At 41.6% G+C, this 72,089-nt stretch overlaps 2 protein-coding genes across 2 annotated transcripts; both read right to left on the reverse strand.

Moving 5' to 3' along the window:
* Window positions 1–32,843: 32,843 nt before the first annotated feature.
* LOC146629704 (serine/threonine-protein kinase pim-1-like) lies at window positions 32,844–35,227 on the reverse strand. The gene is made up of 9 exons (XM_085358814.1): window positions 35,167–35,227; window positions 34,537–34,773; window positions 34,286–34,411; window positions 34,068–34,162; window positions 33,882–33,929; window positions 33,579–33,797; window positions 33,309–33,489; window positions 33,052–33,222; window positions 32,844–32,962 (listed from the first exon to the last, which is right to left on the reverse strand). Exons 1-9 carry the CDS (start codon window positions 35,225–35,227, stop codon window positions 32,871–32,873), a joined length of 1,230 nt encoding a protein of 409 aa, XP_085214940.1. The 3' UTR covers window positions 32,844–32,870.
* Window positions 35,228–58,976: 23,749 nt separating this feature from the next.
* Window positions 58,977–60,652, reverse strand: LOC146629705 (uncharacterized). The gene is made up of 3 exons (XM_085357147.1): window positions 60,245–60,652; window positions 59,477–59,520; window positions 58,977–59,322 (listed from the first exon to the last, which is right to left on the reverse strand). Exons 1-3 carry the CDS (start codon window positions 60,650–60,652, stop codon window positions 58,977–58,979), a joined length of 798 nt encoding a protein of 265 aa, XP_085213273.1.
* Window positions 60,653–72,089: the final 11,437 nt, after the last annotated feature.

Raw genomic sequence — 72,089 nt, forward strand, 5'->3', positions numbered from 1 at the left:
ATAACTGGCATGGATGGTGACAGGTCCCCAGGCATCTTTACTGCTGTAGGGTCACACAGGGTGGGGGGGGGGGCTGTTTTCACCAGTGTACCCTCAGGCCTTTTCCACTCGTATTAAAATTATTTGATAAAATCGGATTTCTGAGCAGTGATTGCCTTGGGGAAGACCTTAGGCCTGAGATGCAATTATTACATCAGTACACAGATATAAGTTCTGTCCAGCAAAGATGTTTTCAAGTCTACAGTGAATTAAATGTTTAAAGGATACAGCTAACCACTTTAAGTCTCATGCAACTGTTGCCATTGCAGCTTGCAGAGGTAGTTTAAAGTGGCTCGCAAGATTACGAGGTCAGGGATCCTGCATGCTCAACTGCCTCAACATTAAAACCACCCAACTAAGAGCATGGAAGTGAGACCTTTACCTGTAGGCATTGTAATTCGAAAAGGTTATTTCTGCACGATCTGGATCTGAAGAGCCGAGCTCTTTATAGTCTTCTTCAGGCTTGTGGTGTGATGGCACAAACTGAGCTTGAGCCCAGAGGGAACGATCCATTGTTTTCTTGTAGAGAAGCATCACCTCAGACTCATAGAGGTGGACTCTAATGTCAGCCTTTTCAAGCCAAGTCTGGAAACTTTTCTCTTTTCTTTGAGGCGGTGACCTATGATACCAACCAATAAGCTGCTTATAATGCAGTCTTTAGATATCTTCCCAGGTGATTCAGTCGCCACTCCTTTGCTGATCTACATGGTGGCAGAGGGTGAAAGAAGAAATTCACACCTTGGTGCATGTGACCCTAATGACTCACCTCTCAGAGAAATTTGTTTAATGTGGATTCTGGTTAAATGACATTGTGTTTTAAAGCTGTGACTGAATAACTTGAAAGTGCATCATGGTGACACACAGCGGTTCCCAAAATATCCTTGCCATTTTGGAATGAGTCTGGCATGATTTGAAATTCCGGTTTAATATCAGAGGACATCGTCTCTTCAAGTTGTTTCAGCAATATAGAACTGATTATGTGGGAGCATGCCTGACTGCAACAAGGGCTTAATTAAATCAGCTCACGGGTGGATCAATTGAAAAGTCCTCTGTGTTGACAAGTGTTTGCTCTGACAGAGAGGACGAGGAGCCGGGCCCCCTGTGCTGCAAGCTAATGTCACAATCAGCTGAGATGACTGACCAAAGAGAATTGAACAGCAATGCACAACGTTTCCGTTTTGTTATCTACGTTCGGTGTTTTGCTGTTCGTGTTTCACAGCAGTCTTACAAACCAAATGTAGCTCGGAACAATTTATTATAGAACCTACTCAACAAATTTGTAAAAATATCTGGTATGTATCAAAAAACTCTAACCTTCAGCTTATTCAATATAAAATACTTCACCGGGTCCACTGCACTGCTCGAAAAATGCCAAAAATGGGTCTGCTTCCATGTGAAATATGCACACATACATATCTCCATGCTCTGTGGCTCTGCACACTTGTTCAGCAGTTCTCGCTACAAGTAACTAGATCACTTTTCACCATGATTGGCTGTCTCATCCCATTACCAGCATGTCTTTGTCTGCTGGGGGACACCACAACAATTACTGATGATGTCCACAATCCCAAACTATTACTCATAGCGTTAACTATTGGCAAAGAGACAATCCTAGTGAACTGGAAAACAAGGACCACCATCAGTTTGACTCAGAGTACGGTTCACATTCTGTAGGATCTTCATTTATATTAGTTTATTTATTAGGATTATGGTCTTTGTCCTGTTCATTCTCTTTCTTCTCTTATTCCTTTCTCTCTTTTTTTCTCCTTTTACCTTCTCCCTCCTCATCTGTTTGTATTATTGTGCATAATACAGCAGATCCACCCTGGTAGAAATGACTTTCGCTCCCCGTTTCCTCTGTTTCCCAGTGTATGTCCTGTCCTCTCGCCTCTCCCAGATACTTTATTGACTTGTTTAGCTAATGACTCTGTAAATGAAATGAGTCAGGCCCTGTGTTATTACTGTTATTGTTACTATTATTGTTTTGTTGCTGTTATTATTATTGACAGACAGAGCACAAGGGAAAATATATATATATATATATATATATATATATATATATAAATTTTTTCTTTTCTATTTTTCACATTCACGTGTCCCTCAAAGTTTTTGAAATGCAGATAAAAAATAAATGAATAAAAAAAAGCAAAAATCGATGTTTGTGAATAAGAATCATTAAATTAGGCCACACCCCATTTTTTTCAAAATAAGAGAAAACATTTACCTTACTTTCTGTTATTTTGGTGAATAAAGAATATTTTGTAATCAATCACCAAAAGCATGTTGGTGGGTGTTAGAATACCTGACCGGTGCTCTGAAGTAAACTCTGTGTGTGGGAGCAGAGTGAAAAGTGTTTCGTCTGACTGATTTGCATTTGACATTTTGCGTTCTCACATCCATCAGCTCAGGGCTGCAGTGCATGTGCGACACTGGCTAATAACTGAATAACTGAGCTTTTTCATATCCTTTGTGTTAAAGAACATCAGCACATACATGTCACTGGCAGCAACATTGTTACGTCTTTGTTTCTGAAATATGAACTAACTGCTCTTTAACTGCTTTTGTTGGATAAATAAAACATTTTTAAAACACTTTACAAACTGAAAAAAAAATATTTTTGCTGCTTTTTTCTTTTTAACCTGTAATGCACGAGGAAGAAAACCTGATTTCAATTAACTGAATAAAAATGGAGTCATCTGTTTGTTAAAGAGCTGCACATGTATCTGAAGCACCTGGCATATCTGTCCTGTTGTACTTAGACTTGTGCAGAGCACGCTATGTGAAAACGGATGTTTCAGAGAGTCCTGGCAGGTTTGTGTTTCAGTGAAGTGCTACAAGATAAAAGCTCCTCCATCCTAACCTGAAACACCTATAAGACGCTTTTCTCTCGAAACTGCTTCTCTTCAAGTTCAGGTGAGACAAAATATTCGTGCTTCTAAAGACACGAGTTCACACGCCTAAAATGAGGATCTCTACAAGAAGATTTTTTGGCCTTGTAGTAACCCCAGCCTCACCTGACTCTAAATCCTTTTGCTAACGTGTTCTCCACTCAGTCGCAGGGCTCCTGTGGTGCACTCAGACTGAAATTCACTTCCCAAAGCCTGCCTGCTGACTTTGCCTCTTGCTATCTCCCCCTTTGTGTGTTTTTACCTGCAGAACGTCAATCACGAGTGAACCTTTCAAACTTTTATTGTCTCTATCTCATAAAGTGGATTCTTACCTCTTTATTAGGTCGCAGCAGGTCGAGAGAGGTATTTATCGAGGCAGTCTGTGGAAGTAAAAATGCTTGAAAAAGACTTCCTACATTCATCTGTGGAAAGCCAAGGTGAACAGATACTCTGAGTTTGTAGCAACACTCTCTTTCTGCACATTAAGACAAAGAGGCCTCAGAACAGATCAGTGACCCTGAATGCAGGATGCAAACAGGTTTCTATCACACATGGCTGACTTCCACAGACACAAACAAAGCGTTTTGCTGTTTGGTTGCTTAAACAGGGTTAAAATAACACATTCTTCTTCATTAGCCAGCTATACAACAGTAATGTGTGCCACAAAGCATTAAATACCTCATTTGTCTTTGCTTGTGTAAAAGCAGTGAGACATGAATATTCAAATTTCTGGTTGTTGTAATTCATCTGTAAAACTATACAGTTTTACTTTAGTTTTTTTCTTTTCCTCATTTGGGTCATTGAGGACTTTTTCTCCTCTTCTGTGTCAAAGTTCACTTCCTGTTTTATTTTGAAGTTTAATTCCTATTGGTCTTTTCTGTTGAGTCCACCCATACCTTATGGATATTTAGTCAGGGTGCCTTTCCTCGGTTTTTATCAGGTCATTATTACACCTCCCCACCGTTTCTGAATCTCATATGTTACTTTTTGCTGACTTCCTGTTTTATGGATTTTAATTGCTCGTTAGATTCTTCCGTCTCTCTGTGTACCATTTTTTTTTTGTTCAAACTCAAATGAAAGGTCGTTGTTTTCCCACTAACCTGCCCCCCACCTGGTTAAATGCATATTAGGTCCCCCTGTGAACATTTATTGAAAAACAACAGACGCATGGCACAGACAGTAGCTGAGCATTCTTCTCAGCCAGGATGAAAGATGACGATCCAACCAAAGCAAGCAGCACTGCTAAAATCAATCAGACACTCTCGCAACACTCTTGAAGCTGAAATGACGACTTCCAAATTGTTGGACGAGCCGACGAGACACTGCAGGGTGAACTCGGTTTAATTATTCGGTTCACAGCAGTTTGTTGCTTGTGCAGAAATCGTGGTAACAGCATGACTGAGGACACTGACGGGCTGTGCAGGTGACACGTGGGAAGCGCACCTCGTGTCAGAAACGAAACAGAAGTCGTTCATCAGCTCGTGCAGCAAGTTTGAAACCATGAAGCTGCTCCAAAACAAAACAGATGGAAATGTGCTGAGGACACACTCAGCTGTTCGAGTGTGTGTGGTGAGTTCACTGACCCACTTCTGCACAAAAGCCTCTCCTCTCTGCTCGTCTCCTGCTGCACCACTGAAGTCCAAGGCAGACATTTTTGCACTTTTTTCCAGCGACTACGTTTCTCTCCGTGTACTATACAAACAACTTTTTTTGTTTGTTTGTTGTTGTTTCACTTTGTTTTCTTTGTCTTCTTCTGTTTTGCTTTTTTTTAATTTTTTTTTTATTTTAAGCAAATGAATCAAGCTGAGTGTCCTCTGTCAGAGCTGGTTACCTGTCCAGTCTATGCCGTCTGCTGTCCACCTTTTTTTTTTTTCTTTGCCTGTCCCGTTTGGATCTTTTTGCCATTTTTTTGCCATTCACACGGGACAGACATGACTGGGAGAAAGAAAGAGAGGTATGGAAAGAAAAACAGCGGGGAAGAGGAACGGTGATAAAGGGCAAAAAATAAAAACCAACAAAACAAACAGACAAAAAATACAAATATCAATCACCTGGATCACCTGTTGAGAAAGAAGAAAAAGAAAACAAGCAAAAAAAGAGAGCAATAAAATAAACAACATCATCGCGATGATCTATGTGAATATGACAGTAAATACTAAATGTTAAACATTATTGTGCAGCACGTAAGATCGACAGTGCACAGTGTGCTTTGAGGTAGGAGCCAAAAAGGGTGTAGTTTGTGGGTGTGATCACCCGTGTGTACCTGTGAGCATGGACGCGCTTGTTTTTAAAAGGTTCCTTCATGTAATGATCTGCTAGAGGGTGTGGGGGGGGCCACAGCCCCGTCCTCCAGGGCATGAAGCAGGTATGGAGGAGATCAAAACTCCAGACATCCAGAGGCCCCCAGAACACAAGAGACCAAGGAAGACCAACAGAGGGGCAGCCGCGCCACTGTCCCAGAAAGAGCTGAGGAGAGTCCCAGATGAGGGGTCACTCAGCAGCTGCGGAGCAGAAGCCAGGGGGGGTTGCAGTGACGCGCCCGTGAGCTCCGCCGGCAGCCAGCTGCGCCAGAGTGACCGAGCCCGGGGGTGAAGACTCCAAACTGCCCTCCGACGTCAGGGGTGAGGTTGTACACCCTGATGGTCTTCTAGATGCCGTGTAGCGTGCCCACCAGCGTGTATGTGTTATGAGAGTGTGAGTAATGTGAATGTCTAAGTTGGGGGTTAAAATTGAGGCACAGGCAGCCAGAAGGGGACAGAAGGGGGGATGCCTGCCCTGCACTCTGGTGACACACCTTTACCCCAAGGCCCTGCATGTGTGGGTGATTGTGGTGGAGCGGGAAGAGGGAGGCAGCTGGAGATGGGGAGGGAAGGAAGGGAGGGGTGGCCTGCTGCCCACCCTGTGTGCAGCACGGTGACTACAGATGTTTGGCTTTTTTATGAAGTAAATTTGCACATTTGTCCAAATAAAGATGAGTGATAAAGAAAATGGAACCATGGACTCGTGCAGGGATGGGACTAACTAACCAACCAATGGTTGACTGACTTCAGATATCTGGAGACTGCAAAGCTGCCCTGGTGGCACATAGTGACTCTTATTATACAAAGTAAATGCTTAGATTTTTTCCTTTAATTTGTCACCTGTTTGCATATGAATGTTGGTACATTTCAGTAACTAAACTTTCGCTTTTCTTTTTTATGTTTTAGTAACTAGTTATGAATTCTACAGCCTTCCTCAGCTTCACTTGTTTTATGCTTTAGTAATAAGCGAGTAAGTGAGACAGCAGCACTATCGTTTGTCTTGGCACAGACTCCACACCCAGGGAGAAAGGAGCAGCTGCCAACAGGAACAACCAGGCTGCACAGAAGACCTGACAGTAGTCCAAATGTGACTGCCCAAGGCAACTGGGCAACCACAACTGGTCTTGTGCTGTGATAGAGGTTAATGAGATTGTGAATAGGAATTTTTCTTGTAACTATTTAAATACAGTAAATCCTTTGTGGCAGCCTGTTCTCATTGCCTGAAAGTCATACACTGCTGCATCCCCACAGCCACTGGCATCTTTCAGACACACACACGTTGAACTTTGACGTTAGTGTGGTGACGTCCAGTTTATGAGACTGCTCCCGCTCTCACTGGGTCACATTTAAACGCGACGTGTCGCAGCATTTGTCAGCGTGCGGGATCACTGCTGTGAAGGACATTTAAGGATACCTTGCTGAAACACAGGGGAGTGTGCTGTGTTATCATAATGCAGTCACAGAGTGTTGAGAAACAGTAACATAGTAACAAGACACTTTGCAGTTTGACACATTTGAGAGCGCGAGGTGCAAAGAGCTCTGCAGAGATCTTGGAGCATACAAGGTAGCAGTGTTTCAACCTTGATCGTGTCTGTTGTCATCAGAGAAGCTCTTCCTTCATTTCTGCCAGTGTCACGTGTTTTTATTTACAACTACCAAACTTGTGTATCCTCTGATCCAGTGACACACAGTTTGCAGCGTGTATGCACTTACACTCGATAAACTGGTGTTTTATTGTGTGTGTGCACGCCTGGAATGAGCCAAGGCCATCAAATCTGAAATTTAAAAAGGAAATATAGAGTGTGTAGTGCCTTGATAAGTGGGCGGTCATGTTTTTTCCTACACCTGAATTCAAGTCCAAATATTCTAAGCTGGCTGGATAATACGGCCAACATCTAGTAAGATAAGACCATGAATTATCTGCATACTGAGAAGTCTGAGGTCACTGAGAAATATTCTTGCTTCTGAAAACATAATATCATCATTATCAGCAATGCACCTGCTAAGAGAAGAGGCCATTACATTCCTACACCAGCACACGGGTACAATAGTTCAGTAAAGTCATAAATAGAGGCTGACTGCTCTCATTTCTCATCACGCCTGTTATGGACTGAGTAATAAATGAGTCTGGAGTTTGGTGGACGGCCTCTGCCTCCTGTGCCACAGCAGCTCTGAGCTTTGGGAAGTGTCGGAGGTCTAACTGGGTTTGTTGTCTTCGTGTTTCCAAGTGCAAATGTTTTAGTTGATGTTTGATGTTTTTTGGCTGTCATATCTCTCCAAACTAGCCATAATTAGGAATTATAAAAAGCTTAGTTTGCATGTCACATTTAAAGAAATAAATAAAAAAAATTATATTTATATAGCACCTTCTAGAGAGAGTCACAAAGTGCTGCACATAAGATAACAAATAATACAAAGGTAAAACAGACAATATAAAACAGGCACAAATTAACCAAAAGCAGTTTTAAAAAGGTGAGTTTTGAGTTGTTTTTTAAAAAACAGCTACTGAGTCCACAGTTCTTGAGGTTTTGGGGGAGAGGGCCACAGTCTCGGGGCCACAGTGGCAAAAGCTTCACTCTTAGTTCTCATCTTAGCTTGTTTTATAGCAAGTAAGCCCTGATCAGATGACCTCAGGGACCTGCTGGGGACATCGGGCTGTGGCAGATCAGAGATGTAGGCTGGTGCCAGTCCAGGCAAGGCTCTAAATGTCAAGACCAGGGTCTTAAAATGAACTCTAAGTTCAACAGGAAGCCAGTGTAGCTGAAATAGCAACGGTGTCACATGTGAATACTTTGTTAAAAGCCTGGCTGCAGCATTTTGCACAGCCTGCAGACGATCCAGGGAACCTTTGCTTAGACACATAAACAAAGAGTTACAATAGTCCAAGCGTGAGGAAATAAGCAATCTCAAGTATAGCAATCTCCAGTTCAGAGTGAGATAAAATAGGGCTTAACTTAGCCACATTTCTTAAATGACAAAAACAAGACCGAACCAGAGAATTCACATGCCCATCCAATGTGAGAGTCAAAAGTGACACCTAAAGTCCTGATAGAGGATTTAACATAAACTGAGAGAGGACCAAGGATTAATATGTACAATAAGATGAGAAGTCGTCATCTTCACTGAAAATATTGGGTGAAGTTTGCACATAATCGTGGAAGTTGACCATTGAAGAACACTAAAACATCACAGATCTTGTATCTTGTATTTAATGAGACTGGCAAAAACACGTCGTACAGCTGGTTGCTGCCAGTCCTTCTGCACTTAAGTTCTTCATCCCAAATTTAGCAGTGACTCAAACAAGATGATGAATATGAAAGTGAAGAATTGTTCTTTTGTGAACGGTGGCACACGTTTCAGAAGACTACACTGTAATCATTTAAAATAAAAATGGCTTATAGTTCCTTAAGAATCATATTGTGAGTAGTTACACAAGCTTTTAACTCTCATTAACTCTAGCAGACTTGTTGACCTGTGCTGATCATGCCTGTCCCAGAGCACAGAGGCAGAGACCCCGAGGCTGAGTGCTCGGGTTTATTGTTTAATAATTCATTACTTCAGCTCTCTATCTAAGCGTGCCTTCATGTCCACACACACACACACACACACACACACACACACACACACACACACACACACACACACATACACACACACACACACACACACACACACAGAAATGTCCTGTGAATCTCTTAAATGGTTATTGCTCAATCTTAAATTTATAAAATGAGGCATTTGAACTCCTGTCTGGGAAATTAACTGCTCTGAAATATCACTCAGTACATGGAAGCAATTTTCTGAGGTGCTTTTACCAACAGTAGTGACAGCTGTAGCTTTGTTCATGCACAAACTTTCTTGTAGAATTGAACCCTCAGGAACTGGAGGGAATTTGGTTTGATAAGAGGAAAACTGCTACAAACTGCTGCAGAAAAATAAGTGGGACTAAAGTTTTGTTGTCAGTTAAGCAGCCCAATGAAATGGAGAAATCTTTATTTAACTCAAATCCTTATTTTTCTTAATACCAAAGCAAATTTAGCAGTTACCACTGTTTCCAAATAGCAGTGGTAACATATTATTTTAGTAAAGAAAATAAATTAAAACAAATAAGTGAATAAATAAACAAATAAATATCTATTTTATTTTCTAATTTTCACTTTAGCCTTGCTGCAAATTTTAAAGACCTCTCTGCATTGAATCATACCTGTTATTAATCTCTGTCTCTCTTACACAGCATGTCTTCATCCTGTCTTCCTTCTCCTACAGCAGATGGCCCCGCCCCTCCCTGAGCCTGGTTCTGTCGGAGGTTCCTTCCTTTCTTTCTTATGATGTTTTTGCAGATGTGTTAGAATATCCAGAATCACAGTGCAATTTTTTCTATAGAGAGCCTCAGATGCAAAGCAGAATATGCATGTATCTGTGCAGGTATAAGAGCACAAGCATGTATATGATCAAAGGGAGAAGGAAGTTGATAATCCTCTTTGCATGTTTTGTGCAGATCTGGAACCGAACCATAAAAACATGTTCACCGATCCTGGTGCACGAGTTGTTGGCTTATTGAATACTAAACCCTATAGCCGTGTTTTCACATCAAAAGCTGTGCTTGCCTGACATTGCACTTATTAGAAGAGGACTTAATCAAGGAGTTTTCTGCTGTTTGTGTTTCCATATGAATTAGGTTGCAAATATTTTTGGAACTTAAATGTGATTAAAGCCCTAACTTTGGCCTTGACATGTTCCCATTACTGAAGCATGCCAATCTGAATGGAGAAGAAATAAAAGTAACACTTGAGTGCAAAAATTAATCAAATGTTCAACTGATGGAATTTATTCTATTGCACTAGATGAGCCTCAAACATAAAAAGAAGCATAAAGTGCAGTAGCATTCATTACTATACAGCGACTTTTTCCTGCACTGAACTGCAGCCTTGAGCCTTCAGACTGTCACTCACCTGCACATTAGCAGCTATGATCCAAGGGGAGGGGTGTAGGTTTGGATTCAACCTTCACTAAAGTGTGTGTGCGTGCACTTTACAAGCCTTCTCAGACAAAGACCACGGTGAATACATCCACAGGCTCCAAGGCTTTATAGGATGAGAATTTCTATATGGAATGTCACTACTTTTTACATTTCTTCTGGCAGCATAAAAATTCCACAAATGTCTGAAAAGCAGTTCATTTAAGCTTTTCTTTTTCTTTTTTATGTATGTATTGCTTTTTAAAACGAGTTATTTCATCAGTAACAGCCTTGAAGCAGTCTGACAAGCTAAGACCACAAAGTTATCGCCAATAAATAATAGCGTTTTAAAGCTGCCTCACCGCACAGGCCACGCTGTCCTAAACACTAAGTAAGAGTGTAGATAGTGTTAATGTTGTCAAATTTAGCTGCTGGGTTTCCTGCCATTTCCAGATTTATGTTTTGAAACTTGGTAATCGTGTCGAATAGAATAAAAATGACAATATCAAGGGAGCTGGGACACAATGAGCGCAAACCTGTTTTACCTTAGTGACACTATTTTACTCAACAAGGAAAATCAGCCTAATCAAGCCAGCGGTAATGATCAAATGACGGCCTTGGAAAATGATTAGCTGGTCCTGCCCATTGGCTATCAGAGCTGTTCTCAGTCCACGTATAGATCTGAAGCATATAGATAATGCAATCCTATAAGCCTGCTGTCTACACTTTGAATTTTTAAAAAGTTTTTGTTTAATATGTATAAAAGTCGCTACTAGTCCGTGTAGTGAGTGTGTTGTGTTGATCACACATTTTTCATTTGGTTTACATTAAAATTGTAAACTGCACCTTTCAATCATTTTATATTAATAGCTGTATAACAATGTATAATATGAAAACAGGTGCTCACGTTGTTCTGTCATTTATGAAACTTCAGAAATATTAAACTTCTTAAACATCTTAAACCAACGCAAATAAAGCACATTTTTGTGTTTTTAGCACAACTAATCAGTCCAAATGACTCACAGAAAAACTGTAATGACATGCACTGCATGCCACCCACAACATGCTGATATCCTTCATTTTCCTTTCATTTCCTTCATCCGCCCCTCCCTGAGCCTGGTTCTGCTGGAGGTGTCTTCCTGTTAAAAGGGAGTTTTTCCTTCCCACTGTCACCAAAGTGCTTGCTCATAGGGGGTCATATGATTGTAGGGTTTTTCTCTGTATGTATTATTGTAGGGTCTACCTTACAGTATAAAGAGCCTTGGGGCGACTGTTGTTGTGATTTGGCTGTATGAGTAAAACTGAATTGTATTAAAAATTGCAGTCCGGTCACTTTTAGCCCTTAAGGTGATGGTTAGTGGGCTTTAACCTTTCTTGATGGATCATCAATCAGAAGTCTGAGTCAATAAATAATATTAATATTATTCCATTTATTCCATCCATTAGTGGATCAAAACTTTCATCCTTTGGACACCAAACACCTACAGAATTTTGTGACAGTTCACTTATATTGCCTGTAGGATTTGTGCACAACATGGTATAATAGTCCATGCTCTCTGTGTGAAAGTATTGGACCAACCTGCAGTCTAACACGTGAATGACTGTTGCTGTGTCTTAATCCAGCTGTTACCGCTGCTAAAATGTTTGGCTGTAGGTTTGTCTGTTGTTTTTTCTTTTAATTAATAAAATAAATACCAGTTCCATCTAGTTCTGACCCATGTTGCTATATTCCTCACGCTCTTCCCATCATTCCTTGCTTGGTTTCTTCCCCGTTTCTCCTTCTGGCACAGCTGTGTAAGAGGGCTTTATTCCATGAGAACCCATTATGGGCAGACAGCTAGCGTTTACGCCTGTCACACCGTGGACGTGCATGCGTATATATTCATCTGTGTGTCTGCAGTGGTGCCGTGGGGGGAGCAGGGCAGTATAGCTTTTAAATGTGCCTTAGTATGGGTGTGTCATCCTTCATGCTTCTCACCAATAAAGCTATAGTATGCTTACCTGCACCCGTCCTTTCCTCATTCATCCTCACCTCCTAATCTGCCCTGATGTGACGGGATGGCTACACTGACTATAATGTGACTAGCGGCACAGTGGTGGCCATCATTGCCTTTTACATATTATGAATCAGGCCTACATTACTGCTGTCGTCACCACTTTCTCTTACATGGTGCATAGACAGGCTGTAAGACCAGCCTTGTAACTCTCCATTAACAGGTTGCCAAATCATCCCTGCACTCTTTGACAGCTGAGAGCAAAAATAGAGTTTCTGAAATAAAATGCTTTGGGGCAAAACTCCACAGGGAGCTGTTCTACCTTCCTTTCTTTCTACACCCCTAACACTTGAACTTTCAGCTAATACATTAACAAAACTATTGCTAAACACACTATTCAGTAACCTTGTTACATTTGTTATTTTATTTGTGTGCGATCTACAGTGAAAAGTAATAAAGGACCTATAACTGAGCACCACGGCAGATAGGCAGCAGATGGTGTTCAGTAGATTAAGCTAGCTGGGTGCTACTTGCTAAGAAATGGAAATGAAAATCAGAACTAGAGGTAACTGCAGAATGAGTTGCTAATTGCTGGTGAGCTGCTTAGATTCTTAGCAGGACTTCTTGCAAAGCTTGACAGCTCTTGGAAAGCGGGCAAATCCCAAAAAGGTTAGATCGTGGAACAAACACGGCAGCGTGGCAACAGTCGAAGCTAAAGACAAATCTAAGGTGGTTGGCCAAAGTGCACAGCACTGTGTTTGGTGATTGCCATTGTCTTTGATCCCAAACTCATCTTTTGTATCAGGAAACTGCTTAAAACAAGGCTGTTCATGAAGAATCACCTTCAACAAAGAAATGATCAGAAAATCAATATTAATCAATAAAATGTAAAGAAGTAAATACTTCATCAGTCTGATACTTACAGGTTTGGTTTGGGATACGTTTGGAAATGGCTCTGTACCATTTCCTGTGCAAAGAACATCCCCTTCTAATGACGACTGCACACTAAAATCTTTACCCGAAAGTCTCTCAAGCAATCAGACTGCAAGCAGAACGTCAGTGAAAGAAGCATCTTCCATCAAAATCCACCTTCGTGCTCCTTTACAAGTCAGACTGAAGCAACGGCATATTGTCTGCATCACTGAGCAGCTGATTTCCTGTTGAATGGCTCTCATGAAGAAACTTCAAGAAACTGGAAAACTGGCTGGATTGCTGCCACTCAAGCGCACCCTAGAAACCTGTTTTCCCTCTGGGAGATGAAATCTGCTCCTCTCCAAGAGCTGTCAAGCGTTGTAAGAACTCCTGCTAAGAATCTGCCATCATCGTAGTCAAAGGAGCTTGCAAAGAAAAGCGTCTGGACTTCTTTAAGTTGCTTGAAGACGTTTCACCTCTCATCCGAGAAGCTTCTTCAGTTCTAAGGTCAAATGGTGGAGAGTCCCAGATATAAACCTAGTGGGAGTGACCCCCCACAGAGGGACAAAAGGACCCCTGATGATCCTCTAATCGCCTGAGCCAAGGTGTGAAACTGGGTGTGGGTCCCAATCAGCCAGAGTTTCGGGTGAGTTCATTGTGAAACCTGGCCCCACCTTATCATGCGAATTCCTGAGATCAGATGGCCCAGGATGTGAGTGGGCGTTCAGGCATCTGGGGAGGGAACTCAAAACTGGATTATAGATGGCAGACAGCTGGTGTCGTAAGCCCCGCCTCTGTTCAAAGATGGTCGCTCACAGTGGACATAGATGGCTTCTTTCACTCCTCTTTCAAACCATCTGTCCTCTCTGTCCAAAATGTGAACATTGGCATCCTTGAAAGAGTGACCTTTGACCTTTAGATGCAGATGGACTGCTGAGTCTTGTCCTGTGGAGGTGGCTCTTCTATGTTGTGCCATGCGCTTGTGACCATCATCATCATCGTCTGGGAATCTGTGGGAAACCCATAACTGTTGGAGTCCTGGTACTCCAATACTTCTTTTGTCCACATTAGTCCAACATTTACATCAGTATATTATATTGCCATATGGCACTGGCATATGTTGCCCGTCTGTTCCCTTTATAATAATATTCACTTTTCTTTGTTACCTTTGAGATTCTGCCACCCTGTAGCCATTTCTTCATATCTATATTACATTCATAATTATTTTTATCTTTCTCACTTGTCAGATAAAATAACTCATCCTCTGATTCAGATTCAGAAAAGCTTTCGTATTTGCCAAAACATGGCAGATGCCATTGTAGAAAGCTCTGCATACAGCGACTAATCCATTAAATAAATAAGAAAATCTCTAAATATATTGTTACGAAAATTGAAATTCGTTCTCCATTCAAACGTCAAAACACAGAGAAAAAAATCCCGTGAAGCAACAGAGGCTTGTGTTATAGTGCAGCTTAATTCCCACTGAGAAGAAAAAGCATGATTCAATCCATCTTTCTATTGTATGTCATTTAAATTAGATACAGAGACACATCCTCCCACTCTTTGCATCCATCACCAACACAAAGCTTCATGTTTCCAAAAGAACTCACAACGGATTGTTTCCTCCATTTCTTTCTATCAGTATCAAGAGATTTGTTTTTGAACACTGAGAAACATTTTTCACAGCACTAAAAAGTAAAAACTCTGAATTAAACTGCTGACAACGTTTCTGATAGGTGCAGTCTGGTAATAACTGTTGCCCTTTTTCAGTTACAAACGAATAAATCCAAAGCAACAGAGGAAAAGAAAGGTGAAGACGAGAGCAGAGGAAGGGTGGAGTGGGTGGAGATGAGTGGCAGAAGGGGAGCAGCAACGCAGAAAATGCGGAGTACAAGATGTTAGTGTTTTGTTGCGGACAAAAAGACAGCTGAGCTAGAGTGTCCAGGACAGACGAGTAGAAATGAGTGCATCAGAGGGACAGCTGAGCAGTTTGAAGAGACAAAGTTAGAAAGGCGAGGCTGAGATGGAAGCAGAAAACATCAAGGTCCGTGTTGCATCAACAGGTCAAACCACATCCAGCTAATCGCTCTTTTAAATAATATTTAAATATTATTATATTTAATAAAGTTATGTTGAAACCAAGCACACCATTGTTTTTCTTGTGACATTACCAATAAGTGTGATGTGTCACATGACCCTCTTCCTATTGAAAAAACAAAAGTTGTATCCAAGATGGCCGACTTCTAAATGGCCACCATGGTCACCACCCATCTTGAGGAGTTTGCCCCCTCACATATACTAATGTGCCACAAGCAGGACTTTAATATCACCAACCATTCCCATGTTATTACGCTGTATCCATATAAATGGCCCACCCTGTATATGGGAATCCCACACAAGACCAAGATGCTTATATTTCCTCAAAACATTTTCACTGGATTGATAGGTGGATGTAACTTATTAACTGCTATTGAGGTCCAAGGCCTCTGTGAAAAGAAAATTGAGCAACTGAGTGAATAATAGTAATTCTATTAGATACACATACAACTTTATTATCTGAGTAAATATAAAAACCTTGTCTTGAATATTTTTCTCTATATAAATGAACAGAAAATAAACTGTCCATGAACAGGACCCTGTGGAACACCTCTTTTGTTCTTTAGAAAAGATGGTTTGTCATTGAGAAGAGGTCAGGGTGGATGGATGGGTCAACCAAACAATAGACAAACACTAATTGTGTGCTCCAAATAGTCTGATTCTTAACGTTGTGTTGGTTTCATTGTATCCATAATAATCCAAACTCTCATCTTGAGGGTTTTTTTTGGGTGTGTGTGCATTAATGTTTTCATAGAGATAAATCAACAAAACACACCTGCTTCACATCGAGACCTATATGATTGTTCACTTTGGAGGACTTGTTGGTACATTATGCAGTCAGAGTGAAAAGTGAGAGGACACGTGGTCACAGCCCCCTGTTAACACACACTTCAACAAATTATACCCAGAGAAGACCCACCGGGAATGTCAAACCACGTCTCCTGAGTGCAGAATCTCAACTGTGCGCTGCCGAGGGCCCCGGCTGACCTGCGCCTCATTTGCATGACGGAGTTCGGTGTAATGAATTTAATTCTGAGTGTGTCACAACTGGCTGAGCTCAGTTGTGACTTTTCCTTTTCTCTCTTCACAGTCTCCCTGCAGATGAACTGTCTCATCCAACCACAGCTTCCTCCTGTGAGAAATGCTGCACATGGGACTCTTTTTTTCTTTATCTCTTTATTGTTATCTCCATCACACACACACACACACACACACACACACACACACACACACACACACACACACACACACACACAGCTATTTCTTTCTCCATCTTCATTCTCAGTCAGGCACCTGGGAGTCCTTTGTTTAGTTCTCTAGGGTCTGACTTTGGCAGTCATTATGAGTCAGAGGAAATCCACTACAGAGCCTCATAGAAAGGCTGACTGAGTTAACCATAAAACTCTTTCTCATCCCATCTGTCTCTTCCCACCCTTGCCACTCCTAAGACTTTTCTTTGCCTCTTTTATTGCTGTTTTCACAAATAGCTGTTACACAACTTCAGGCAGATATAAGCAGAGTGATGCAGGTCATGAATCAGATCAGAACAATGAAAAATGGTGTCTGGTGCTTGGACAACGGCACTAGGTGGTTCTGGGGTGGGACATCTGTGGACCGGGCTTCTCATGGATGCTCAGTCACAACAGTGTAGATGAGTGTTAATAGGATATTTTGAATTTGGGTATTCAGGCTTTCCTGAAAGCACTTATCTTTATGTGTCTTGTAAACTTTGAATGCGTCTGCGTTTGGGTCCTCTCCCCCCAGAGAGGGGGTACTGCTGTACAGGCACTGGTGCTAAAATGAGAATGGAGTGTATCAGCTGGATCCGGGGACAGCTTGAGCTAGACTTGTGTCTACAGGGTCAAAGAAATCAATTGGCAGCCAAAACAAGAAGCATGATATGCCGTTATTTAGTGAAAAGTCTCAGGGACACACAAGCCGTCCTTTTGAGCAAACAAACACAAAGAAGAAAATCTATCAGTTCAGCTCTGACGCCGATAAAATAACTCCTGTAGCTGTTCAGTCACAAAAGAAGAATTTGTTTGACATTTTATCCCCAAAGTATTTTTTCGTTTTTGTCACTCTGCCTCCTCTGCCTCCTCTCTCCTAGACGTCTGCCCTCGCAGACGTGACAGATAGCGTTGAGAGGAAACACCCAAATACCATCATCATTAATATGACTCATTTTTAAAGACACAAAGGAAGAACAATTATACATAAGACAGCTAAAAATGTCTCTCAAGTACCTTTTTGATCAGGAAATGGAGAATTAATAGAAATAAAGAGCAGAGCTTATTTTTGGAATATGAGTCAATGCGAAAACTGACAGGAGCTTTATTGGGGGATAAAAAGGTTAAAGGATTTAAGTTTTCTTTCTTCTTTCAGTTTTGTATCATTTTGTAAGTAGGAAATAAGTGAATATAACTGTGTAAATATTTGTAGATAATAATTCTCCACTTAAATTACAATTTGTTTCATATGTGAAAGGTTTGGTTTGAGAGCAGGTTATGGTCTAAGTTAGAATAGACCTGTTGGAAACATCACCCTGAAATGATGTGAGAGGGTAACCTCTTAGAAATGTTGTTAATAACACTCAGTCAAGTCCTCATGGTGTAAAAATATATGATTTTACAAAACCAAAGAGAAGCACAGCCAGTTGAGGATTTCCGAACACCAGCAATGAGTTCTGGAAGTTTTACAGCTCTCACAGCGACAGAGTGACATGTCGCTGCACGTCAGCATGTCAGTGGCAGCAGACGCTGACAGAACTGCTCTCCTAACTCACAACTACAAGAAAAGACTTTTTGCCAGTTTAGTTACTTTTTCACATCTTTTCAGAGACTTTTTAATGTTTTAGATTTTCTTTTTGCTACTTTTGTGTCAAAAAAAGTGACTTCCTGGATGAATTCTTTGATCAGTATGTGACTCTGATCATGTGTCTGTGGACTGACTGTGTTCATATGGAGGAGAGCAGCAACAAGTTCAGACAGCAGCCAGAATTAGAAGAGGAAGCACCGTCGATCCAAACAGTTTGTCCAGCAAATCAGAAAAAGCTCTCAGTTTACCGAACGAAGAAATGTTCTCGTGCACAAAATTTCACAAAGCTAAAAACTTTCCTGTGGCTGTAAGAAGATTTGGGGATGAACTCATTTTTCAAATGAGCACTCTGAAACCCAAAGGCATGTCGATAATGACATTTTTTATTTTACTGTTGCTTTTATTTAGTTAGTTTTTCCTCTGTTTGGTTGTTTCTCATAAGTGCGTCTGATTGAGAGAACCTGAACACTCAGCAGTGTGTTGGATTACCGTGTCAACAAACAAAGCTATCATCTCATGTCAACCCGACTATAATGGCAAACAGAGACGTGTGAGCAGTAAGGAATCCCTTTCTAGCATCTCCAGTAGCCCACGAGGGAACCAAAGCGCTTTGATCTGGATCTCATCTGCAAAATCTGCAGTTGACAAGACAACAGCTAAAGCGCAGCTTACCGAACAACTGCTATTTATGCTACTGGCAGCCGCAGGGGATGAAAACATTATACAGGTTTCATCATTCAGCTCAGATTGCACTGACACACCTTTTGATTTGTATGATTTTTTACTGTCTCTGCGATGGCGTCACTCAACATTACTGTCTGAACTAGTTGAAATGTGAATGAAAGACTGACTCAGGTTCGTGGATTCCTGCTTTGAAGTCTCACGTTTGGCATTTTGGCTGAGATCATCTTCTGTGAAACTGAGGACACTGCACACTGTGCTTTAAACACGTGGCTAAATGTGACTGTGCTTTTTAAAATTAGCATCATGCTGTATTAAGTAATACTTCAAACTAGTGATTAAGACCAAGAGCAGGGCTGAGCAATTAATATTTCCAAGGTGCCACATAAGAAACTGGGACTGCTGTGGGAGGCCTCACCAATGAGCTTGTAAAGAAATAAAAGTGATAAAGATGAAGAGATAAAAGTAAAACTGCACAGGGGGATCAAAGTAATCCCCCGGGGCTTCAGTTTGCTCTAGGTACCAACAACAGAATGTTTGTTGTGCTTTGCTCAAAGATGATTGCAGATTAAAGCTCCATCAAATAAAGAAATGATCTTGTCATTTGTTGCTCTGCAGCTGATGGTTGATCACCAGAGGACCAGTCAGAGTCTGTTGGTAAGTAAGTAACTAACTCTAACTAACTTAACTACCCCATCATTGGTCACTTGCCTCAAACATGAGAATTACCTGCTGTGTGGACTTGCCTTAAACTTTCCAGAGCTGTCACGGTCTGGCTGGCAGACCGTGGGGGATGTAGGAGAAAGGACCCAAAACGCAGACTTAATGGAATGAGCAGTGGGTTTATTTACAGTGAGGTAATTGTACACCACACATTAAATCTCCAAAAGTGCTCCCTCGACTCCCGTGACGTGTCTTCTCCCAAGTGCTGGTATCCCGTGCTCTCTGCCCCTGTGCCTTCACACACCCCGTGTGTCTTGCAGTCCTGTGTTCCGCTGTCCTCCTGGGGAAAAACACAGACACAGCCGTTATGGCACCAACTCCGGCAGGCATACACTTTAACAACACTAGAAACACTGACATGGAGTCTAACTCAACGATCCTGCGCCGGAGGAAGCTCCATCGCTCTGTTAAGTAGCTCCCCCGACGATCCTGATCAGAAGCAGGTGTGTGGTAAGCTAGGCGTGACCAGCAGCTGGCAGGGCCACACCCATCAGGCCTGCAGGTGGCTGTCCTTCATCCTCCAGCCTCACACACACACACACACCAGCATGGAACACAAGAGCACAGTGCAGCAAACATACATCCAATACACTAATAACAATAAAGGTCCACACTGTTCACGAACCCCGAGTCCCCGGCACCGGGTCCGTGACAAGAGCCTGCAGAAGTGGATCTGGAAACAGATATAACTGTGGATGATGAGGCGGCTGGCTGTATCTGGTTAGTTACTGGAAAAATAGCTGGTGAGGGTACAAGTGTGTGCTGGAAAACTAGCAAAAAAAACCCAGAAGAAGTGCTCAGTGTACACATGAGGCAGTTGGACACACTGGAGCTGTCAGTGACAGTTTGTAAATCCTTGGATGATCAACGTTTGATTTAGCAAAGATTTTACGTTGGACCCTCTTCCTGCCAAAGCTTCCCCATTTATCCGGGCTTGGGGTCAACACCAAGAGAGAGACGACAGTTAGCGAGCAGCGCTGTGGCTTCATGCTGAGCTTGAGCTCCAGATGTGATGTTTGCTTTGAGAGTGTTGGTGGAGAAGGACAGGGAAGGAGGTGCACTCTGTCTTTATGGATGAGAGAAAGAAGATGACAGGGTGCCAACAGAGGAGCTGTGTTACTGCATGTTTGAGTGGTGCAGGACACGTATGAGGACAGTGAGACTGGAGAGGCGTGTGGGTGGGTTTACATCAGGAACGTGCTTCAAGCCTCTTAGTGTTTGCGATGGTGATGCACAGGCTGACAGACGAGGTCAGGCAGGAGTTTCATGCACTATGATTATTTTTTAGATGACACTGATCTGTAGTGAAAGCAGGAAGAAGGTGGAGGAGAGCCTGGAGAGGTGGAGGCATGCTCTGGAGAGAAGAGAAATGAAAGTCAAATTAAATACCTGTGTTCGACCATCCAAAGCCACAGACTGTTTACCAGAGAGGTGAAGACTGTTAGGAAGAAAACTACTAAATAAAGCAGTTTTGTGCTCATTAAAGGGTTGGGGTCAAAAGCATCGGTTCAGTGCTATGATTAGATTGAATTATTGAGATCGACATGTAGAGCGCAGAAGGGATTTCTGCAGAAATGCTTACACATCATAACTGGTTAAAGTCAGGATGATCTTTTTCTGCAGCACGGAGTCTGAGCCCAATGTCCCGGACTTGGATAATAAGTAGAAAAAAGACTTGTACTTTCCCTCACTGACTGTTCTGATATCAAAAGTTTTTAAGGTAGACTGTTTTCTTGGATTTGGTAAATGTTTAAATATGCAATTGTAACTCTCTGGTGCCACCTTAAAACCTGTAGTCTGTAATAGGACATGATGTCGTTGGTAAACAGGAAGTAAGTCTGTGAATTAAGGAGAAGGCATGTGCAGCATGGTGGCCTTAGCCAGATAAATCCAGTGGCATCCACATACATCCTATGCCTTTGGTAGCATTGTGGTTTCACCTTTCCCTGTGTCAATAAACCTGTGAACCGGGAATCGTGTCATCAGAGTCTTGATGTGGGGAAGGAGTTTAGCTGACTGCCCAACCATAGCAGAGGCAGTACACTGACAGTGGAAGAGTATTCCAGAAGCTCACTCCCTGATATGACAGAGCATCTGTGAAAAGGTGGTCCATCTAAATGCCAATTCACAATCACCTCTAATAGTGGCTCGAGTCAGTCGAGACCCGACAACACTGCTAGATTTTTGTTTAATAAAATCACTTATTGGTGGAGGCGCCAGACCAGGTATAGCTTTGTATATTAGACAGGCAGCGTCCAGCGTTGTAACAGACAACAAAACGAAGACACAAGACAAAGTTAGAGAGGCACAGCTGAGATGATATGAACAAGTGCAGAGGAGGGATTGTGGATATATCGGAGGCGCCAGGCAGGAGGAAAAGGGAAAAGCCTCAGAAGATTCATGGATCAAGTGAAGGAGGAGGAGCAGAGGGTGGATGTGACCAAGGAGGATGATGGGATAGAGTGAGATGGAGGTAGATGATGTGCTGTGGCGACCTCTGTAAGCGACTGTATACAAGTCGTTGTAGTCGTGTATTACCACTTTGTTCCAAAAGGCGGTGTAGTGAGTCACTAGCTAAAACTTAAAACAGTAACATGCAATAATACTTGTTAATAGGTATAGCGCAAAAAGAAAATTAGTAATAAAAGTTGGCCGATAATTACAGAATTTTAACACAAAATCTGACAGAATTTTGTAGTCAGTGTTTTTGTCTCTCAGTGACTTTACAGTCTCATCCTAAACATTCAAACTAGTCTGCAGTCCCTTAAAGAATACAGGAATCGTTAAAAGACTACAAAATGTCATTTATGACTTTAGACCTTTAAGAATTTCTCTCCATCCATCATGAGATGCACCAGAAATTAAGTTTCTCTGAATGTTGATCAGGGAAACTTTTATATAACCCGGACTTGTTTGAAGAGATTGAAAGCAATCATTTCTCCTCGCAACCTATTGGCTATTCCAGCCAAGCATTACATTCACACAGCGAGAGGGAGAAAATGTGCAATTACTTCTACATCATCTCATCGGAGAGGAAAATTGGTGCTGCCAAAGTGTAAAGAGAAAATTCAGTCCTCATCTTGTAGAAAACTCAGCGTGAGAGTAGATGTCGCAAGAATGAGACAGACAATCAATCAAAGACCTGAAATATGAAAGAAAGAGAAGACGGAAAATCTGATTTAGGAAATGACAAAAGATATGACATAAAAGGAAAGCGGAGGCTAAATGAATGTGAGAGTGCCAGCAGGATAGAGTGGGCCAGTGTAATACTAATCTGATAACCTGTAGAGCAGATCAACAGCATTCTCCACCAGATTGCTTTCTTCCTGTTCCAGAGGATCATTTTGTGTTGTCTTTTGCACAGCTGCTGATTCGGAAGCAAATCTGCTTCGTATGTTTAGTACAACACGTGTAGAGATTTGACTGTTTTGACAAACAACTCTAAACCTACCAGAGCCTGTATATAAAAGATGGACGTAGCCACCGAGACATCATCCATTGATTTTTGGAGGTCTGAGTTACTATGTTTAAGACAGAGGGTGGAGTGCTAATCAGCTACTGCTATCGTTGTTAACTAGCTACATGTTGTAATGGTACCAGTGCAGTGTACAGATGCAGATATATGCTAATTAATGCTAACAGAATGTTCTGACCCAGGCCATTAGCTCCTCCCTGTTTGAAGTCATTCTGCTCTGCAAGCTCTGATTGGCAGTGGGCTGAACACTGGTGACATTTTTAAATTAAGACCCGACCTGACTGCTTCCTTACAATTCCTACTGAAGGTTTATTTGTCATAAAGAGTGTTCCAGTATAGGTCAGATATTGGGATTTCCACGTTCCAAGTCAGAATTGTTATCTGGAATTCCAACTCAGATATGTGTCATAGCCTCCAGCCCCGCCCCAACTTAGTAAGCTGAGGTGGCACCTTTGAATGCAAAAAATAAGAAAACTGCATAAATAAATAAATAAATAAATAAATAATACAACTTTTAATCTATCTCTTGTGTATTGCCAATGCATGAATGGCTCTGCCTTCCTCAGTTCCTGGAATTGTTGTTCTACTGTGTGAAAAAATGCTTTTAAACATGGAAAAATGCAGAAATTTCATGTAGATTTTAAAATCTATACCAGGCGGGAGGCGGGTAAAAGGTAAAGCCTGCATTTTCTTTGGATGTTATATGGTGTAGGTAGGCTAGTTTTATTAGTTGTTTTGGCCACGACTACCTGAGGAGAGATGAATTAACCAGTTTATTTTGAACTGCAAAATTTGCAGCACAGGTCCTTCTGTGGGAGTGGGGAGCAGGGGAGTCACGTCCATGTTGCACGCTGATTTCCCCAAGCTACAGACTAATATAATACCACAATTTCACTCAGTAAAACAGGATTCCTCAACTGCGGGTGTTGCGAGCCGCACAAATTGTCACATAATTCAATAAAATCCACCAACAACAAATACATGGCCAGGAGCTCCGGCTCAGTGACTCATATTGGCGTGAGTGAGGACTAGCAGACAACTGCCAGCTAAAGCTACTTGTGCTGCTAACTCTTTCAAGGTGTCTATGCCACTAACTCCAGTAACTCCGGATAGATCATTTCTCAAAGATTCTCCTGTCATATAGCTTTTAAACAGGGCAAACCCAGTTTTTTCATAAACATGCTTCTTTGTGCACTAAAGATTTTAATAAACATCTTTTAGAGACGGCCTCGTGTGGCTGTTAGAGGAAACACAGTTTCTGGGACTTAGTCCTGAAAGTTGCTTCTTGATACCAACTCCAAAGCACAACAGGTTAGGGTTGCAAGTGCTGCAGTGGCAGTGGTTTAAAAAGTTTCATGTGGTCCACAGTCTTGATATTCTAGCATGAACACAATTGCAAAGACTTTGCAGACTCTTTCCAAACCTGCAAAGATAACGAGGTTCTCTGAGCACTGATTCCTGGGGAGGAGAAATTCTCCAAAACACAAATTTTCCTGTCACAGTTTTGGGGACGTTGCATTGATTTATTCAGTCATTCAGCCTGTTTGCTTGCTGTGCTCCTCGATCCACTCTCCTGCTTTGTCAGGCCTGCCACTATTCATTTGCTGTCTCAGTGCTTTGTGCCGTAGCTCTCCGGCGTTCTGTTTACCTTGCCTATTTTGACTCTGGATCCTGCCTCAGCCTGTTCCCACTGTACCTTGAACCTTCTTCAAACTCTGGTTCACAAAACCCAAACTCGCATTGGTCCCCTAGCAACAAGCTAACTTTTGCAGGGTTTTTAAAGGTGCATTGTGTAATGTTGTTTGTTTGTCACAAGCAGTGGCGTGTCTAGAAAATTTTTGTTGGGGGGGCCAGGTAGGGGCACAGATTTGGAGAAGGGTGGCAGATGTAATTGGCAGATAATGTTAAAAACAATTCTACCAACCGTTAACCATAATTCAATAACCCTGTAAACCTAATAACCGTAACCTTATTAGAATGAGATTTTAACCACTACGGTGCAAAGTGTTTAGATACTGTGTTGATTAAGTACAAGAGATACAATCAGTCAGTGTTTATTCAGCATTCAAGGACATCAATATTTGCATAGTATTTTTACTGACATGTAGTGCACATGTGTTTTGGGCAAAAACATTTTTGAATATTAAAATACGAACATTTTTAACATACAATTGGCAAATTAGCCAATTCCAATGCAAAACCAATGCCTGTTAAAAAAAAAAAAGAAGATAATCTTCTCACAAACTGGTGTTTGATTTTGAAACAGGAAAAAAGTGGAGAAACAACTGAAAAGACTAACATTTGAATAAAACCTGAAAGCAAGTAAATACTTTATATGCTGCCTTACTTTGGTAATATTGAGAACAACACTGGCTGATGATGAAATACAGTCAGCTGGCATGGTGACACTGCCAGTATTAACCTGCAGGGCTGGACTGGGACAAAAAATTGGGCATTTTCACTACAGATTGGCCCACCAGGTATTAAAGCCATAAAGCCTTTGAATGAAAACAAATGCTGTTGTGACAGTGATGTACAGTCTTTTTGGTATATGTATGATTTCTATACATTTTACGTCAGATAAAAACTTTCTTCGCAAGATTCAGATAATTATTTAATAAAAGCTAGATATTTTAAATGAGAATAAAAAAGAAAAGTATTTCTTTATGCCCTCCTCTCCCTGTTAATGCCCTACCTGGCCCCCTGGCAACACTTTGCTAGACCCGCCCCTGCACAGTTACCAGCTGTCAGCTACATAAAAAAAGGATCCTGGTGTTATTTGTCTCTCAGAAACAGTTCATAACTTCAACTCATTCCTGTCACCTAAAAGGTAAACCTGTTTCTCCATCACCTGTTCAGCTCTGATGATTCAGTAAGGACATCTCCTGGTTTCATCTTCATGTTTCCCTCTCACCACATATCCAAACCGACATCATGACCAGCAGCTTTACAGCTTTACAGCTGTGGCTCCAGCAAACATTCTAACTAAATAAATTCTAACAACAGCTGATCAAGCTTAAACGTGCTGCTGCTGTTTAGCGCGACATCTGCTGGTTTCCTCTTTCTGGCTCAAAGTGGGTGATAAACAAACAAGAGAGACGATCAGCTGATCATTGATCAGTTTCATGATTGAAGTAGCAACAGGAGAGAGAGGAGAGATAATGAGAGGAGAAGAGGCAGCTGTGCAGCGTAAAGACAGAATAAATCCAGTTTTGTGTCTTTTTCCATCCTAGCTGAAGTCCGGGACAAACTGCGTCTCTTCTCAGCTCAATACCAAACGCGTAATATTTTCTATGAATGAGGGACCATTCCATTTTTTAAGGAGCTGTTGGCAACTCTACTAACTAACCTTATGAATAAAATAAAGTTCACTATCAGTAACATCATAGCAACCGAACATCTGTATAAACTTGTCATGCTAGCTCACACAGTATGAGGTATTGTAACTGACTGTAAAAAGTCAGCACAACGAAAATAAACTCCACCTAAACTTGGTTTATATCTGACCCAGATAGACTGCAGGTCATAACTTCTTACCTGAAGTTCAGTTCACCTGACACTCGGACTGGTGGCCGCCTCGGGGCTCTCCTCCTCGGGTCTCTCCTCCTCCTGCTTCCCCTTCCCTCATCCACCTGCTGGCCTCTGTGGAAGCCCCGCCATAGCCACCACCAAACAACTGAGTTATTTTTACACATCGACCTGCATCTTATAACTCATAACTCTTATGTTAAGTGGGGGAACTTGCACAATCGGTGGCTAACTAAATACTTTTTTGCCCCACTGTACACTCACTGGCCAAATTTTTGTTAGATACACCTGTTGAGCTGCTCATTAGGTCAAATACCTAATCAGCCTATCACATAGCAGCAGCTCAGTGCATTTAGGCATGTATACATTAATAAGATGACCTGCTGAAGGTCAAAGGGGATTTAAATGACTTTGAACATGCATTGTTGTTTGTGTCGGACAGGCTTGTCTGAGTATTTCAGAAACTGTACAACCATCTAACCGGTTTATAGAAAATGGTCTGAAATGGAGGAAATCTCCTGTGAGCAGCACTTCTCTGGGAAAAAATCACTTGTTGGTGCCAAAGATCAAAAGCGGAATGAGCAGATTACTTACAGCTGTAAGGAAAGCAACATGAACTCAAATACCCACTTACTTCAACCAAGTTATCAAGAAGAGCACCGCTGAAAGCACAATACGTTGAACCTCGAAGCTGATGGCCTAGTGTCACCTGCTGGATAGAGGTGAAAACACAAAGCAAACAATGTCTCTTTCATCTGTTTCACAGCATGCACGGGAACTGGAAACTCGCCGAAGGGAGGCAGAGGAGAGAGAGCGGAGGAAGCAGAGGGAGGTGCAGCTGGAACTGGAAAGACAGCTGAAAGAGGCTGTGATGGTAAAAAAAAAAGTTTTCCACTTGACACCAATTATGTACAGAGTCTTTTCTCCTTGACTTTGATCTTTGAGAACTCCAGCAAAATGTTGACTGTCATTATAAAATTCACACCTAGTCTTTAATGATTTGGAAAAATGGTTATGACAGTCCAGGAAAAGGTAATTCAGGAATAGGTCAGTTTATACCGCTCTGTTGGTGCATCTGTTTATGTAGCTGTGTGTGTGTGTGTGCATAGATAAAAGACAGCATGCAGGCTGAGATGCAGGTGAAGGAAAAGGAGGCTGAACAACAGAAGAAGAGGATCAGGGAGCTGGAGCTGACACAGCAGCAGCTGGAAGTTGCCCTTAATATGGAGATCCAGGCTCGGCTGGAGGAGGAGAGGGCCAGACTGGAGCTTGAGCGGTAACAATGGATTTCTAACTCTTATTATGGCCCTTTATTATTTTATTTGTGATGGAGATCTGAGATATCCATGAGAAGTATTAACATTTTCAGTTGCTTCTTCCCTTTTTCCCCTCCTTCAGGTTGCTGCAGGCTGAAGATGAAAAGAGGAAACATTTCCAGCTCCTCCAGGAGCAGCAACGTACAATGCAAAACCTCAGCCCCATACAGGAGCTGTCAGATGGCAGTCCCGATGAGGACACCCCCTCAGCCCTCAACTCTGCCTCTCAGGAGCTCCAGGATCTGCAGGCATCTCGCCAAAGAAGTCACCAGCGTCTGGAGGTGAACAAGTTTGTTTTGACTGGCTTTGTGAGCAGCATCTTATTTAGTGCTCTTCTAAAACAACACTGATGAAGATGCCTGCATGATTTTTGTTTCCAGGAGGTTCAGGAGAGGCTGAGGAATGCCAGTCAACAGGTACGGCACTGGAACATCCAGCTGAACCGACTGATGACCCCCATTACTCCTGCAGGTGCGGTATTCACTTTGCCTCTTTGCAGCACAGACTTCTGGAACAGAGTGTTAGTATAGTTAATAACAGTGTAGACCAGGGGTGTCAAACTCAAACACACAGTGGGCCAAAATTCAAAACTGGATCAAAGTCGCGGGCTAACTTTAATATTTATTGAAATATATTTATTCCTCCAGATATAAGAATGAATCTTTTCTTATGGACTCAAACACATTTTGCTGAAAAACTGAATATGGAACAAGCAAAGCTTAATACTAAACAATATATATATTAGCTGTATAATACCAGTAGGCCAGCTCTAATAGTAATTTGGTATGGCTTCGCGGGCCAAATGTAATTAGGTTGCGGGCCAAATTTGGCCAGAGTTTGACACCTATGGTGTAGACCATATAATCTGTCAGATAATTGCATTAAAATGCTACAAAAGGCACCTACCCCCAAACATGTCAAGAGATTCATTCAGTGACTTGAATGAAAGAATCTGACTCACCTCAAGTTAATTAAAATTAAAAATAAATCTTATTATGATTTAAACACGGAAATCTTAAAACGAAAAATAACCGCATGCACAGTTGTTACAGGCTGCAAACATGTTTTATACTGCTTTGAAGTCTGGGACAGCATCATAAGAGGCATAACTGATCTCACCATAGTCCCATGAAGACTCAAGATGAGTGTTTTCACGACTGCCATCTTGGTGTTTTGAAATCAGGCATGATGAATGAAGGGAAGAACTGTCTGTTAAGGTTCTCAGTCGTTCAGGTCATCGTAGTCTAAGGAGCTTGGAAAGAAAAGCATCTGGACTTCTTTAAGTTTCTTGAAGAGCATTTCACCTCTCATTCAAGAAGCTTCTTCAGTTCTCTGAAGAAATTCTGAACTGAAGAAGCTTCTCAGATGAGAAGTGAAACATCTTCAAGAAACTTAAAGAAGTCCAGATGCTTTTCTTTCCAAGCTCCTTAGACTGTAGTTAAACTTCACACACTGGACTTGTCAGTCACACATCCTTCGCCAGTAGGCATTCCCAGAATGATCTTTCCCCTTCTGACGCTTAGAATGACCAAATATGTGCAAAATGGACAATTCCACATGCCACCATGTCAGTCTTTTATTAAATATGACATGAAACAAATGACTGAGCCATTAAATTTGTCACAAAGGTGTTCACCTAATTCCAGGCAAATGGAATAGACTTCTATGGGACCATAAGTCTTTTTGCACTTTGACATTTGTTTTACTTTTCAGATCTGTAACCTATAACTTTTATACTGTATGTGTTTTGATCATAGGAGTCTACTTACTTACTTTTAGCACGTTTAGCAGATGATGTTGGCTTCTTTTTTCAGTACTGGAGCTTCCTGCTCATTGAAGACTTTTCTAAAAGGAAATGCTTAATCCAAAATGGCGTTTTAAGGGCTTGGATTAATGTCAATTTCAGCAAATATTCTTTCTTATGTTAAAAGAACATGGATCTCTGTCAGTGATAACTTCTGACTTTATAACTCAAATTTTAAGAGAGAGCTTCACTGCTAAGCTCTCATCTGTGTGGGTGTCACGGTTCGCTTGAGGACTCACACGCAGGACTCAGAGGCACAGTCTGTATTTATTACAGTTCCACCAGGTGTATATACAAACAGTGCAGGGGATAGTGCTATATACAAAGCGGTGACAGGGAAAAGGCTCTGGGGAAATCCAGGTAGGGAAAAGACACTTGCTCCTCTTCTGACTCTCTCTCCAAACACCGCTCGGGGGATGCAGAGTCGGGTCCAGGGGATCTATGTACAGAAGGAAACACACGTTAGAGGTTTTGCACAGGGAAGCAAAAGAGAACTTGCTCAGAGCCGGGCTGCACTGACGCGAGTCACACACAACGATCCAGCGATGAGTAGAAGCCACTCCCTGGCTTAAATGCTGGCTGCACTGATGAGGCCCAGGTGTTTCCTCCTCAGAGGGGCGTGGGCCGAGGGCGTGAACCCACCATGAGTTCCGCCCTGGCGAGAGAGAGAGAGAGAACACTACTAGTCAGCGGCCTGCTGATCCCCTGGCCGTGACAGTGGGGTTCAAATCCCTTATTCAGATTAAGATTTTATGTGACATTACATTGGCAAAAATTAAATTTACTTGAATAATGTGAGTATTGGAGTAAGTACTTGAGTAGTTTTTGAATAACTTTAATTTTGTAATGTGCATATTTTATGAATAATGATGTTTCAATACTTTAATCTACTGAATAAGTAAGAATTAGACTTAATAATCTTTTTACTTTAAAAAGGGAAATTGTGTACAATCTTTTATTCTCCAAAATGCACATAATAAAAATGTTTTGGGGAATGTATATGCTTTTTAAAAACCAATTGCTTCTTACTTGATGCATGCTATAACTTTCAGCAAAACTGAACTAAAATTTGTTAACAAGCTTACCAAATAAGAAATGTTTTGTGAATTTTCTTTGCAGAGCGACTGGAAAGCCGGCTGTTATCAAAGCCCACATGCCCTAAAAAGGAGGACGCGCTGGCCAGTAATGAGTTCATCACTAAGTTTAAGATAAGAGTTGATCAGAATAGAGGCGATGATGAAAGTCTGGAGCATCAGTTGGAGGCTGCCAACCTGTCTGATGAATCGTTCGAGGCCCAGACAGAAGTCAACGGACAAATATGATCACAGACATTTTAAAAACACGAGTTGAGAGTTAAGGGGGAAAAATATTGTAATAAGTATATATTTGAATTGCACACTAAGATATAAAGTGATGGCAGCGAGCACAGTGTTTCAGGATTTAATTAAAAACACATCTGACTAAGACCAACTGAAATTTAGAGTTGTGTATAATAAAGTTTATTCATGATTCAAATCTGTAATAATTTTCTTTCTCTTTTGTCCAGCTGAATCTCGCTACAGCTTAAATAAAAGAAAAGAATGTGTTTTGAATATATTAAACTATTCTCTCTTTTTCTTTCTTTCTTTTTTTCTTGGTGGGTTTTCTTTTGCAATCAAACGCAACATTATACAATTATATAGTATAGTAAGAAATATCCTTTAACTTAATTTAGTATTTGTTTTTTCATTTTTGTTTTTATTGTTTCCCCTTCAGTTTTGTGCTTATAACATGTTCTAATCTGACATATTATGCAGTAAATTATTTTTGCAATAACTTAACAGGCCATTGTGGGAGCCAACATTCACTTATCAAAGACATATTTGTATATTCTGTGGACTGCTTTATGGTTGTGTCATTTAGAAACATAAGCCACAACAGACTTCCACTGGAGAGTACTTAAAAATGTATTTTTATGTAAAGATCTTTTAATAACTACTATATTAAGGGAGAACCTATTGTTACATGGATTAATTGTACAAACTGTAGAGAAATAAGTTTAAGCGTGCAATTTTTTATTCATTTTTAACTGTATTAATGTTTTTATGTTAATACAGCCGCCTCATATCTGTTTCCTCAGTGTTTTTTAAACCATGTACTCCATCTATGAGTAAGAACATGAATAAATTCCTTTCCAAATTTGTAGTTCTTTTTTCCAACACACAGATGCAGGTAATCTTTTGCACCAAGGCGTTAAAGAAATGCTAAGAAAAAATGAAAATACTACGTTGCAACCTGTGTGTGTGTGTGTTTATATATCTGTATCTATATAGATATAGATATATATGTGTATTCGTACCCTTTTTTCATCATCTAGTTTCCTGTGCCAGATCTTCTACTGATCCACTGAGGCAGACATGTAAAAAACATGAACTAAAGCATATTTCTGTATATAAACAGGACTTTAAATCTTTATCAACAGCTACTTTAGAGGAAATTCTTCAATAAACTGCAACCAAAGGCTCAACTCAGAGGACAAAACCCAACCTGTTATAAATAGTGTGACACCAAACTTTCTCTTGTGTAAAGTTACAAATAGGAGTAATTATCCACAGAAGCTTTTATACATAATGAAGTTATAATTCGTCCTGTAGAAATTGTACATTTAAGCTATATAGTTCCCTCTGTGATAACTCTGCTATGAATGCCTCTTATTAACTTTTATGCTTTTACAACCCACTATGAGCAAACACTCAGCAACAGTGGGAAGGAAAAACTCCCTTCTTGAAGGAAAAAACCTCTGGTAGAACCTGGAAATCTGTCTAAACTAGTTGGGGGTTAGAGCAACAGATGCAAGTCTTCAGATCATTTGCAGTGTGACTGTCTTTGTGCACACTTTAACCTGATTCAGTTTTCTTATTTGTCAAAATGCACCATGGGTAAAAAAAACAAAACAAAACAAAATAGTAATGAAGGAGAATCCTCAGCAAAGATGAATTAAACAAGTTTTATTTTGATCCAATTTTACTTTAAGTAAAACACATCTTTATTTGATGACTTTAATGTCATCAAATAAAGACAGTTTTGATGGAGCTCCTGACCCAGCCCAAGCTCTCTATGAAGACGAGGAAAAACTCCCCAGGGGGCCAGATCGATGGGAAGAAACCTCGGGAAAGCCCATTCAAAGAGAGATCCCCTTTCCTGGGATGGCTGGGGGGGTTACAGGAAGTCCGAAAAAGCTAATTTTTTATTTATTTATTTTTTAAGATTGACCCATTCCTGTCCAACAGAAAAAAGAAAGGAGGTTACCACAATGTATCACACTTATATGATAAGGTGTGAATTGTGTGTTTGTGTGTGTTATCTTAGCCAGGGGTGAAGCTGGAGCTCCTCCAGTGTTGGGCGCTTCTCCGGGGCTATAGTTAAACATGCCTCCAAGAAATTCTGGCATTCTTGAAAGAAAGAAAAGATCAAAAAGATGAAGATGATAGTTCTAGTGATCCAAGGCATCAGTGAATCTGGAAGTGTGAAGTTTTCTTACCTGTGGACAGACGCTTTTTGATGCTCAGTTTCTTTGCGAGGAACCTCTCGGTACTAAAGTGCCGTGCATGAAGCGCTTCATACAACACCACTCCCATTTGCCACACCGTGGTGGGTCCACACCTGTAGCAGCTCCTCCTGTACCACTCGGGAGGGGTGTGAAGAGGAGTGCCTAACAAACAGACACAATTACAATTTCTTCTAAAACAAAAGACACAAATTGTTACATCTGTGAAAAGCAGGAGCAGAATATGTTACCATAGAAGACGCGATACAGAGATCGCTGTTTAACAAAGCAGCTCAGTCCAAAGTCAATGATGCGAACTCGAGGCACATCGGAGCCGGTCTCAATCAGAATGTTTTCTCCCTTGATGTCCCGATGAAAGATGTGTTTATCCTCAAGTTCCTTTACAGCATCAACTAGTTGCTTCAGAATGACCTGGAAAAGATGAAAAACACAATAATGAGTTAATGCTTTTCTGCCTTGATTGAATGCTGTACAGTCTAAGGCTCTCCCAGTCAACCTACCTTGGCCTTGTCCTCTGGTAAAGTTCTTCCATTTTCTGCTTTGTATTTTTGCAGGTCCACAGCGGGGACAGGTCTCTCCAGCACCAGGATCAGCTCTTTGCCAAGGTCGAACCACTCCAGCAAGGACACAGGTGCAGATATTCCCACTGACCCTTCTGCTTCACCTGCAAGTTTAACCATAATGGCCACTTCCACCGAGAGCATCTTCCCGCTTTCATCCTGAAATATTACAACAAAGTGGATGATGAGGAACGCCGCATTCAATCCAGTAATGTAAAACTAATTCAAGTGTTGGACGCTTACCGCCACTTTGCAGTAGACTTTATTTTTGGGAATGTGTTTGATGGCAACCTAGAAGACACAGAGCATTGGTGAGCATTTCCTCAGTATGACATAATGAAAGGTGGAAACACAGCAGACGTCTCAGTTTACGATATTATCCATTATCTGCGTTACTGCCTGTCTTACTACCATCATCTGAACACTTACTGGAAAACGATCTTCTATCCGGTAGCCAGAAAACACTGCTCCGCAGCCTCCTTCTCCGAGCTGGTGCTCCTCCACATATCTGGCTTGGAATTCACCTGAACAGACAAAACAGCAAATCTTGTTTTATTACAGCTGTGACACAAATTACTCTCCTCTGTAGCCTAAATGTTCCTTTTGCCCTTCCCCTGAATATAAAACCCAAGCTGCTTGCTACTTACGTTTTTGGTCTGCCACTGATTTTTTGTCCTGGTCCACATTCCTTTTTTTTTTCTTGGGTGACTCTCTATCGTCTCCCGTGGCCTTTCTTTTGCCATTTTTTGCGCACACCTGTTTGTTGTTCAAGTCTGGAGATGTGGAAAACACCAAAAGCACATCAGCTCACTGGATGATAGACACAAACACTAAACACCAATATCTTAAACCTAGCAACCACACTTAATCTACCCCCTTATTCAACTAATTAGCCTACCTTTACCAGAGTCCAACGAGGAGGATGCTTGCTCCTTGTCACCGCTCATATGGTCAAGAAGTTTAGCCCTCTTTGCTTTCTTTGTTGTGTCCTCTTCATCTTGCACAACCTTGCGCTTCACTCCTTTGACCACATCTGAGCTGGTGGAAGGACCAGCCTGCTCAGCGACCCTCCTCCTTTTCATTGGGGTCTTCTTTTCAGGACTGGCCTTTCTTTTAGCAGTCCTGCTCTTACGATCTATAAACGACAACAACACAGTGGTGAAAAAGAGTCCCCGACATCAAGACTGGAAGCAGTTTGATGGCAAAGAATTTGAAATTGCTTTTGCTTAAATGATCACAAGTTTAATCTTGGGATGAAAAAAAAAAACTGATCAGTGCGAGTTGATACTAGGTTTACTAAGTCTTAGATCTTGATGACACTTGTTGGTCTGTTTTTACTGTTGAGTCCAAGAATAAACTTATTACATTATTTTACCAAAAGACCGGTAACCTTTCTTTGATTAGACATCTTGTATTAAAGCTATTTTCAATCAAACATATGATTCAATTGCTCTAAAAATGATTCACACAGTGTCAACATTTCTAGGATTTGGATTTTACCAGGATTTGATTTTATTATTTTACTTACCTTGATCTCCCGAATCTTTCTTATCGGCTGGAGTGGCAATTTTTCTTGTTTCCTTTTTCATTGTAATTTCGGAGACCCTTTAAAATCGAAAATGTAAACCGTAATGAGCTAAGATTGAGTTAATATTCCTTCAAATGTGCACCCTTCAAATGCTTGACTTTTCTAACTGAATTCTGTAAGTGAGCTTTATAAGTAAACTCTGGAAACTACGGCAACACAACATAGAATCTTGCCTTTCAGTGACTTCACTGACTGCCAGTAGTTCAAAGTAGTTTACAGAAAAACACTGGCAGACAAAGCCATAATATTTCATATAATTCAATCATTTCATATCAATTAAACAGTTTCTTTCATTATCTTTCATCATTTGTATAAAGACCTCATCTATGGATGACAGTATGAAGATTTGTGGTTGACCACACACATTATAATAAACACAGTGTCAGCTACATTGTCATCTGATTTAAAGTATTTATTATGTACATTTAACTGTCATGGTAGTGAGTCTGTGACCCAGTGTTTTGTGTTTGTTCATTTATATTCATTGATTATTCTTATGTATGTTTTTGGTTCTCTTTATTGTTTTCTTCTTGTGTTACATTCTTAGGCTTTAGGTTTCTGTTACTTTGCCTTGCCCCTGTGTCCCACGTGTCATGTCTAGTCACTCTTGTTTCCATGTTCCCCAATTTCTCCCCAGTCAGTCATGTCTCTGTGTCAACTCTGTGTCTTTGTAAAAGTCTCTTGTTTGCTGTTTTACTTTGATAGTCATGTGTACTGTGTTAGTGTTTTCATGTCTGTGAAGGTTCTCAGTCATCTAGGTCATCGTAGTCTAAGGAGTTTGGAAAGAAAGCGTCTGGACTTGAAGTTGCTTGAAGATGTTTCACCTTCTCGGATGAAAAGAACTTAAACTTTGCTTGAACGTCTTCAAGCAACTTAAAGAAGTCCAGACGTTTTCTTTCTAAGCTCCTTAGACTATGTTAGTGTTTTCAGTTTTCCTTCCCCATGGTCTTGTTGTTTGTGATTTCTCGCAGCTGTGCTCTCATCCTGTGTCTTATTCCCTCATTTATCCCTCTGTGTATTTAAGCCCATTGTTTTCCTCTGTTTGCTGTTGGGTTATCTGTGTATCATCCATGACAATTAAATTAAATAGCAAATGCAACTACAATTTCAATGAGATTCATTCCTGGCATTCTACTGCGGTGGCTGAAAGTAGACACCAAGCATTATCACTGTAACTGATGTAAATATTGGACTTGGAGGGGATTCGTCTGATAGACTGATGCAAACATTACTGTGAGGAAATTTTTGAATCTCCCAATTTTCTTTTTTTCTGAAAGAAAGAAAGTTGGTTACTGTATCACATTTGTATGGCAAGATGTGAATTCAGTATGCGTGTGTGTTTGTGTCAGAGAGGAGTTTATCTGAGCCAGGGGTAAAGCAGGAGGTCCTCCAGCATTGGGCACTTCTCCAGGACTTTGTTAAAACTTGTTTTCAAGACGTCTGAAATGAAAGAAGGACAAGAGATATCGAGATGATAATTCCAGTGATCCAAGCGATCACATTGATTTTCTGCAAAATTTTCTTTTTGAGAGTCATTCGGCTGGGCAGGGGGTATAACACATCTGCAATGCAGCAACATCTGCTCTCTGGGCCTGTGTGAGAGTGTTATCTCAATGGCGGGAATGAGGATGTTGGAATTTGGCATCTCAGGCACCAACTCATCTCTTTCCTTAACCGGGCTCACCAGAGATTGGTTTCAGCCTCTCTCCATGCTTTAAGGAGGTTGAGTTGATAAATCTGACTGGCCCCTCCCCTGTCTGACCCTATCTCTTCATAGTCAACACCAATGTTCTCACCGTGTGACCATGAACGGTCCTTACCACTTGGCAAGTAATTTCGAGCTAGAAGAAGGGAGTAAGACAAGCACTTTATGTCCCTGTTAAAATACAACTACATTTTATCAAATATCACTAAGCAGTCCTTACCTTTAAATACAGCCTGGTTTCTTTCTCTTTCTTTCTATATCTCTGAGTGAAGTTAGCTCTCATTCTTTCTCTTCCTGTGAAATACAGCAAGTAGAGCTTTAGATAGCAACACACTGTGACACAGTTAGTGTTTGTTGAGGTGATAGAAATGCTGCATTTGAAATTACCTGACACAACATTTTACTCCCTTTTATGTTCACTCCTTTTTTTCTGAAGTACCGCAAATTATGGGCACGTGGGGTTGTTCTGGTGTTGTGCTAAAAATAAATAAATCAAAACTACAGTACATGGTTTGTTCTTTCATCTCTTTTTATGCGACATCCTCTACTGATTAAAACGCGACTGCCTTTCACTGTTTAGGCTCAAATCTCATTGTTTGAAGGCCTGCAGTGACGTGAAATATTAACTTCCCCCAAATGCGTTAAACCCAAAGTAACGAGTTTGTTTTGAAAATATACGGAGTGGAAACTACAGATATTTGTAGTTTTGCACGTCTTTCTTCCTCCACCAGAGGCCATAGGCGCTGTCGATCTTGTATGTCCTCCTGCAGCAACATCTCTGTGAAGCTGATGCCTTCTTGCTTGCAGGTTGAAGAATCTTTGGTGCGCCTCCACAATTCTTCTTTAATTCGCCTCTGTGTGAATAGAATAATGATGTTTCTGTTTCTGCCATCAACTTGTTTCCCTAAGCGGTGGACAATATCAACGGCCTCTTCTAAGTTCAAGTCAGGGGCAATCTTCTGAAGCGTTTGCAAAACCTTCACTCTAATGTTTTCGTCTTTGTCTTCCTTCACCCCTTTCAGTTTTAGGCACCACCTCATTCGGTAGCGCTCTTGTTCTCTCACTCTTCTTTTCAAGTCTTCGTTTTCTTTAAGCAGCAGTTCATTCGCATTTGCCAGTTTAACAACTTTCAGTTTGCAATCAGCTATCTCTGCAGCGTTAAACTCTACAGCCTTAGCCAAGCTGGCAACCATAGCTGCACTTTGTCTGTTTTGTTCCTTGATATCCTCCAGTTGTGCTTCAAATTTTTTGTCAAGTCCCATAATGGCTTCAAAAATAGTTTTATTGGAGATATCATCTTCCTTCGCTGAAGATTTTGTTCTTTTCTCCTCTGGCGGTTGTTTTCGTCTCCCTGTGAGGTGTCATGCCGAGCAGATATCAGAATTGAGTTCAAGCAAAGTTGACTCTTTTGGTGATTACAGTTTGTCCGGGCGGGCTGTGCGTCTTATTTCATCTGCAGACACGTCGTTGGATGAGGAACAGCTCATGTTGGCATCAGTGGCAGTCAGGATGGCGGCATCTTCCAGAGGGAAGGTCAGGTCGCTGGTCTCTCTGAGCAGGACGCTGTCCACCAACAAGCCCGGTTCCACGGCTGGAGATTACCCTCCTCCGGCTGAAGCCCCCGCTTTTCCCCCGAACAGCGAGCCAGCAGCGGCGCCTCAGCGGAGACCCAAAAGCAGCGGCTGCTCCGTGCTCCTCTTCCCCAGTCAGGGCAGCCAGTTTGTGGGCATGGGCAGAGGACTTTTGAAATACCCCAACATTAAAGAAATGTTCACCATAGCCCAGAAGATCCTGGGTTATGACCTGCTGTCTCTGTGTCTGGAGGGCCCCGAGGACGAGCTGCAGAAAACCCCAAAGTAAGTGCCAGATAAATGTCTGGAAAAGGACAATAACTGCAGGTCCTGCCTTCTTAAATGTGGCCATTTTATCTTTTTTTTTTTTTTTTAAAAAAATACTGCTACAGTAATATTAATTTATATTTAAAATGTGCGCACATTATGTATGAAGGTGTGGATGAATGATGCTTGTTGTAAGAAAGCATTTTGAGTGCCCAGTAGAAGAGCATCTTTCAAATGCAAAGTTTCTCATTTCAACTTTAATTACTGCACATGATTAAGGCGATAAGAGTAAATAAGGCTTCCAACAGTGGTTATTTCTTATTATCATATCTTATTTTTATTGGTTTTATCAGTAGATTGTTGTTTCACTCCCACCAAAAACATCACCGTAAATAATCTTCTGATTCTGAATGACCATTTAAAACAATAAACAAATTGTTCTGAGTTAATTTCAGTTACGGATGTATCAGTGACGTAAATGATATATCGGTCATAATCGGGAGGCTGTTACATTTTTATTTTTTTTTACTTGTTTTGACTTGTCTTTTCTGGGGCGATGAACTTTGCAGAAGGTAGAAAGATTTCTTTTTTGGGGTCTTTTTGTGCATTTGCAAGTTTAACAGTTTCTGATGCTGGCAGCAGCTTAGCAAATGAAGATGTAGCTGAGCCCCTTGAATGAATTTGTTTCGTGCCATTTATGAATCAATCATTTAAAAGACCTGTAGCAAGACAATGACAAAGCTGGCTGTCAGTCTGTCTCACCATCTGTTCTTTGCCTGTCTTGACTGCCCCTAATTGAATTCACTTCAGATATGCGAGGCGCGTTTCTGAGGCCCAGAGTAAATGCACTGGCAGATGCCAAGGGCGTCTGGAGGAGCAGTTTCTGTGTTTCAACTAAAGGTTTTCCTCTGTTTACAGCATTCCCTCAAGAGTGACTGCTGCCTGTGCCAATCTGTGCACTGGAGGGGATGGGGGTCTTCATGACGCCATTCACTGACAGTGATGCATTGCTAAGCTGCCTACTCTTAAATGTAACCATTGCAACTATATCCCACCTTTACACTAACCTGAAATCTAATTCTGAGTCGAAGCCTGAAACCAGGTCTTAATTCTCAAGCAGGACTTTGGAAACATGTGATAAATAAGAGAATAGTTCAACAAGTTTAAACAGTCACAAAATTTCACACAATCTGCCCTCTGTGAACCACAACACGTTTCAGACATGCAAACTGGCATCTCTTCAAAGCAATACTTTAATGCAGGGGCATTAACTGTCACAGTCCTTGTCCTCCTGGTTCTCCTGCCAGTTTCTCTCTCTCCATCTGTGTGTGTGTGGTTACTGTGCCCTACCTTTCAGAGGCAGGATCCTCTTAGTCCACGCCCTCCGGCCTGGCCCACCTGCTCCTCATCTGGTGAGCAGTCGGCTCCCTTTAAATACTGAGGACGTTCCTTCTGTTGGTGCTTGAGAAACCAGTCGTGTTGGAGGCTGTAAGTCTGTTTACCTGTGTCTGTGGGTTCTTTTCACGCCACCCTCTTTTCTGTCCAGGAGCCTGTTTCCCTCGTGAGCGATTCATTTGTGCAGTGGGAGAGAGAAGTCTGAAGATTGAGCCTACTCTACCAGACCACCTGTTTGGATTATTGAACATAGAAACTGTGGGCATTTTGACTAGAGACCGGTCCACCAGGTATTATAGGAAAAGCCATAAAGCCTTTGAATGAAAACGAACGCTGCTGTGACAGTGATGTAGACTGAATGAGAGAAGTAATATTAATATTTTCTCTGAATACGAGACAATTCCGTTTTTTACGAGACGGTTGGCAGCTACTAACTAACCTTGTGAATAAAATAAAGTTCACTATCAGCAACATCATAGCACCCACCCAACTGTATAGAAACTCCGTCATGCTAGCTAGCACGCAGTACGAGTTATTGTAACTGACTGTAAAAAGTCAGCACAACGAAAATAAACTCCACCTAAACTTGGTTCATATCTGACCCAGATAGACTGCAGGTCATAACTTCTGACCTGAAGTTCAGTTCACCTGATACTCGGACCGGCGGCCGCCTCGGGTCTCTCCTCCTCGGGTCTCTCCTCCTCCTGCCTCCCATTTCCCTCATCCACCTGCTGGCCTCTGTGGAAGCTCCACCATAGCCACCGCCAGAGCTATTTTTACACATCTGCCAGCACCTCGCCAATCCACCACCTCTCATTGTTTATACCGTTACTAAAAAACCCCAAAAAACATCGGTCTATAAAAACGAAAAATCACCATCGGGCATACCGGCCAGTCCAGCTATGTCCAGATGGACAGAATCAACTTTTGGAGATTTACTTACATGGATGATTGAGCATGCATCAAGACGTTTTAACCCTGCTGGTCTGTTTTAATAAAACGGACATGGTCAGAGCCGCCATCCCCTCTCCATCACTGTCATCACTATCCTTTATAATGTACAAAACAGGCCAAATTTTCCACACTTGATCTTCTCTACAACATGTTGGCTAACAACACATTCTCATCCCAACACGTAACATACAGACGCTACCCACATAACACAATTGGCATGGGCCAGATCTGGCCCACACAATGTGCTTATACATGGCCCTCATACCAAAGAATGATGGCCATCATTCTTTGCGGTACGTGGGCCATGTGTAAGTTGTGTGCAGACACACTGCTGGCCCTGTGCTGACCCAGAACAGTTTCAGCTCTGGCCCCAGATGTCAGCCTAATGTGTACCTCAATCAAGCCATGTAATAACAACATGTGCTGGAACATTATAGTGCAAAAGTAACATAACGAAACTCTGTTCAGGCAGTGACTGGACTGATTCTTATGTAGTGTTTTTCTACTCTCCCAGATTACTCAAAGTGCTCTATACAACATGCCACATTCAATCACACACTTTCTCTAAGCTGACTGCTTCCTAACTATATTCATACACATTCACACTCTTGACATGCAGACTAGAGCAGCCAGGGATCGAACCACTAACCTTCTGATCAGTAGGTGATCTGCTCTACCTCCTGCGCTACAGCCACCCAGTGGTAACAATGAGTAAACTAGGTTTTGGATAAAGTGTGCACTCACAAACCTGTAAAACCTGCATTTGAAACGTTGGCTACCATAGCAGTATAGTATTCCAACATGGCATTTGGGTCTACTAACTGAAATAAGAACATAAACAGTGCCATCATTGCCAGACCTGGCCCACATCTGGTTGACATACACCCTGCCATGACACCAGTCAGTCAGAAGTGCCAGCTTGATGCCGGACCCGAACCAGACCTGTTTTCTATGAGCCTGGGCTACATAAACCAAACCACAATCAGGCCAGATTCAGCATACCATCACATAAACAGTGCCATCTACACCAGGCCTGGCCCATATCTGGATGACATACCATTTACCATGCCAGAAGTCAGCCAGCAGTGCCGGCTTGACACCAGATCCGGGCCAGACCTGTCTGCTATGTGGGTACGTGACAAATTGTCAGTGTGTTACGTGTTAGGAATGAGAATGCTCTTAAGGTGGTTAGCAAGAGGAAACTCTTCTGCTACAACTAGCTTTACTTGCTAGTCTAGCTGTGTTTCCACACAAGGAGCAGATTCTAAGCAGAGCCAGTGTTCGCTATTAAAGACCCGAGGTCATAATGAGCACACGCAAACCACCAGAAAAAGGTTGCTAGCTTCTCGGCATATCCAGCTCAAGTCATTGAACTATCACAACTTCCAAAAGCCAACAGGAACTGATTTGTCTGTTCGACTCAACTGAAAAACTTAGTTGCCAACACAGCGACACACAACAGATCAGAAAACAGCAATTGGACGATCCCTGATGACAAAGCACGGTGAAAGAAGAAGAAACCCGGCTCAGGCAGGAGCAACCATGTGGTGGATGAAGGAAAAAGAGGGGAGCACTAAATAAAATTTGTGATAACATATTGTAAAAATTCAATTAGCTGAAGAGATGTGGTCCTCTAATGACCTCATGTGAGTAAGTGTTTACTGGTTAATAAATCTTTTTTATGTTCCTTCAGTGTGCCTTTGCCTCCTGCTGCTGCCTTTATTAAACCATACATTTGTCTTTTCAAATCAGTAGTAAAATCTGACCAAAAATAGCTCCTGCGTTACGCGCTCCCTGTCTAAACAAACAGCGTTGTCAATTACGCCGAATGAGATACCCGAGCACAGCGTGACATGGTGTCGTTTCCGAACTCTACATTATACAAACTACATCAAAGATTCAGGGTTCTGGAGACGGATCGAGGGAGTCAGAGAGGGTTACTTTATTGTCTGATAGGGAACATATTGACTCCTCCATTCTGGCACTGCAGGTCCTGAAATCTACTAAATCACACACACACGCACGCACACGTGCACGCGCGCACACACACACACACACACAAAATAAAACTCGAAGGTCACAGATTTGATAGACTGGGTCCTTTGGTGCTGAGGCCCAGTGGTAAATCTTGACATTGTGTGTGATTAAGTGGGAGCATATGAGGGCTGTGCTCATGCACATGGGATCATAAGCTGCTGGTTCTGTAATTAAAAGACCTCTTTTTAATTATTAGGAGATAAAAGGGGAGTGTCTGACTACTAAATCAATACACGTATATATCTGATTTACACATTAATCTACTTTAAGATACAAGTGGCACATTTTGAGCAATGCTTGTGTATTCAAATGGTCCAGGATGAGCACAGTGCATGATTTAGTTTTAATTACATTTGATCAATTTGAAGTTTTTTCCACTTTTTTCCTGCCACAAATCGGCTAACCTATGAGTTATTACATTAGGATGTCGGGCAAAACCTTAAATCTCTAATTAGCCTCGTGTTACTTTCAGCTGCTCCCTTATTCACAGGCCACCTGCCCAAACAGGTGTGATTGGGCATATTGTTTTACTCTGGATGTCTTCACTGAGGGGATTTGTGCCTTCTCCTGGGAACTGAACTGGAGATCATTCACTGGTTAGACAAATGGCAAATATGTAAAGCCCTATACTTAGCCTTGTGGCTCGTGTAAGTCACTTACACATGTAACCAGCTCCTCTCTGCATGGTGCTAATTATGCAGCTCAGACACTTCATTCCCTTCATGCAGCTGAATCTGTATGCACCAATTTGTGCTGTTTTTGCATCAATTTATATTCAAATAATTTTTTATGTAGAGAAAAAATTAAAATTTGGCACCGGATACTCAGCATAGAGCCCACTGGAATAAAATGCAAGCATGACTGTCTCACTTCTGTGTCACAGATAAATAATTATTCCCATCTTATTTGGTTAAATCTGCTACACACTATTATAGCTGGAATGTCAGCCATGGTTACAATTCCCAGTATTTTACAAACTCTTTGCAGCTAAAGGTCTCGTCTAGTTTGGCTGAAGTAGAACTTGTTTATTTCACACAAACACAATCCTTGCTATTCTGTCTTGTAGTCGAGTGGATCCTGCAGTCTTTCAACAACATGTCATGTAAATATCTGGGAACTGGGGAGAGCAGCTGCTGGACTTTTGGGAAGGTGATGTCATGTCTTGTCTGAAAGAGAACTCTAGCTGCTCAACAGACCGGTGTCTTTGACTAATTTGTATGTCATCTGATTGTTGGGTTTTCTAATATAAGAGGAGTAATATAAAGTGCTTTGAGGAGACCTCTCTGAGATGCTTTTTTTAAAATACTCAGTCATGTTCCTGACTTGCTTTCAATAAACCTGAAATGTTCCTCCAGCTGTTTGTTGTTGTTGTTGTTGTATCACTTACTTCTCTGGGCTTTTGTTGCCTCCATTCCACCTTTTTTAAGAACATGTTGCTGCTATCAAATTCACAATGAGCAAATATTTTTGATGAAATCCTAAAACATTTCCGTTTAAACATTTGATATGTTTTCTGTGTTTTCTATGCTGAATGAAACTGTTTTTATGAGCTCTTAAAATAACTGCATCCTGCTTCATCTTAAACAGCATCCCAGCGTTTTTGGAATCGGTCCAAGTGTTGCATGTGTTGAGTTCGTGGTCGTTAACAGCATAACCTCAGTAACAGCAGCTTAACGGCAAGAAAAGGAGATGAACACAAAATCTTTTTCCAAAAAAGACAAAGAGTTTCTGAATGCTGACTATGTAGCTGAAAAGATATGCCATAGACGAAGAAAACAAACAAAAAAAACAGACTTCTGTCATTTCTCATCTAGCAAACTGTCTTTGACCAGTTCTACCAATTCAATTCAATTCAATTCAATTCAATTCAATTCAATTCAATTCAATTTTATTTATATAGCGCCAAATCACAACATAAGTCGCCTCAAGGCGCTTCATAGATACAGAGAAAAACCCAACAATCATATGAGCCCCTATGAGCAAGCACTTTGGCAACAGTGGGAAGGAAAAACTCCCTTTTAACAGGAAGAAACCTCCGGCAGAACCAGGCTCAGGGAGGGGCGGGGCCATCTGCTGCGACCGGTTGGGGTGAGAGAAGGAAGACAGGATAAAGACATGCAGGTTAAGCTACTGAAACAGTCTTCTTGGATCTCTAATTCACCGCACATGAGAGATGCCTGAAGAAGAACCCAATTGGTAAATTTGCCTAATTATTTTCTTTAAAAAAAACAAATCATGAGAAACTACTACCAGCACTCGTCCTACTACCTTTTTGTACTGCCGGGTAGTTAGATGCATGTACAGCTTGATGAAGAAGTTGTGTTCAAACACTCTACATCATTATAAGTCATGTACATTTGCAGTATGGAAAACATTTCACATAACAGTCAATGCAACTTTAGTTAATACTGCAAAAAGGAAATGTCTCGCACTCGTCCCACTTCAGCTTATTTTCAGACTTCCCAATGTTGCAATTTTACCACGAACTCCTAAAATGTGTTAACCACTAAAAAGGAAACAAGCTGAAAGAAACATGTGAAATAAGTCTCACTGAACTGGCATCAGCAGAGTGTCAGCAGTGTGTCCTTTTCACTGTAAGTGCAAACAACAGCCAGCAGATTAAAGCAGGTCTGCAGGGGGCAGACAGGCTGTCATGCCCATTCTGACATCAGCTGTCCCAGTACAATCAGCCACAAACACTGTACATGCTGTGACAGCAGACGTTTTTCAAGTTGTACAAGAGCAGAGACACTGCAGGGGTCAGTGTTCTGAAGCACAGGAGGAGTTCCTTTGATTGGTACAAAGAGCCAGAGCTCGACAGGAAACATGGAGTTAAACTTGTTTCTATAACCAGACTATAAAGACTAAAATAGGTTCATACGTCCATAATCTATTCAGAGATTTCATGGCTTTGTCAAGGTTTGACGTTATAAAAAGTGTTATACAACGAAGCTGTTGGCAGTATCACAGTTATAACTCTCCTGAGCAGGTAAATGCTTTATAGATGAAGTCTCCTGTGGTGTTACAAGGTCACTAACATACATAACATCACTCTGGGTTCTTGGCTAGTTTAGCATTAGCATGCTGTCAGTGCAGGTGCTTGTAGAGAGCCACAGATGTGTTAGCAGCTTAATGCAGTCGTGAATGCAATTTACATCGTGCACTTGATCTTTTGTGCAATAAAGATCAAAGTTGCTGCAGACTGTGCCACTCTTTTCCTCTAAAGAATCAGTCAGTCCTCCAACAATGTGCAACTGAAATGTACAAGCACGATCGATTAGCAAGAAGCCTACAGTCAGTAGTAATAAACTGTGTGTTAACATTCAAAACTCCACCTATCAGAGTACTCTCTGAACCAGCAACACTCATGCCAACATCCAAGTTTTCTTCCATAATTATTCAAACAGGCAGTTACTCTTTCACACAGGGACCTGGTCTGAAACAAAACCATCTACAAGATGCTTTTATTCTGTGAAAACACTGGAAGTTCAGACAGTTAGATTTTAAGTTTACACTCAAACAATATGTCTCCTAAACCATGTAAATAAATTCTTCCATATTTAAAGTTAGAGCCATCGTGACTACAGCCTCCAAAACCAAATATTCCGCCTTCTCCGTCTGAAGCAAATCTGTAGAAAAAAGAAGCCGCTGACATTTTTAAACTAACAGACAGGTTCAGAGTGTAACGTGTTGCTGCACTTCTTAATAACAATGAATAGTTTGACTCTATGAGTGCAGCCAGAACCAAATGCCAAGACTGAACTCATAACGCAAAAGTACAAGAATGTACTGAAAGCACTTTGCAGTCGAACTCGACTTTACGAACCATTTTTAAAATGAAGCCTTTCAAACTATGAAGTAGTTACTCAACCAAAAACAGGAGCACGCATCTGTGACCTGCGACTGTAAATGTAACGCCGTGGAGGAAAAGAGCCCACCCACCATCTGTGAGGAGTTTCACTTTTACCACCAGCGCTAACAGGAAGCTGTCACTAAATGCATACATGTGCTTGTGTCAGAATTGAATGCTCAGCTCCAACACATCATACAATATAATATAATTTATTCTTTTATAATGACAGAACTGAGAGAATCCCAGTTCGCGTGCCTGTTGTACTGGGATTCCTTCCACTGGTTTGATGCTGCAGCAATTCTCACACAGTTTGACCATCATGTACTGGATATGTAGTTTTTTTCATTTACTGGTATTAAAGAGAAGCGTTAATGTCTACGTCTTATAAGAAGCACTACTGACTTCTCACACATTTCCACATGTTGCACAGCAACTTTATCTCACAGATAGCTCACATCGTTCCTGATAAAGTATCCAGTAAACAGACATCCTGCAGGTCAGCTGTTACACTCTGAACTGAAGCAACGTATCAGCATGAACCAGTTTAAAAAGCTGTTCAAAAATTTTTGCAAAGTACAGGGAGGGCTCTGATTGGGTGTTCTCACCCACTATTTTCACAATACTGATGTGCATATATGTGTGTGTGGGTGCATATGTAGGTTTATAGATCTGTGAGCGTGTATATCTTTTGACGTGTTACTGGGGTTATAAAACCTACATGTAACAAATCGTAATGAAGAATTGATGATGGAAGAACAAGTGTCGACTATCAGTTACTGAATAGAGGCGAGGGGGTGGGATTAAATAAGCTTGTGCTTCTTCCGACTCTTTTTGAACATGTAAGTGGTTCATAATTATTAATGCTTTGTTTTCCTTTTCTTGTGTTTTCTCTGGTTGTCTCTTTTTCTCTGTTGTTGTTATTCTGTTTTAACACCTTCAAAATAAAGATTCGATACAATAAAAATTCGGGTTTACATGGTGAAACGCTTTGCAACCTTTCTCTGGATGACTCCTGTGCTCCATCTAAGCCCGCAGATTTATCCACACACACTTCTAGCAAAACAGTTCAGCCTTATATCAAAAACATATCGATTCTCTGTCAGCTGTGTGTCCTCGAGCAGAATCATCAAACCATTTCAGGGAAGCATTTGCACTGTGTTATTTTGGCTAGTAGGTTTCTCGCTCCCTGATTGGCTCTACTCATCGTAGATTGTTCGTCTCTACTGAAATAAACTGGCTGCATCTTTGAGTATAAATCAGTCCATTGTTGGCAGATCACCTGCAGAACTTTCTGGCCCCGTCAGTGCATCCTTACAACTGGTGCCTGACACTAATCATTATGTTCAAAGTGCACAGACGTCTGTCTGATGACCTGTTGTTTCTCTGGCGTTGTGGCACAGAGAGCTCGACACTGCAGTTTAAGAAAAGAAGAAGTAATGAAATACACTTAAAAAAATAATGAGTGTGCCCAAAACAACTGGGAAAACCTCGTTTTGTCTTTTTAATTGTTTGAATGTCAGGAAATTAGCTTGTTTAAACCACTCACTTTGAGTCAGTTTATCCAAGTGCTGCACAGACGTTTGGAAATTTTCTCTCTGTCTCTTTGTGTGTTAAAATGCAGTGAGTTAAGCCCCCTGTTTTACGGCACTCAGAGGCTTTTAGTTCTTTCTTCCGTGGAGAGTGACAGCAGAGGAAGGAAAGGAGTGGAAAAGTGAGTGATGGTTAAAGACACGCAACAAAAGATCTCCTGCTGAACCCAGACTTCGCTGCTGATTGTTCACAAATGCCGATGATCGAACAGGAAAATGAAAATGAGGAAGGAGGTAACATCAGGCAACGATTCCAAAGTCAAACAGGGAGCACTTACTTCAGAATACGCTGGTTGGATTCCAGCTCCGGTGGATCTGCAGGCCCGACTGTCCCAACTCAGCCCTTACATTTCAGAAGTGTCCGAGGAGCAGCTCTGGTCCAAGCTGCCAAAGCAGTGTAAAGTTTAAAGCTGTACACAGTTTACAAGATGACACCTGAAATGAGTGACTGAGCCCAGAAACTCAGCACGAGTGTTTACAGAGGTCCCAGCAGCAAATTTCAAAATAAAAGACCTTCTGCAGACTAAACGCTTCACAAATGATTTTGTGCGATGCAACATCACAGACACCCCGGAAATTCCCAGAGTTACAAGTAAAATAGAGAAAATAACTACAGTTACAGTTAAAACAGAATAAATACAAAATGGAGCAGCGGCGTGTTTACAGCACAGACACTGGGAAATGCTACACGAGGCCAATTAGCTGACTGGGAAAAGCTGGTACAGAAAAATGGTGAGAAGAACTCAAATCAACAAGGCTGTAAAGAACCAACGATTAATAAAAGAAAAATGGAAATGAGCTGGTGATGTCTAAACTGTTTTACATAATGTGATGTTAAAAAGCAGTGTACAGTAGACTAAAGTGTGAATCAAAGGAAATGCAGTTTGTACCAATAAGAGAAAAACAGACTGAAGTTGACTGAGTGTTGAGCCCATCAACACATCTCCTCACATAAGCTAAAAAAGGATTTTTTTGGTAAATAAAATAGAAAACCAGCTTTTCCCAGATTCTGCAGTGAGATATGAAAGTCTGCTTCTCAGCACGGGTATTACAAAGCAGCAAGTGGAGCAGGCTGATTGATGATTAAGTAACGGCTGCCTTCGACATTTCCAGTTCAAAAGCAGAGGTAGGATCCTCTCCACGAGCAGATTCTGTGAAATTGCACTTAAATATTGGCGTGGTGATAAATTTCCTGCAGGGTGAGATTTTTCTATTCACATCACGGGAAAATTAACATCAGATATGACAGCATCGTCTGCTCTCCGTGTCAATAATCTGACATTTGAGATGACATTAGCAGCACGTTATAGAGCTTCACCTGCCTGATGTGTCAGGTCCTCAACATGACATATTTAACCCAAGTAGTCATCTTAGGAAGGTTATTAATAAAACACATTAATGGTCTCATTAGCAGAGATTTCCATGTCAGCGTGCTCATACAATATTACATATTAGTCACAGAAGGCTCATGCACCGTCAGTCCGATAAAGAACACCCTTGAATTTATTTCATCATTTTCCTGAAAAGAAAAAAAAACATAATGAGGTAATTTAAAAAATGTTATCAAAAATTAACAGATTTCATGATTCATGATAAACATGGACGTCAATAAAAGCTCTCAGCAAAACTTAGTCAGCTGCACAGGAGATCAACTGAAGGCTGGAAGCATATTATATCAAATATCAAATATTAAAGAACAAAATATGCATGTAAAGGTAACCATAAACCACACCCATAATTTATTTATATAGCACTTTAAAAACAACACATGGCCGACCAAAGTGCTGTGCAGCAGAAATATACGAAGTACAATAAGAATAATAAATACAGTAAATACATAACAATGAAACCTTTTAACCTGGATTTAAAGAGCACCACTGATGTCGACTGTCTAATGTGTCTAATGTGAAGAGGAAGATCGTTCCAAAGCTTCGAGGTCACAATAGAGAACGTCTCTAAGTTTCAGTCATGATTTAGTGACTGAGCTGACCGGAGTGAACGAGGGGGGACGTAATGCTTAAAAACCAGTAAAAGGATTTTAAAATAGATCCTAGATTCAATTAGAAGCCAGTGTAAGGAGGCCAGAACCAGAGTAACACGATCACGTTTTCTTTTACCAGTTAAAAACTGTGCCGCAGCATTTTGCTCCAGTTGCACAGAGTGCCCTGGGCAGCCCTGTTAAAAAGGAGATGCAGCAATCCAGGTTATAAAAGCATGGATGGCATCTGGAAAGAAAAGGCTTGACCTTTGACAGACGTGTGAGGTGATAGAATGAAGGTTTCACCACCGCATTTAAGTGCAGTGTCGAGTTTTACCCCAAGATTAGTAACCGAGCTCTTCAGGTGAGGAGTCAGAGCAGTAAAGTCAACATCTGGAGTAACAGAGGAATGACTGGGACTGTACGTTCATTAAAATGTAAAACATTTACAACCGTCCAAGATAAGATAACTGCAACTATTAAAATGGTTTTCAAGCAACTTTCAGTACAAGAACAGGACGGTTAATACTACAGACACCAATGGAAATCACCTGCTGACACACCTGCATCTATTTAGAATATTGAACAAAAACATAATGAAGCATAATTACAGGAGTTTGTTAAAACAGGCAAACGGACAATGCAGGAAATTTCAGAAATAAAGATACAGAGGATTAAAAACAGATGTGATATGAGGTCAATAACTGAAGTTATTGACCTCATATCACATCCATTCTTGTCCACAGTCTTGTTACCTCCCGTATTGACTGCTGCAATTCTCTTCTGCATGGTCCCCCCCAAAAATCCCTCCATAAGCTTCAACTGGTTCAGAACTCTGCTGCTCGCATTATCACCAGAACCCCTCCTACCAGCACATCACCTGTTCTTCAGGAACTTCACTGGCTCCCTGTGAAATTCCGGATAATATTCAAACTTCTTCTGCTCACCTTCAAGGCCATTCATAACCTCGCTCCTCCTTACCTTTCTGACCTGTTAACCACCACCTGTTCTGCCCGCTCACTTCGTTCTTCTTCTTCTATCCAGCTTGCTGTACCTTCCTTCCGCCTCACCACCATGGGAAGCAGAGCTTTCAGCTGCTCTGCTCCCAGAAATAAGAAGCACTGGTTCTCTCCCCCAGTTTAAATCCCAACTCAAAACTCATCTGTTCAAATCTGCATATTCACTGTGAATCCCCTGTTTGTTCATTTTATCTTGTGCTTTTGTTTTATTGTTCTTATTCTGCCATTGTTTTACTAAGTGTTTTATCCTATTGTAAAGTGTCCTTGGGTGACTTGAAAGGCGCTCATAAATAAAATTTATTATTATTATTATTATTATTATTATTATTATTATTATTATTATTATTATTATTATTATTATTATTATTATTATTAAGTCCTGAATATGGATTTTGTAGTGTTACTTAGTTTTGATTAAAATATTGAATAAAATGAGCAAAAGGGAATGAAAGTAGGTACAACAAATACAGGAGTCCTACGTCTGTACCGTTGTGTATTTAGTGCTTCATTTTCATTCATTATATTTGTTGTGTATGGTGACTTTATTAAAAAAGCATATAAAAAGCTGCAATTACTTCTGGATACAATCAAATTTTTTTGACTCCACTGATACAATGATTGTAACAAAAGGATGAAAAAGTAGTTTTAGGGAGCTTCAGATAAGACCCTGCATGTGGTAAAGTTACACCAACATTCATTTAGTTATAGCTGTAGACAGTGTTGATGTGCGACACACATACCCAGTCTTAAAGTGTGTATTAGCATCATGGCCTTCACGCTGTCAGTCTCAGGCTGAAGAACCTGACTGCTAACAGTCTCAGTGTCATTTGCTTTTATTGTCATCCAGAAGTGATCAGCAGGCCTCTGTGATCTGTACAGCTGTGTCTCTGAGCAACTGCTGAACATGGAGCTGCTTTCCTGAATTACGCAGCGCAGAGAAAGCCTGTGCACAGACGTTCACAACAGCATGACTCAGTCCACTGCTTTGGTCCACACTAAAATATCTCAACACCCACCGGATGGATATCATGAAGTTTAGTGCGTCAACTGTTGCCAGATGATCTACTTTGATCACCGCCTCGGTAACCGCAGCCTCACATTTCTGGTAGCGGGACTGTCCCCGTCTCACGGTCCCTGGATTTTGTCCTTGTTCCCTTATAACGATTGTCTTTCACTTCATGGTTTCACACTCGTACCTTGCTGTTGTTGTATCCTAATACAGAGGTTTGGTTTTTCATTAATGACTCGTTCTGTGTTTGTACACGCATTCTTATTTTCAAAGCTGAACTTGGACATTAGCGTGTGTGGATCGCCTCGCTGTCACTGTGTGGGCTTTAGCACGCTGATGTCAGGATTTACCTTGAAGCCTCACTGTGCTTTGCTGCATTGCTTCTTGTTTTGTTTTCACTCTTTGGCTGAGTTTTGGCAGCATTTATATTTGTAACTCTGCCAGCTGGGCGCCTGCAGCCTTCCAGCCAAGGTTTGTGCATTCTTATCATCCAGTATCGACCCATCCTTCTATACTTCCAGGGCATGCAGCTTGGGCAACATTCACAGTATGAAGGTAAAATTTTGCATGCCTTCATAAATACACTAAAGTTATTCGGGGGCTGGTTCGTCAGCAGCTAGTGCTTTTGTCTAACGGCTCAACAGATGATGTCAGAAAGCAGACTTATTATTTTTCTCATTTCCCTCTTTGTTGCTGCCACTCACCTTTTCTGTGTTTGTACACGAGTCAGCAAAGGTTAACAAACTTAAGAAATGAAAAAATAATCAAAAAATGAAAGTTATGGCACTGAGCAGACATGCTGCAGCAGCAAACACCACGAGTCAGAGTCGGGAAGGATCCGTGTGATATAACCAGTGTTGGGACTAACGCGTTATTAAGTAACGCGTTACAGTAACTACATTATTATTGTGGTAACGAGCACGGTAACTAGTTATTATGCCAAAATCAGGAACGCGTTACTCGTTACTGGGATTTAGATGGGGTCGTTACTCGTTACTTCGTGTGGTGGCTGTCGCGGAGCTTCCACAGATTCAGTAACATTAGCAAGTGGTGGAGGCCAGCAGGTGGATGAAGGAAAAGGGACGCAGAAGGAAAAGAGACCCGAGGCGGCCGCCGGTCCGAGTGTGAACTGAACTTCAGGTAAGAAGTTATGACCTGCAGTCTCTCTGGGTCAGATATAAACCAAGCTTAGGTGGAGTTTATTTTCGTTATTCTGACTTTTTCGTACTGCGTGCTAGCTAGCATGACGGAGTTTCTATACAGCTGGGTGGGTGCTATGAAGTTAATGATGTTGAACTTTATTTTGTTCATAAGTTATTAGAGTTGCCAACCGTCCCGTCTGGTATTCAGAGAAATATTACACGTTTCTTATTGAGGTGAAAAGGAACAGTTTGTCCCGTAATTCAGCTACAATGGAAAAGGCACAAAGCTGGAGTTATTCTGTGTCTTTGCTGCACAGCTGCCTCTTCTTCTCTCATCCTCTCACCCTCCCTCTCCCGTTTCTACTTCAGTCATGAAACTGATCAATGATCAGCTGATCGTCTCTCTTGTTTGTTTATCGCCCACTTTGCGCCGAAAGAGGAAACCAGCGGATGTCGCGCTAAACAACAGCAGCACGTTTAAGCTTGATCAGCTGTTGTTAGAATTTATTTAATATTAATTTCTAGTATCAGCTGATGTTTGCTGGAGCCACAGTTCAAAAAAGCTGCTGGTCATGATATGGTTTGGTTATGTGGTGAGAGGGAAACATGAAGATGAAACCAGGAGATGTCCTTACTGCACTGAAAAAAAAAGTTCTTTCAATTTACTTGATTTTATTGTGTACATCGGTCCCACATAATATGAATAAGTATGACTGACTTAATTTTCCACTTTCCAACAAGTAATAATTACTTGTAAAGCCAAAGTATTTCATTCAAATCAAATCAAATCAAATCACTTTTATTGTCACATCACATGTGCAGGTACATTGGTACAGCACATGTGAGTGAAATTCTTGTGTGCGAGCTTCACAAGCAACAGAGTTGTGCAAAATACAATAATGTAAACAAGCAAAATACAAGAATGGCTACATCTGAAACTAATAAATATATGTACAATATATAATAGTATATGCATTTCTGGATGTGTATACTAAATATTTTCCTACGTGTGTGTGTGTGTGTGTGTGTGTGTGTGTGTGTGTGTGTGTGTGTGTGTACACATATTTTACAAATTAAATAGAGTAAACAATAAATAAAATATATAATATAAAATATACAGAGTTGAATATGTGCAAAACAGTGGCGTTACTGTACAGTATGGAGTGCATAATGTTGAAGTTCCAGTAGTGAAGCTGAGGTGTCTATGACGTGTTCAGCAGTCTGATGGCCTGATGGAAAAAGCTGTCTCTCAGTCTGCTGGTTGGGGACCGGATGCTGCAGAACCTCCTTCCTGATGGAAGTAGTCTGAACAGTTTATGGCTGGGGTGACTGGAGTCCTTGATGATCCTCCCCGCTTTCCTCAGGCACCGCTTCCTGTAGATGTCTTGGAGGGAGGGAAGCTCACCTCCAATTATCCGTTCAGAGCACCGCACTACTCGCTGGAGAGCTTTGCAGTTGTAGGCGGTGCTGTTGCCGTACCAGGTGGTGATGCATCCAGTGAGGATGCTCTCAATGGCACAGTGATAGAAGGTCCTGAGGATGCGGGGGCTCATGCCGAATCTTTTCAGTCTCCTGAGAAAGAAGAGGCGCTGCTGCGCCTTCTTCACTGTTTTGTTTGTGTGTACTGACCACGTAAGATCCTCAGCCAGATGTACACCAAGGAACCGGAAGCTGCTCACTCTCTCCACAGCAGCGCCGTTGATGGTGATGGGGGTGTGTACTTCTCTGCACCTCCGGAAGTCCACTATCAACTCCTTTGTCTTTGCGACGTTGAGGGTGAGATGGTTGTCTTGACACCAGTGGGTCAGGGCGCTGACCTCCTCCCTGTAAGCTGTCTCATCACCGTTGGTGATAAGACCCACCACTGTAGTGTCGTCCGCAAACTTCACAATGATGTTGGAGTTGTTAGTGGCTGTGCAGTCGTAGGTGTAGAGTGAGTACAGGAGAGGGCTCAGTACACACCCCTGTGGAGCACCAGTGTTCAGTGTGATGGGGGATGAGGTGATGCTGCCCAGTCTGACCACTTGGCGTCTGTCAGACAGGAAGCTAAGGATCCAGCTGCAGAGGGAGCTGCTCAGTCCTAGATCCTGCAGTTTCCTGTCCAGCTTCGAGGGAACGATGGTATTGAATGCTGAGCTGTAATCTACAAACAGCATCCTCACATACGTGTCTCTCTTCTCCAGGTGTGACAGGGCAGTATGTAGTGTCCGGGCTATGGCATCATCAGTGGACCTGTTGTGGCGGTATGCAAACTGTAGAGGGTCCAGGGAGTCGGGTAGTGCAGAGCAGATGAAGTCCCTGACCAGCTTCTCGAAGCATTTGCTTACGATGGGGGTCAGGGCTACAGGTCGCCAGTCGTTCAATGAGGAGATGGTGGAGGATTTGGGTACAGGGACGATGGTGGCCATTTTGAAGCAGGCTGGGACTACAGACAGAGAGAGGGAAAGGTTGAAGATGTGCGTGAACACTCCAGCCAGCTGAGCCGCGCATGACCTGAGGACGCGGCCGGGAATCCCGTCCGGACCAGTAGCTTTGCGTGCGTTCACCTTCCTGAAGCACCTCCGCACATCCTCCTCAGACACAGTGTGCGCACTGACGTCATCCGCGGTGCGCACACTGTCCGGTCTCATGGTGTTCGCTTTGTCGAATCTAGCGTAGAATACGTTTAGATCCTCACACAGAGAGGCCGTGGTCTGCGGTGTGCTGGTTTTCCCTCTAAAGTCTGTGATCGTGTTTAGTCCCTGCCACATACTCCACGGGTTGTCAAACTGTTGCTCCACCCTGTCCCTGTACTCACGTTTGGCTGCTTTGATCGTCTTCCGGAGTTGGTAATGTGCGTGTTTGTAGTCCGATGTGTTCGCGGAGGCAAAGGCGGTGCTCCGTGCCGCCAGTGCCGCGCGAACATCTCCGTTAATCCAGGGTTTTTGATTTGGGAAGGATTTGACTGTTCTGGATGGGACGACATCTTCCACGCATTTCCTGATAAATCCGCAGACTGAGTCTGTGTATTCATCAATGTCCCTAGCAGCCACGTGAAACATTTCCCAGTCCGCGTGATCAAAACAGTCCCGCAGCGCAGACTCCGATTGGTCCGTCCAACAGTGCACCGCCCTGTTACGCCATGGTACGTAAGATGGCGCCGAGTATGGCAGCCTCGTCGCGAGCTCCCCCAAGCAACAGCTTTTTTCTGTGTTTAATTTTACTTTTCCTTCATTTTTTCGCGAGTAGCACATGTCTCCTTGTGTACGACCGACAAACCTTACTGGACATAAAAGACGGTCTTTCTTATAACTTTCCGGAGTTCAAGTTTTGCAACACGGACGCTCCGTTTGCAGACCCCCCATTCATCTCACCTGAGACGCCTTTGTTCTCTGGCCCTGGAGGCCGCAAACGCCGACGCAGAGGGAGAAGATCTGGCGTTCTGGTTCGACTGAGACGGCGCACTAACAGACCACCGTTACCCAGTTTATTACTGGCTAATGTGCAGTCTCTGGAGAACAAGCTGTGCGAGCTTCGGGCACGGATCTCATTCCAGCGAGAGATGCGGGACTGCTGCGTGATCTGCCTCACAGAAACCTGGCTATCGGACAAGGTACCGGACTCCGCAATACAACTACCGGGGTTCTCCGTGCATCGCGCGGACAGGTCACAGGATCTTACTGGGAAAAGCAGAGGCGGTGGTGTGTGTTTCATGATCAACAACAGCTGGTGTGATTATGCGAACGTGCACCCGGTCAAATCCTTCTGCTCACCGGACCTGGAGTACCTGATGATTAAGTGCCGGCCATTCTGGCTACCGAGGGAATTTATAGCAGTGATTATTACGGCTGTTTACATTCCCCCACAAGCCGACACTGACCGAGCACTCAGGGAACTGTACAGCGTGATCAGCAGCGAGGAAACCGCACACCCAGAGGCAGCGTTTATCACAGCCGGAGACTTTAATAAGGGAAACCTGAAGAAAGTCTCACCCAAACTCCACCAACACATCCACTTTAACACTCGTGGAGATAGGCTACTCGACCACTGCTACACCTCTTTCCGGGATGCGTACAAAGCCCTCCCACCGCCCTGTCACATTAGATTACTTAAAAAAATCATGTTCGATGTACATACTGTTTATCTGTTACCAAAATATCAATGTATTACGTAATGTTGATATATTTTAAAGTTTAACACCAACGTATTTTTGATTGTCAGTGGTACTTAATGAAATTGTGTAACATAAAGGCATTATAATTATGTTCCTGCAACACAAATTATGGCTTTAAATCCTACTTAATTATTTTAAGTCAACTTCATAAAAATTCAGTCCTTGGTTTCTTGCCTATGTACAATATAATAATGTAAACATAAACTAAATGTTATTGACAAAAAAGGCAAAAAAAAATGGGAGTGCTGAAAAGTTCACCTTTATTTTAACAGCAGTGAAAACAGCAAGCATATAAACTTGTTACACAGTTTTAGCGATTGCCTGCAGATATAACTGAAAGAAAGATTTAAAACATTTGTAAATATTTCCCCTCAAAACTGACCTTAGCAGCAATACAAGAAAGCTACAAATAAGTGCTTATTAATGATCCTGTCATCTTACACATATTTGTATTTAATTTCACAATTAAAAGTTTCAAACTAAATTAAGCCTACTTGGAAAAAGAATCAAAAAGCATCCATGAACAAACAGGCTTACACAAATATAACTTTTTTTTGCATTTAACATTTCTACAACTCCTGTTACCTGGAGTTTAAGAGGCAGAAACCAGCAAGCTGCTTTGAATGATCAAGTCTGTACATATATAGAACAACTTCAGCTTAAATTGGTCTTCCAAAACTCAAAGAGGCAGCAAGCTGCTATTAAGGATAAGATATATCTTCATACATGTCACATTTTGTATTTAGCTGTACAGAATTTTTTTACTAAATTGAAGCTTAAATGACACTGTCACATAATACCAAACACCTAAAGGAATCTTCCTTTTGAACATATAAGCAGGATGTAAAGGTTGACCCAGAGCACATTGCTAAAAAACCTCTGTAAACATTTCTCGCAATACAATACCACCAAAAGGAAGAAAAGAAAAAAAGTGTCACCTCGAAGTGCAGTCACATGAGAAAAAACAACAACAACAACAACAACAAAAAACCCCCAAACAAACAGTATCAGCAGTATAACATTGCAGTTTTTCGTTTTGTGTTCAGTAAAGAATTGCTGAAGTGCAGTCTTTGACCCTTCAGTGAAACAGACGGTTTTTGAGAGCAAGAACTTTGTTGGAGAGTTTAGCTCCATCCAGTTCCATGAAAACCTTCTGGAAAACCTCAAAGGTGTAGCGGAGGTCAGCAGGGTAGGCAAGGTTTAGTGCATACATGAGTCCAAATAGCATTACCACAGCAAATGCTACATTATCCAAATTCTTCACCACCCTGATGCCTTCAAGGACAACTCCAATGTCTTCTTGTTCATCTGCTGAAGCTTGTTCTTTAAGAAGATAAATTCCAACAGTGGTGTCTTCAATGGCCTCATTGATGGCGTCTTCATCAATGAGGGATTGTGGTAATTCTTTTAAACTCAGCATTGATCTGAAAACATCAGCACAAAAGAGTGAGCTTCAAATGTTTAACACCAGGAAGAAGGCCACAATCACCAATGCTGAAGAAATTGGCTGTTAAATGTGCCTAAAGTATTTTAGCTTAACACCTCTTCCAAGAACTCCCGGTGTGAGTCAAACTTTACCTCATGGACATCAAATAGAGCAGGCCATCTTGCCATGAAAGCCTCTACCATTAAGATAAGATAAGATAAGATAAGATAAGATAAGATAAGATAGAACTTTATTAATCCCTCGGGTGGGTTCCTCTGGGAAATTCGACTTCCAAAAAAAGCACAGCAACGACCGAAGTTACAGTTACAGAACTGTTATATATATATATATATACACACACACACACACACACACACACACACACACACACACACACACACACACACACACACACACACATATATAAATACAGAGACAAATATAAATAAAGTATACAAAGGGGATAAATAGAATAAATAGGAATAAAAAATAAAAATACAAGTGAATTGCACATTTCAAGTATTGAGTCTATTGCACTGTTGACTATTTACAAAAGTATTGCACAAGGTATTGTACAGTGAGGTGCAGAGGCACTACAGCTTAGTTGTTCCCCCCTCCTTTGTCCTCCTGTTTCCCCTCCCTCTCCCCTCCAGAGAGGAGTTAAACAGTCTGATGGCGTGTGGGACAAAGGAGTTTTTAAGTCTGTTAGTTCTTGTCTTGGGGAGAAGCAACCTGTCACTGAACAGACTCTTCTGGTTGTTTATGGCCGTGTGCAGAGGATGCCCAGCATTGTCCATAATGTCCATCAGTTTCTTTAATGTCCTTTTCTCTGCCACTGTCACCAGAGTGTCCAGCTTCATGCCGACCACAGAGCTAGCCCTCCTGATCAGTTTCTCCAGCCTGGATGAGTCCCTCTTTGCTGTGCTGCTTATTGGTGCATCACGAACAACTTCATGTCTTCTGTAGGCAAAAGTCTTTTCCATCTTGAATTTCACCAACTCTCTGTTGTTCTTCTTCTTTATGTCCAAGAGTAAAGTTTTCCGCATTGCCTCCAGGCTCTCCTCAGTTTCTTCTGGTGGGTATGTTGGGCAAAAGTTAACTTCTGCCCTCTTTGCTTTTTTGACACCAAAGGCTGCACTGCATCTTCCAACAGGTTTGTTCTTTAGAGAGTTTACAGTCACCTCTGGGCAGCCCAGTTTTCGTAGCTGGGTGCGATAGTTTGAGAGTTTATATTTTAAACTGGTCTTCCATCCTCCAAATCCAGTGTTGGAGCCTGTCTCAGTTAGACAGGGATGCTTCTTGATCAGACTCTGAGCTACTTGATCCATTTCTTTATCACTGACATACACTTTATACTTCACAATTTCCTGCACCAAACCTTCAAGGATGGCTGACTTCAACTTGGGATCTGGAATAAGTGCAGTTCCATTCTGATTGTACGCAATTTTTGCCTGCTGAAGTTGTAATTCAGCATCATACGAAAACTTGGGCACATAAAAGACAGCAGGCCAAGAAGATCGTGAGCTTGTTGACTCACTTGATGACAACACATCCGTGTCCACAGATCCACCAGACAGGTACGAAGAATCGTTAACAGAGGAACAGCTGAGGGCTTCGGAGTCCTGGACAGGATCAAGAATGATATAATCCTCATGCTGCATAGTGGTGGGTCTTGACATGTCAATAACTTTAAGAGTCCCTCTGTCTGCCACTTCTGAAACTGAGGTAAGATTAAGGAACTCATTCCCAAACAAGGGATCCATAAACTGAAGTCTGAAATCGCCCTGAAGACCACAATGTCTCTTGACTTCAACAATGAGATCCTCAATTGATTCAGGTGGTCCATTGGAGAGAGTGAGCCTTTGACAGGTTCCATCAGTCAAGATGATCTTTAGGATCGCAGGGGTCCCCATTTCAAGCAGCTATTCTGTAGACGAAAAAAAAACAACAACAATACATCAGACACCCAGAAAGAATAACTTCAGTTTAGTCTTCATACAGTTACCCATACATATCAGTCAGTTATAAAAGGTCAGATATACAAAAAAAAAAGAAAAAAAAAAAAAAGAATGTATCTAGTGAAATACATGTGACTGAACTTATTACAAATATTTGCACACCTTTTATTTCTTTATGCCTTTTTAAAGTCACCATGCGGACTGATCCGATCTTGTAGTCAACCAGTGGATAAGTGTCAAGGAGTTCACGGAGTGAAACAAGAGTGAATATTCTTGCAGATACTGGGTTGAGCTCAAAAGCTCTGTAGTGCTCCCTGTACCAGCCACCGAGCTCTCTGACAATGTAGAATATGCTCTGGTTTACAATGCAGATGTGGTTTATTTCACAGAATTCTGGCAACCCACCAGCTGCCCTGTGGGCCAGTACCATTCCCTTCCTATAAGTTATGCCCTTTATTGTCACACACTGTGCAAGGTTTATCTCTAGAATGTCAGGGAATGTTTGCCTAATGACTCTAGCCATCTCCTCTTTAAGCAAATCCACTGGAAAAGTTGATACAGCCGAGACCTCTAGTTCAGACTTGCCAAGAGATGGGGAGCTTAGATGGTAAGCTATCATCATCTGATGCTTTGAGGCCAAGGAGAGAGGCACATTCTTAAAGCAGCTTGTGTGTCTCATGACCTGCTTGAAAAAGCTGTGTTTGGCCTCGAAACGCATTGTCCACAGCCAAACAACTGGACCAAAAAACCTAATCATCTGTGGATAGTGCTCCAAATAATGGTGTTTTGGTAGTAGCTTAACATCAGGAAACAGTGCCTGGTATCGCTGTCTGTGCTCTATAATTTTGCTTTCCAAAAAAGCCAGAGAGTCATCACTATGCACAGGGGACACGACAAGTTCTGTGATATCCTTCAGAGTCATGAGAACAAGCCATGCAGGCTCATCTTCAGGCACAAGTGATCCAACTAAAAAAGGCAAGAACCGGAGCAAGCTCCAGTTCTCATGCGCATTTCCTCCTACTGTTTTGGTGCTAGAGAAAGTTTGTGACACTACATGAGGTCTGTTTGTCTTATCTTCCCATTTGTAGGGGAACTTCAGAATCGCATTGTTTAAGTCGGCTAAAGTGAAAAACTTCTTTGATATAAGAACTGTCAAGCAATGAGCCAACTCTACTGGGATTATACCCTCAAAAACATCGTGAGCAAGATCAGGCGGATAACCAAATATGACATGAAAGTGGGACAGATTTTTGGTGAAGACACATTCTCTTTTCACTCCACAACAGCCTGTACCTCTATCTTGGGCTTGTTTGACATGGACTTGGTGAAGGTCTTTGCTTCTTAGCGTGAAAGCACCAGACGCTACAGAATACAGCTGAATATCACTGCTCTTCCCTGTGCAAAATCTGCAATAGTATTCTACAGAAAAGCTTTGCATAAATCCTGCAACACTGTGTGCTCCAAGGTTATCTGCGATTACACTTACGACTGTACCTTTGACTGACTCTCCTAATAGTGGAACATAAACGCCATGTTCTTCAAGAGTTTTCAGATCCTGTAGAAGAGGTTCCAAGATTTTGTCATAACCATAAGTTTTAACGTCAGTGGTTTTGCACAACACTGACAAGTAGATGGACGATAAGGAGGAATGAGATCCTGAAGGCAAGTTAGTCAAAACCCAATAAATGGCACAAAGCTTGTGTTTCTTCCGTGAGGTACCAAGGGGGTTACAGACTTCAAAGTCATCCACATAAAAACGTAGGGAAATCCTTAGATTTTCACCAGAAAGGAAAAAGGTTTTCTTAAATAGGGAACCATCACTTGAAGACCTGTAATGATATGACCCAGTAGAGTCTGTTCCCACCTGTTGTTTATGGCATTTCACAACTTCATCAACAACATCTTTTCTACTCAACAGCTGCTGTAACAATTTCAGCAATGGGACATATTGGAAACTGTGTTTCTTTTCAGCATCAAGTATATATTCAACTGGTTCTAAAACACAGAAATTTTCCTTGTAATACTGCTTACGCAGATATGCTGTGCTTAGCGGACCACCCTTTTGAATGGACCTTAGTACAGGATTACCTGAAAAAACTGCATTAATAGTTTCTGTAATGAGATCTTTATCAATGGGGAGGTTTCTTTGATTAAAGATATTCGTCACAATATCACAGGATAATGGTACAGGTGCCGACCGTATCAAATGATAGAGTTCCTCTAAAAATACATCAATAGCTGTGCTTGGCACATGGACCAAATGCTCCAGCTTTAGCAGAGTAGTTGCAAAACTTTGCTCTATGACTTTTTGCAAGTCCTCAGTATCACACTGACCATGTGAAGGAATGACAGTATCCAACTGATCTACAAACTCCTGACTATTTTCCGCAAATTCATTTGTAGGTGCGATTCCTGTTCTTACTATACCTCGTTTAAAATCACCTGGTGTATAATGTCTGTGTTTACGGTTTTTGTGTGATTTAAATGTACAGTAAATGTTTGTTTTAAAGTTGCAGCCTAGAAACATACAAGTAAGTGTCTCATTTCTTTTAAGATGCGCATATATGTGAGCAAAATAATCACGCTCTGATGCTAAATCATTGCATTCGCAAAGGTGGCAACTGAAAATCGCCTTTTTTTTAGTAGTGACCCCCGTGCTGTGGATTTTATTTTGATGGACAATAAGGGCATTCCACGTTTTAAAGGTGCATGGACAATGCAGGTATGTACATGGAAAGTGAGAACGACGTCCAAAATGTGGATGTTTTAATCTGTAGTGATGCAAAAGCTTGGAACGACTTGACACCGTTTCTGTGCACCCCTTACAACTCCACATTCCCAGCACCACCTAACCCTGTAAGACACAGATAATCAAGAGTCAGCTCATTCAATATCCAGAGGATTACGTCAGATTCAGAGATCACACACACACACACACACACACACACACACACACACACACACACACACACACACACACACACACACACACACACGCTTAAAATTGGACGCCAACATTGAAGATTTATTTTGTTTCTTTATGCTAATCTACGTATACAATAACATTGATGTTATTGCACATAACAAGAATATAACTTCATTTTCCAGACATGTGTAATCATAAAAGTAAAAAATGCCACCATCACATACAACATTAACTTTTACTAAAAAAAGTTATTCCCAACAAGCAGAACATTAAAGTGCCAATCTTTTGCTCATTTATACATAACCCAGACCCCAAAAGTTACAACCCAGAAAGGTTGTAACTTTTGTTTGGACAGTATTGGAAAATTCACAATCCAGAACTTAATTAGACAATTAGAACCACTGTTTATTGGCCATGCTTTTCTTGGGGTGCTGGGAGCATGCTCCATTGAACAAATGTATGTATCTGTTTGTAGATATCTGTATTAGTTGGGCTTGAATAAGATAATAGTTAAGTAAGGGGCACTTCACCTAAAACAATGACTATGACAGATGATTTGGCATTCATGGGCAAAGGTTCTTAAACCCAAGTCTAAGTCTACATCCACACACACAAGGTATTTTTGAAAACGCAGCTTTTTCTGTGCATTTGGGTCTTTCGTCCACACAAACGGGATTTTGTATCACTGAAAACTGAGATTTTCACGCAACGCCTTTTTAGACGTCACACTGTGAGATTAATTTCTTCAGTAGCAGATACTGGCAAAATACTGTTGCTGTTAATCTTACTGTTTGCAGTTTTTACACACTTACATATACATACGCAGTTACTGTGCCTCCATTAAGAAAGACAGGCGTCAGGGTGAACTTATACATTTAACATGGACGCTCTCACAACCTAAATACCTACGCCAACTTTGTAGTTGGTTTTGCGAAAACATTTTATTTTTATTAAATTTCTGTATGCTGTATGAATTTTGTGCATTCCCCAGTTGTGAGTCTACACCAGTCGTATTTCATAGCGTTGTGAACCTGGCCATGAGAGCGAGAGACACAAAATCCAAAATACTGTCTTTAGTTATTAACATTTTAAATGCCTTCATCATTTCAAAGGTAACACAAAATTAGCTGCCTTTCTAGAAAAAACACGAAAACTTTTCAGAATTACCTCAAAGTTTTGTGAGTATACAAAACTGTTTACTCCTTCCGCTCCCAGGCTTCTAGACTTCTGATTAACCAACATTTCTACACTGTTTGTTACACTAGGATTTGGTTCTTGACAGCATTTGAGTTTACATGTGGACGGAGATATTTTTTCAAGACTGCAGCATGGATGGGATTTTTTTTATTTTTTTAACTAAAATGGGAAATCTCCATTTTCAAAAATATCTGTGTACGTGTGGACGGATTCTTGTTATGACTTGCGTGTGTGTCAGCCACCAGAATTAACATATCTCACAGTGGCAATCCCAGCTTGCTAAACTCTGACGGTTGCAGCAATTAGCCACTGTAGCAATGACTAGCAGTGTAACACAAACACTATTGCGCTCTCTCGGTGAGATTTCATGAGCTTGTTAAGCCACTAACAACCCAGTGTCCTCTGCCACATTCCAAATCCGACCGATAACAGCCACTTTCTCCCGACTATGTGCACTTTGTTAGACTATTTTTCAGCTATAGTCGTGTAGCTAATACCAACACTAGCTAGCAGTGTAAAAAGAAAAGGAAAAAGTGCATTTTGGTGCATGCTGTACGAAAAGCATTACAGATAACTTTTTTCCCAGCACGCAACAAAATAATTCTGTGAAAACATCCCCAAGTAAAACAAATGTATTTAATTTACTTACCTTCTCACTATGCCCACTAACGCAGTGCCAAAGGTTGCATGTGGCTTAACAGTCTTCCAGAAACTGGCGGTCAATTGCGCTCTCCTTGAATAATGTTGTTGTTTAAAGGCCGCGCTTATGTGATTGTCCAATCATATTTAGTTGCTGTCTTTGAATATATTACATCATTTCCGTTGGTGGTCAAACATGATTACAATGGTTTTAGTATACTAATTTAGTCATTTTATATCAATGCAAGAAAAATGAGTAGTTTCAGTATTGTTTATAATTACGTAAATGGTACTTTATTCAATAATGTAAATAAGAGAAACATGAAAGGCTTGTGTAGCATTAACTAAATTCATTTGTGCAAATCCAAAAGCCTGCCAATTACCATTTTTTCAGTGTAGATCATCAGAGCTGAACAGGTGATGGAGAAACAGGTTTACCTTTTAGGTGACAGGAATGAGTTGAAGGGAAGTTATGAACTGTTTCTGAGAGACAAATAACCCCAGGATCCTTTTTTAGGTAGCTGACAGCTGGTAACTGTGCAGGGGCGGGTCTAGCAAAGTGTTGCCAGGGGGGCCAGGTAGGGCATTAACAGGGAGAGGGGGGCACAAAGAAATACTTTTCTTTCTTATTCTCATTTAAAATGTCTAGCTTTTAAAAAATAATTAACTGAATCTTACAACAAACGATTGATAGATTGATGCATATATACCATCAGAACAGTGTACATCACTGTCGTGACAGTGTTTATTTTCATTCAAAGGCTTTATGATTTTTCCTATAATGGTGGGCCAGTCTCTAGTAAAAATGCCCGGGACTATTTTCTGTCCCAGTCCAGCCCTGTAAGCGGCTCATCTGCAGTCTGGTGTTACCTACATCTTCCTATTCAGAAGGCAGAATTTCTGAGTTCTGAGTACAGTCAAAGCACCACGACTGCAGTTTTTGTGTTGGATGTAAAAGGCGCACATGACACTGTGACGTAGGCTAGAATCATGGCAGCAGTCAATGACGGTCCAGGCGTGGGATTTCTCTCGTGGAAATGTGCACATTATCTTTTCCTTTCTATTGGTAGGTGGCACAGTGCACTGTGGCAAGTAAGCAAGCTAGAAGACTGCAAAGTTATGGAAGCAACACATTAACAAGAGAATTCTGAGTAAAACCAAAGTTACTTTGCCTAGTAACTAGTTACTTTGAAAGTAACGAGTAACTTGAAGTAACTGAGTTACTTTTGAGAGAAGTAACTAGTAATGTAACTAAGTTACTATTTTAAAGTAACTTACCCAACACTGGATATAACGTCGACCCAGTGGCTACTTAAACTAGCCTCTGGCCTTTTTTCACAGATAGCAGAGATGCAACACTCGCACAAGTTAAATATTTCAGATTAAATCCATAAGAATTCCTTTGTGGTCGTCTCCTGAGCTGAATGCACAGCACATCCTCCTCAGAGCCTCAAACTCAAACACTGTTCAGACTGATTACTGGATACAAAGTGACAAATTAAACTTTTTAATTTCAAAAAATATACTTTCATATATTCTTTGTTGATTACATTTAAAGTTTTTTTTATAATAAAAGCTTAAAAGGCTCATTAAATTAAAATTCCAGTATCTGAAAATATTAGACTGTTTCACTTCTAGTTTGAGTTAATTACTATCCAAGCACTGTAATTTCTGTTGATCTCCGAGTCTAGTTGAGCAAACGCAACCACAGCTGTCCAGATACTGATCGCCGACACTCTGCACATAGAGGATAAACCGCAGAAGCTCATTAGCTGGCTGCTCGCCGAGTGCCGTACTGAAGCGTGTTTATGGAAAGTTGACAGGAAGGGAAAAGTGTGGTAGGAAAAGGTGCACAAGCACCAGCAATGACTGCAGCTTTCAGAAGTTGAGTCAGGGATTTGGGAGAGCTTCACAAGGAGTGGAATGATGCTGGTGTCGGAGTACCTTCAGGAATCTTTCTAGTGTAAAGAAACTCCTGAAGCAGAGGCAGTGTGAGAAGGTTTTTTTCTGTGCTACAGAGGAAAAGAACTGGGCAGGTGAATGGGTGTGAAACAGTATACAGTGCAAAGTACTCTTTGCATCAAACAAGGGTCCTTAAGTCTGGAGGAGGACTGGAATGGCAAAGAATCCAAGGTGGTTGACGTCCAGTGTGAGATGTCTGAGGTCTGTGATGATTTTATGGTTCCACGTTTCTGCTGTTGTCTCTGTTGGCGGTGGTGGTCGGTCCAGCGTGTTTCTCAGTTTCAACCATCCACCAAGAAATCACTTCATGCTTCCACCTGCTGACTTGCTTAATGAAGATGCAGATTTGAACTTAGCACCTGCCTACATTATCAAACTACTGCCAAATGTTTCTACAGCGCTTCAGTGGCCAGCTAACGTGCCCGGGCTGAACCCCAAACAGACTCTATGGGATGCTGTCATGAAGAAGACAAGAAATGCCCGAGCCAAAAAGAAACAATCTGAAGGCCGCTACCAAAGCACCTGTAACACCTGAGCAGCAGACTCCACACCACGCTGCTCCGATGCAATAATTCAAGTACTCGTTGTACAAATGAACATAATTTTCCGAATTCTGTGGTTAATCTTAGGAAATATTTTAATACTTTGTCGGGTCAAACTATGGCTATATTTAGCTTTCACTGTCGAGGAAAAGAAGACGATTTGTGAACTGTGTGAAGCAACTCTCGCCGTGGAAACACGACAGACTTTTACACTTTAGATTTTAGTCACTGAATCGACTTTAGCGTGCCATCATCTTCTGATCTTCTCAACTAAAGCTAAATTGAAATGAACACTGCTGTTCACTGCTGGAAATAAGGAGCTACAAAAGCAGCTGACTGAATGTACTGACTGTACAACATCGGAGAGGATGCAAAGGCTTCCTACTGAGAACTCTGTGAGGACTGGTGACAGTGAGGAAGAAGAACCAGATGAAGGAATCAAATGTCCACCTAGTGCAGGGATAGGGGAACGCCAGGGCCGGTGTCCTGCATGTTTTAGATCCTTGATCCATCACCGCTGATTTAAATGGCTAAATGACCTCCTCAACGTTTCTTGAAGCTCTCCAGAGGCCTGATAATGAACTAATCATTTGATTCAGGTGTGCTGACCCAGGGTGAGATCTAAAACCTGCAGGACACTGACCCTTCCCCACCCCTGACCTAGTGCAACCGGTTTGTTCTTTAGGGGAAGACCTGGCATTGATCAGTCACAGGAGTTCACTCTGAGTTTGAGCTTGTCTGAATGGTTCTGTAATTTTGACGGGAACTGAAGTATCACCAAATCGCACCCATGTGCTGAGGGTGAGTGTGATTCAGGACATCGGACATTGTCAGGGCTGAAGCTAACAGCTTGTTATCCTCCAACAGGAGCTTCATGAGAAAGCACCCACGCCTCTGCACACACCCCTGCTTGCACACTTTCTTAAACTGTGTGTGTGTAAAGTTGCACTTCATTATTCTGCCACTGTTAGCATGTCTTTGTCACTGAAACATAAAAGAACCTAACCTGATGCAGCTTGGCAAACACTGTTCCCTTGTTTCCTGAAGGCAGGACATCGCTTCCTTCTGTGTTTCCTATTTTTCAGAAAGAACATGACTTTTTATTTGCACCAGCTCTGGGCCGATGTTTGACAAACACATGTGAGCTGAGGAGTTTCAGAAACGACGGCAATGTGGAAGAATTATAACACAGAACAAAACAACATAAACCAGCGTGAAGGATTTCCAGCCACTGCAGCGGCAGCCAACCTCTGGCACTGAGCAGTGTTTGTTCTTCATACGTCACATTTTACAACACCCTATTCATCCTCACGGACTATTTATAGGACCTTCCTGTTTTGAAGCGACGCATCGACACACACGAGCATACGCAAACACTCGGGCCTTCTTGCTTTTCCACACACATTCCCAGTCTTTGTGTTAATTACAGCTCTGCCCTTGACTCGAGCAGGGATTTATAGCCGGGGTATGATCCTGGCTCAGAGTTGCTGAGTGGAGAGAGAGAGTGAGGAGGCAGAGCTCCATCCGAATCCTTCCAGATCTGGAACACGCCCAGGTGTTACCTGTCAAAAATATATTTTAGAGGAGTGGAAGAGTGCACAGCCACACTGAGTGGGCCCGGTGCCACGTCCTACAGAATAAATGGAAAAAGATAACTGTGCCCTGAGTTAAAGCTCCATTGTGTTTGAGCTGCAGCACAGCACCTGCAAGGTTTTCAGGAATTTCAGGGCATTCAATTAACCTTAACTTCAAAGTGATGTTATTGTTTTCCATTTATCCTTTGGCTCTCTTCTAGCCTGCTGTCGATAAAGTGCGAATGTACTGATGTTGCTATGGTTGGTGTGGACCTGATGTTTCACAGCCCTTCTGCGGTAAAGCCAGAGAATGAGTTCACGTTGCGAGTGGAGATAAGTGTGATGTATAGATGTCTCTCGTTTTGTGGCAAAATCGTTACATTGTTATCTTTAATTGGTGTCTTGTGCGATTAGCTGTTCCTGAAAAGAGACAAAAGGTTGGTTTTCCTCCTGAAAGTGAAGTAACTCCTTAAATAAACTTTATATTCACTAATTGTATTACTTCATGTTTAAGTCAGCTTCACTTGCAAGAAAAAAACGTTATGAGTTTTTTAATGAAGCAGTACATAAAGTCATGTACACAAGGCTGCACGTGCTTGTATGCATGTACACAAGGCTGCACGTGCTTGTATGCATGCCTGACAACGCCGGCGACCTGGGGGGGTCTCCTCCTGGACCTGGACCAGGGCATCACTGAGCTCCTGGACAGTCTGAAGTGCTGCAGCGCTGAAGGGACTGAAACCTAATGTCCTAGAGGCATTCTATTGGATTCAGGTCAGGTGAGCGTGGAGGCCAATCAGTGCTCCTACAATTCCTACATCCTCCAGGAACTGGCTGCACACTGAGGAAGCCAGGACCCACTGCACCAGCATTCTGGCTAAGCTGCTTTTGAACCTGCGTCTGGTTCAAGAGCATCTTAGCTGAATCCACTAATGCCCCACACAGGAGCTCTGTGGGGTGGCTGTGGCTCAGTAGGCAGATAAGGCCATCTACTACTCAAGAAGGTTGAGGGTTCAAACCCTGGCTGCGCAGCTTGCATCCAAAAGTATGAGATATACTGTTGAAAGTAGAAAAGCGTCATATAAGAACCGTCTGTTTCCCATTAACAGTGAGGCAGCTAAGTGAATGGCAGCAGATCAGCCAACAACATGACATTAAAGCGAGTTTACGGGGCAGCTAAAACAGTTTGTTTATGACGGGGTGTTCAAGTCAAATGGAAACGCCCTGAGAGACAGCAGCTTGTTATGGAGGTGATCAACGCTGAGGCCATTCACATATCAGCACTTTGAGCTGATGGTGAACTTGAACTTTAGATATTTACAGCATATATTCTGACTCATAAAAGGTCAATGGTCCAGATGCTTAAACAATGTGAATGTACAGAAACAACATTTTCTAATGAGGAAATGAAATATTAGATGAAGGCATAATCTTCATGTTTCTCCACAGTAATCTGCCAGACTTTGAGTCAAAGATTATTTATGATCTAAATGTTAAACGACTCTTTATAGAGGGATGAACTTTATCATTCTTTTTATTAACTCTGCAGCCATAAAATGCCCGTAAACCTCTAAGAATGTTATTCTATATCATTAATTTTAGATCAGCTGTGTTTTCTTCCCCCTGACAGCTGTGATGAGTGATCGAGTTTTATTTGCTAACAGATGTGTGAGGCCATTTTTTTATTCTCTATGTGTTTATGCAAATGCAGTTTACTATCCATCCGCTCACCAGCCAAATCACATGACCACAGCTCAGTGTTGGGAAGTTACTTTTAAAATGTATTCCACTACAGATTACAGATTACATGCCCCAAAATGTATTTTGTAACATATTCTGTTACGTTACTCAATGAGAGTAATGTATTCTGAATACTTTGGATTACTTAATATATTATCATGCTTTTTACAACTACATGAATGTGCTATTGCTGTGTGATTTATTACTATTACTGCAGGTTACTCTCC

This window comes from Diplotaxodon limnothrissa, linkage group LG7 (genome assembly GCF_057381915.1).
Source record: "Diplotaxodon limnothrissa isolate DT_005_m linkage group LG7, D_limnothrissa_male_GT1.1, whole genome shotgun sequence".
In the NCBI taxonomy this organism is placed as follows: Eukaryota; Metazoa; Chordata; class Actinopteri; order Cichliformes; family Cichlidae; genus Diplotaxodon; species Diplotaxodon limnothrissa.

Excerpts from the sequence above, each read along its gene's own strand:
- LOC146629705 (XM_085357147.1), bottom strand. The coding sequence starts at position 60,652 with ATGGATCAAGTAGCTCAGAGTCTGATCAAGAAGCATCCCTGTCTAACT. Across the intron at positions 59,521-60,244 it reads ATGCACCAATAAGCAGCACA|AGGCTTTCATGGCAAGATGG; the intron begins GCAAAGAGGGAC and ends TCTTAATGGTAG. Across the intron at positions 59,323-59,476 it reads CTCTATTTGATGTCCATGAG|ATCAATGCTGAGTTTAAAAG; the intron begins GTAAAGTTTGAC and ends TGATGTTTTCAG.
- LOC146629704 (XM_085358814.1), bottom strand. The coding sequence starts at position 35,227 with ATGAAAAAGGAAACAAGAAAAATTGCCACTCCAGCCGATAAGAAAGAT. Across the intron at positions 34,774-35,166 it reads GAAAGATTCGGGAGATCAAG|ATCGTAAGAGCAGGACTGCT; the intron begins GTAAGTAAAATA and ends TGTCGTTTATAG. Across the intron at positions 34,412-34,536 it reads CTCGTTGGACTCTGGTAAAG|ACTTGAACAACAAACAGGTG; the intron begins GTAGGCTAATTA and ends CCACATCTCCAG.